A 70,938-nucleotide genomic window follows, 5' to 3' on the forward strand; every position below is an offset into this window, starting at 1 on the left:
CTTTGGTCCTAATAATACTCTAAGTCAAACATGCTTGACTAAGAGATTCTCACGATTATTGAAGATGCATAGCTGAAGTTCTCCCTTTTTGAATTGCTCCTGCACAACGACTATGATTCTTAGTTCTCGGTACCAATGGATCATACCAAATCCTCTCACAACGTTGGTTCCTTAATTTGGTTACAAATGGAATCTGATGTTATTTTCAATTTGGATCAGAAAATCATCATTCAATCAAGTTGAACCTATTTTGACAGAAAATGACTATGGAAGGGGACAGAGCGTGTGGCAGGAGACGCGCGGGGCCGCTTGAGTGCGGTTTAAGGCGCGATGGCACTGTTATGAAATCATCATTCAAGTAGTGACATGTGGAGTTAAGTGCGGTTTAAGGCGGGATGGCACTGTTATGAAATCATCATTCAAATAAAATCGCAATCACAATATGACAATGCACAAGAAGAATTAGTGAGGGTGTCATGTAGGGCACATGGATTAACACAGAGAGGGTTAGCATCGTCGTGTCACATGTCGCCGGCTAGCGTTGCGATTTTATTTTCCTCGGGGACATTGTATTTAGCCAGCTTGCAAGGCTGCAACCCAACCTCAAGGTAGGAGTAGTTACTCACTGTTGCACTTGCACGGGGAGAAGATAGGGGGCTTTCTGCAAAAAGAATGTACAGTGGTTGAACGACATCCCACCCTCGCATCAAGGCTCTCCCTCCATGATCTGATGGTTAGGGATCGGAGTTTTCATATTTTCATCGAATTTGAGTTTTCACCTTATACAACGACTAACTAATGACTGAAAAGCTAAAGCTAAAAATTGGGAGTGAGAAAACAAGTGTCATGAGAAATATCTACCATAGTATCCAAGGTCACGTTCCCCAACACATCCTAACTTCATGGAAAATCTACGCGTTCAAGGCCTGGAGTTCAGGATAGAGATCCCTCGGCGCGGTGGTGACCATGCAATGGTGTAATAACTCAACGCATCATGTTAGAGATATAACTCCTCTGTTTGGTGTGCACATGGTCTGTTGTGGAGTGTCTCTCTTGTGTTACTCGCTGCTCAGGGTGAGAGTCTTCAAGGCAAAAAGCATGTCGTTGCTGCTCCTTCCTAGGGAATGTTGTTGTTCGGACCGCACCACATACTCCTTTTGTTGAGTGAGGCTAAAATTCTGAAATTCTGAAATTTTCTTAGCCCATTCATGCACACATGTGAGTGGAGTGAGTGAGGCTAAAGTTTAGTCCCACCCCAGAAGTTGAGAGAGAGTTGCACCTCTTTATAAGATGAGCTCTTCTACCACTTGTATGAGTATGAGAAGAGGAGACCTACTCGCTCGCCTCGCCACGCCACGCCATGCCTCGTCACGACGCGCCGCGGGTTGCGGGATTGAGCCGAGCCGAGGACAGAGCTATGCACATTGTCTATATTTTTGCTGCATGGGAAAATTAATGAGTCATTAATTAATAATTAACGGACGCGTTAATTACTGAACCGTTTCCGATTCTTTTGGATCGTGACGACTCGGACGTGGGGTTTACTCCCACGACCTACCCGGCCCGCACTATATAGTCAGGCAGACGTCTACCCTAGCCGCCGCCGCTTCGTATGGTTTCTCACCACTGTTCCATATCATTGCGCCGCCAAGCAAGTCTTCTCCATCCCTCCTTCCGGCGTGCACCGCGAGAAGGGACAGCAGGCCTCCGGAACCCCGCCTCTCGTGATCCTGTACGGGAGAGGGGCGATCAGGTTTTTGGGGAGCGCACTCGCGCGACTGCTGGCAGCGACGACTTCGCGAACGACGAATTCTTCCCCGATCTCGGCAACCTTGTCCTCGACGACATGGGCGACAACGTCAACGCTGGCGGTGCTGCACCCGCTGCACCGTATGTGATTCTATCCTTCCTGTTCGAGATCGTGGTAGAATTCATGCTTCTAGTATGTGCCCTAGATGTGATATGTTCATCTGCTATGCTAGTTCGCATGATTAGTTTAATCTCTGCTGCTGTGGTCATGATTTATCTTCTGTTTATTTGGATTAAATCTCATAGTAATTTGCTCATATTTCCAACAATCCAAAAACCTGATTATAGGCAATTTACTCTGAGTGATTTTGCTGCGCATCTGAAGCCGCCTGCCTTTAAGGGGTCGCAATATAAGAGGTGGCGCACGAGAGCAGTCTACTGGTTTTAGACCATGGGCTGCTATGATGCCACCAAGGGCAAGCCTGAGGGCGATCTTAATCCAGCACAGCTGGAAGCTTTTGAGAAGATCGATACCTTGTTTAAAGGCGCTCTTCTGAGTGTTCTTGATGACTGCCGTGGTTTTGTCACGGCAGATGTCCTAGAGAAAGGACTTAGTCGTGGAGCCATCGCGACGGGTTAGCTTGAAGGGGTTAAAGCGGACACAAGGACGCAAGAGAGTTTATACTAGTTTGGCCCCTTCGAGGAAGGTAAAGCCTACGTCTAGTTGTGATGGAATTGATGGGGTTTCGATGACTAGGGAGCAAACAAGCTTCCCCTATGTCTCAAGTTGTTGTCTGTTCTTGAACCGCCGCCGGGTCGTCCCCTTATATACATGGGTGACGCCTGCCGGTTCAGAGAGTCCCAACACCGGTTCATACTCGTATCCGGGTTGGTCTCTCCTTGTTCCTAACTTATATTACGAGTATATGCACAAAGCTGAGTACGGCTACAGGTTGTAAACCGACTACGGGCTCTGGGCCTTTATCTGCCTCTTTGGGCTTTAACACCTTTGAACTACTGATGGAGTTAATCCGGCCCAGGTAGACTGGTTTATTCCCAGTAGTAATATCCCCAACATTAGGCCCCAGATTGATTTGAACAGGTTCATGTCAATCCTTAGCAACAATCTTCGTCTTCAACATCTTCTTGTAGTTGTTGAACCGCCGTGACGTCATCTTCTCTGTTTGCTGTAAACCGGCATGACATCATCTGTCATAAAGAAAACATCCATGATATCTTCTTGTTTAATAGATTCGCAATGACCGAGGTGACCGCCCTACTTCCAAAATTTGCGGTCCCTTGATTCCCGCGCCTGACACATGTCCTTTGCCTTATAAATAGGCCCGAAGGGTCATTTCTTTTCTTCCCTTCGTGCCCTTCCTCTTCGTCTTCCTCGCGTCGCCAGTCTCAGAGCTCCGCCGCCGCCATCGTCTTCTGCATCACCCTTGGCCGCTGCATCAACTTGAACGTGCCAGAAAGCCGTGGCGACCTTCCGCGTTTTCCTCAGCTCTGGTAGGTCTTCTGTTCTTCTCAACATAGATCTGATCTAGGGCTTCGTGTTCTTGCGGTGTTCCTCACTTGTTCATACTCATGTACTAGCTCCTGGATGCACATGTAAACCCTTGCTTTGTGTAGCGGTAACTTTCAGTATCTGCCGCTAGTTTCCTGCCCAAAACCATAGATCTCACATATACTTCTGCTCATTGATTCAATACTGTTCTGCTTTGATCTTCGACTATTTTTCTTATTTTCTGAACTTGCTTCAGATCCAATGCCGTAATAAGATCTTGTGAAACCTGTTTCTGCATACTTAACCATCCGCAATCTCAATTGCTTCCATGTTTAGGTCAGGCGGTTTAACCTTATAGAAAATTTTCCAAACCGGTATATGCCATTAGTCCCCTTGTTGAACCGCCAGATGTTGGTTGCTTCATGAAACTCCGGTTTAGATAGATCTGCTTCCGGTTTAACATTGCACATATCAATGTACTTTGTAGATTTCATCATGGCCAAGCAAGTGTATGAGTACAATTGGGTCCCTTCTCGCGTCACAGAGGATCAACTGGACGATTTAGTCCTGATTGGCGCCTTGGGCAGCAAAGACACCGTCCATTGGAGGGCTCCTGGCAAAGAATGCCCCCCCACACCTCGAGAAGGAGAGGTTGTTGTTTTCGTAGACCACTTAGCCCGGGGTTTTAAACCGCCCGATTCTAAATTCTACTGGGATGTTCTAGCTGATTTCCAACTCCATCCGCAAGACACTGGCCCCAACTCTGTTACAAATATGTGCCACTTCCAAGTGCTCTGTGAGGTGTTCTTTCAAGAGGAGCCCACAGTGGAATTATTCAGAGATCTTTTCCATCTAAACCGCCGTACTGAGTTTACTGATGGCTCTAATACGGAGTTAGGTGGCATGGCGATTCAAAAAAGGAAAGAGGTCACATACCCTCACGCCAAGCTGCACAGTCACCCCAAGGAGTGGAATCAGACATGGTTCTACTGCAAAGACACCTCCCCTGCTGGTGAGAATCCCTTGCCTGGCTTTCGTCCGGAGCGGCTCAGCAATACCCATCCTTTTCCTCAACGATTGACTGCCCAGGAGAGAAGCAAATATGCTCCTCAGCTGTCAAAGCTCAGGGCCTTTATGGCCAACGGTTTAACAGGGGTTGACCTTGCTCGCTGTTGGATATCATGGAGCATACTGCCCCTTAGTCAGCGCTCTGGTTTGATGTGCGAATATACTGATGGTGTGGATGACCCACAGCGACATTCAAGACTCCAGCTCTCCGATGAAGAAATCACAGAGTCTGTGCGTAAGATACTGAATGAACCGGAGCACATCTACGCTAGAACCGGCCTGCTTCCCTTCTGTGCTACCAACAAACCGCCAGCTGTAAGACTTTGAGTTTTCTCTTTGTTGAATCTGTTATTGATATGTCTGGTCATTGTTTTTAATATCAGTGTCTGCATAACCAGGGCGATGATCCGTTTTGGAGCAAAAAGCTGCCGTAGGAGAAACCAGAGAAAACAGATAAACCGGAAAGAGCAACCCGGCAAAAAACTAAAGCTGTGAAGAAGACTGCCCACCGGAAAAGAACCACTGCATCTTCTAATCTGGCCCCTGATGACGAGGTGGATAATCCGGACTTTGAGGTAGAGCTTGACTCACTTGGTTTATTTTTCATGCATCTTATTGATGATGATATTTGTCAGGATGATGTCGAAGCCAGCCATGCGGATGTTGCAGAGGTAATTATTCTCTCTTCCGATTCAGAAACTTTGCCTTCACAAAAAAATCCGTCAGACAAACCGGAAAGTTAAATTTTCTCATCCTCTTGCTTATTTGGATCCTAAACTTCTTATGAAGACTCAACAACACGAAGCTCGCCGCACCACCCGGCACAGCAGCCAGGTAGTTACCTCCGCCGGTTTACCGAACAGTCCGGTTCAGAAACGTCATTCCGAGGTCTCTAATTCGCTTGTCAGTGCTTGTCCTAAAGCGGGCTGCTTTCGTCAACCTCTTAATCCGTCTGACTCCGATTATCAGGTTATTTCCCACTCATCTGCTGGTGAGTCGTCGGCTACTCAGCTCCCACCGCTCAAAATGGTGCTTGGGTAAGCTATATTTATTGTGATGTTTGTAGTATATTGCCTTAGAACATATGCTGTATTTAATTTTGTTATTCTTCTCAAGGCCAAACCTAGGCCGAGCAAGAAGGCCCGCCTGGATAAAGCAGCCGAAGAAGATGTCATTCTTGAGCCAGGCACTACACCCAATCTTAAAGCGGCTATTCCTGAGAATATTCCCAATGATCCACCGCAGCCAGATGATGATCTTACTGCTGAGGAAATACCTACTGATACCTCAGGTGCTATCCATCAGCCCACAGGTTCCCTCCGGGTTGAAAGCTCCACCGGTCCTGCAAAACCTACTGACAAGCCAACAGCTCCAGTGCAAACCGGCGGTACCAATGATGATGAAGTTGTCATTACTGGCACTGGCCATACTGAGCCAAGCAATCCTGTCGCTTTAGCCAAACATTCTGCCAAGGAAGAACTAGCTGCTTTTAGCAAAGGCAAGTGGAATGCTGATCTGACGGCTTACGCTGCTCTGAACGCCCAAGATATCCATTCCGGCTATCTGAACTGGCTGTATATCAGCCGTGACTATGAAGCTGGTCTGGTTAACATGATGAAGGATAAATATGAGGTAACTTCCATATGCTCCTTCCTGCTTGTATGCTTTCATTCTTGCTGACTCCGGGACTTAATAATATGAATCTTGATGCTTTGAAATTTGCTGATGTAGTCCCCAAGGGCCGGTTCAACTTTAGCGTAGTTAAACCGGTACTTTAAGTAATTGAAACTGCCGCATCAGAATACATATGATCAAATAGCCATTAGCCCCCAAGTGCCAAGTTGAATACTTGTATTGATCTTGGGACTTTGTAAACAATCGAAAGATGAAGGGGTAAATCAGAGGCCGCTTTAGATCAAATATGCATTAGCCCCCAAGTACTAAGCACATAACTTGTTATGTGGTTGGTACTTGAATCCTTCTACCAGTTTGCTGAAGCATATATCTGTATGCATGCAGGCGAAGCTGAAGACGAAAGAGAACCAAGTCATCGATCTTCAAGAAGCCCTGAAAACCCAACAAGCTGAAACCTCCAAAGCAAAAGAGGAATTGGCCAGTGCTTTAAGCGCCATGGAACAACTTAAGGAAAACTTTAAAAAGAAACGGGCGGACTGGGCCACTGAGAAATCCGCTTTGATCAAACGAGCAGAGGATGCTGAGGCTGCACTAAAACCAGTGGCAGATGAACTGACCAGCATAAAGCGGCACGTGCATGCCATGACTGCTGCTATCTTTGGTAAGCCAGTTTTCCTACTGAATTGGCTCTGCCTTCTGACAAAGTCGCCGGCTTATTAACCCTTTATGGTATTTCAGGGACACGCATTGGTCACTTGGGGTCAGATGTACGGAAGAAGCTAAAAGCCGCCTATACATTGGTTGAACAATTGTATACTGGTGCCCAGCGGATCATCTGTACCGCCTCTCATAACAAACCGGCGCCTACTTTGATTCAAGATACTCTGATGAAACTGTCGGTGCTTCCTGCCCGGATTGAAGAGCTAAAGAAATCTGCTGCTCGAACCGGCGCAATCAATGCTTTAATCCGGGCAAAAGCCTGGGTGCCGGACTTTGATCATGTTGAAGCGGCTCAGGGCTATCCTAGCTTGAAGGAAGACGGATCAGAATTCGGTGAAGCGGATCTGCGAGCGATAAACCAGGAGGTGCGTCCACTAGCTTGTCAGTTGGCTGAGGAAGTAGACTTGTCTCGTTATCAAGCGCAATATGACAGTTAGAACAAGCGAATAGCTGCGCCAATCCATGAATCGGAAAATCTGATTCCTCCAATCCGTAAGCATACTTACGCTCCCGATATTAACCCGTCCTTGCTGATCCACGATGAAGCTGTTTTTCAAGCATTAATGGGAATCGACTGGACAACTGTGGATTTCCAGCCACTGGGTAGGGATACGGAGGCTGAAGCGGCGCAGGATGACCCACAACCATCAGGCCAGGCTGGTGACCAAGCTTGAACCGGACGCCGGTTTAAAACTGCCTCTTCTTCGCGAAAAAAAATTATATTATTATGGGCACCATGTTGCCTTGTAATAGGCTAGCTGATACCTTTGATGTTGATGTGCCTTCGTGCATAATTTGTTCTTCCTGTGGCAATGAACTTTCCAAAACACTTTCTGCTGTCATTGAGCGTGAAGTTGGCTTGGCCAATCTTGAAGCGGAGTTTTGCAAACCCATTGTTTGGAGGAGATAACAGCTCCTGTATATATATATATGACGCTGGTTTACCATGTAAACCGTGCCGGGTTATGATAAACACCGTGTTACTCCATAAGAGGATGTTAATAACAAGGATCAAACCAGACAAATAGTCTTCGGATTGACGTGAACTGTGTTCCGTCAATTGATTGGTTAAAAAACTTTGTCAGTTTAAAGAACACAATAAAAAGCAAAAAAACCCCTTCAAAGAAAAGTATGAAGCAAAAGCAACGACAAAAATGTTTGCCAAAAAAGATTTATTTAAGCTGATCAAATGGCGTAACCATGGCCAAACACGACCAAGATCCCGTTAGGTGTAACTATGGTTCTAGTTAGCCAGGTCCCCAAGTGATTCTTGTGGCATTTATGCCGACCAAATGGCGTGGTCATGGTTTGGGTTCGACCAAGCCCCCAAGTGATTCTATGGCCTTAGGCCGATCAAGAGGCATGACTGGTTCAGACATGACCAAGTCCCCAAGTGATCTGGTGGCTTTCGCCTATCAAGAGGCATGGTATTGGTTCGGACACGACCAATCCTCCAAGTGATATAACACGATGCTTTTAGCAAAGCGAACTCAAGGGGCAAACCGGAGGCCGTTTTAGAGAAACTCCGTGTAACCTCACATGATGTAAAAGAACAGATACCCCGCTTTAGCTGAGATTCCGGTTTATTATACTTAATCATAATATATACATTGTATGTACATAAGTATAGCCAATGGCTCAGGTATAGTAAGGCCGAAGATGAGCTATATTCCACGGCATGTTAGTCTCTTCCTCTGATGTACGTGAGTCCTTATGCTCTCGAATATCGATCAGATAGTACGACCCGTTGTGCAGATTCCTGCTGACCACGAAAGGCCCCTCCCAAGGTGGGAATAGCTTATGCATATCAGTATGATCTTGGATGAGCCGAAGCACCAAATCTCCTTCCTGGAAGGCTCTGGTTCTGACTCGGCGACTGTGATAACGACGAAGATCCTGCTGGTAAATTGCCGACCGGGCGGCTGCGATGTCACGCACTTCATCCAACCGGTCCAAAGCATCTTGCCGTGTTGTCTCGTTGTCCGCTTCAACATAAGTCGTGACACGAGGTGAGTCATGACGGATATCGCTGGGGAGAACCGCCTCTGCTCCATAAACCATGAAGAACGGTGTGTATCCTGTTGATCTGTTGGGTGTTGTATTGATGCTCCATAACACAGATGGTAATTCTTCTACCCAACAACCCGGCGTTCTCTGCAAAGGAACCATGAGCCGGGGCTTGATGCCTCTCAAGATCTCTTGATTAGCTCTTTCTGCTTGACCATTGGACTATGGATGTGCCACTGATGAAACGTCGAGCCGGATGTGCTCCCGTTTGCAGAACTCCTTCATAGCACCTTTGGATAAATTGGTACCATTATCTGTGATAATACTGTGCGGAAAGCCAAACTGGAAAATCACCTTTTTGATGAACTGAACCGCCGTGGCCGCATCACACTTGCTAACAGGTTCTGCCTCCACCCACTTTGTAAACTTGTCCACCGCCACCAGGAGGTGGGTCTTCTTATCTTTGGACCTTTTAAAAGGCCCAACCATATCCAGCCCCCAAGTCGCAAACGGCCAAGTAATTGGAATCATCCTCAATTCTTGAGCCGGTACATGAGCACGTCTTGAAAACCTTTGGCAACCATCACATCGTCTGACCAGATCCTTCGCATCAGCATGAGCAGTTAATCAATAGAAACCATGGCGAAACGCTTTAGCCACCAGAGACTTTGAACCGGCGTGGTGACCACAATCTCCTTCGTGGATCTCCCGCAAAATTTCACGGCCTTCTTCAGGAGACACACAACGTTGAAAAGCTCCTGATACACTGCAATGATGCAACTCACCGTTGATGACAGCCATGGACTTGGATCGCCGGATTATCTGCCGGGCCAGAATATCATCTTCTGGCAACTCGCCCCGGTTCTTGTACGCCAGATAAGGAAGCGTCCAATCCGGAATAACATGAAGAACTGCCACCAATTGAGCCTCCGTATCAGGAATGGCCAAATCCTCTTCACCAGGGATCTTCACCGACGGGTTGTGTAGCACATCCAGAAAAACATTGGGTGGGACCGGTTTGCGCTGAGAGCCCAGCCGGCTTAAAGCGTCCGCCGCTTCATTTTTTCGCCGGTCCACGTGGTCCACCTGATAGCCTCTGAAATAACCTGCAACAATATCCACCTCACGACGATATGCTGCCATGAGTGGGTCCTTGGAGTCCCAAGTGCCAGACACTTGCTGAGCCACAAGGTCCGAATCACCGAAGCACTTAACTCGACTTAGATTCATCTCCTTAGCCATCCGAAGACCATGGAGCAAGGCTTCATACTCAGCTACATTGTTAGTACAAGGGAACATTAAACGGAGAACGTAACAAAACTTATCACCTCGTGGGGAAGTTAATACGACTCCAGCCCCCGAGCCTTCCAACTGCCTGGATCCGTCAAAATGGATGGTCCAATACGTATGATCCGGCTTTTCTTCAGGTGCTTGCATTTCCGTCCAATCATTGATGAAATCAACAAGTGCTTGAGACTTAATCGCTGTCCGAGGCACATATTTCAAACCGTACGGCCCCAGCTCTATAGCCCATTTTGCAATCCGGCCAGTTGCTTCCCGGTTCTGGATGATATCTCCCAAAGGAGCAGAACTGACCACTGTAATTGGGTGCCCTTGGAAGTATTGCTTAAGCTTCCGGCTTGCCATAAAAACTCCGTACACCAGCTTCTGCCAATGCGGATACCTTTGCTTGGACTCAATGAGTACCTCGCTGATATAATAGACCGGACGTTGAACCGGATGCTCCTTACCTGTCTCCTTTCGTTCCACCACAATAGCCACGCTGACCGCACGAGCATTAGCAGCAACATATAGCAGTAACGGCTCCTTGTCAATGCGAGCGGCCAGCACAGGCGGATTGGCCAATTGCCGCTTTAAGTCCTCAAATGCTTCATCAGCAGCAGAACTCCAGACGAACTGATCCGTCTTCTTCAACATCTGATACAAAGGGATCGCCTTCTCACCAAGGCGGCTGATAAACCGGCTTAACGCGGCAATCCGGCCTGCGAAGCGTTGAACATCATTGATACACTTCGGTTTAGCCAGGGAGGTGATGGCTGTGATCTTCTCCGGATTAGCCTCAATTCCCTGTTGGACACCAGAAAACCCAATAACTTGCCCGCCGGTACACCAAAGACACACTTGTCCGGATTAAGCATCATCTTGTACGTCCTTAGGTTATCAAAGGTTTCCTTCAAATCATTAACCAGAGTCTCCTTCTCCCTAGATTTAACCACGATATCATCCACGTAAGCATGTACATTACGGCCAATCTGCTTGTGAAGACAGTTTTGTACACACCGTTGATAAGTTGCCTGGGCACTTTTGAGCCCAAAGGGCATAGACACATAGCAGAAGGCTCCAAAGGGAGTTATGAATGCCGTCTTCTCCTGGTCCTTAACTGCCATTTTGATCTGATGATAGCCAGAATATGCATCCAAAAAACTTAAACGCTCACAACCCGCCGTAGCATCAATGATTTGATCAATACGGGGGAGGGCAAAAGGATCTGCTAGACAAGCTTTATTAAGATCTGTGTAATCCACACACATAGGCCAGGTGCCGTTTTTCTTAAGGACTAGCACCGGATTGGCAAGCCACTCAGGGTGAAAAACTTCAACAATAAAACCAGCTGCTAAGAGCCTGGCTACCTCCTCTCCAATCGCCTTGCGTCTTTCTTCGTTAAACCGGCGGAGGAACTATTTCACCGGTTTGTATTTAGGATCCACATTAAGTGTGTGCTCAGCGAGTTGCCTCGGTACACCTGGCATGTCAGAGGGCTTTCATGCAAAAATTTCCCGATTCTCACGGATGAACTCGATGAGCGCACTTTCCTATTTCGGATCCAAGTTGGCACTAATGCTGAACTGCTTGGACGAATCGCCAGGTACGAAGTCAACAAGCTTAGTTTCTGCTGCCAATTTGAACTTTGGGCCGGATCATGCTCCGTAGTTGGCTTCTTCAACGGAGTCATGTCCGCCGGATCAACATTGTCTTTATAGTACTTCAACTCCTCGGTGGCACAAACCGACTCTGCATAAGCCGCATCTCCTTCCTCGCATTCCAAAGCGATTTTGCGGCTTCCGTGAACCGTTATTGTCCCCTTGTGACCCGGCATCTTGAGATGCAAATACACATAACAGGGCCGAGCTATAAACTTGGTGTATGCCGGATGCCCAAACAGGGCATGATATGGACTTTGGATTTTCACCACTTCAAACGTTAATGTCTCCGACCTGGAATCATGATCATCCCCAAAGGCCACTTCAAGAGCTATCTTACCAACGGGATAGGCTGATCTGCCAGGCACTACACCGTGGAATACTGTATTGGACGGTTTGAGATTCTTATCTGTAAGTCCCATACGATGGAAGGTCTCATAGTATAGGATGTTAATGCTGCTCCCTCCATCCATGAGCACCTTGGTGAACTTATAAACTCCCACCTGAGGCGCCACCACCAGAGCCAACTGACCTGGATTATCGACCTGGAGTGGGTGATCCTCTCTGCTCCATATGATTGGCTGTTCAGACCAACGTAGATAACGGGGTGTGGCCGGTTCAACAGAGTTGACTGCCCGCCTCTGAACCTTTCGGTCTCGCTTGTCCAAGCTAGTGGTAAAGACATGGTACTGCCCATTACTCAACTGCTTTGGGTTGCTTTGGTAACCTGACTGTTGCTGCTGTTGATTGTAACCACCCTGGTTGTTCTGACTATTTTGACCATTATGTCCGCCCGGATTACCATTAAATCCTGAACCGGAACTTCCTCCACCGTAACCCGGCCCGGACCCTGAGCCACCTCCAGATCCTTGATCATACCGGAAATTATTAGAATTCTTGAACTCCTGCATAATAAAGCAATCCTTCCAAAGGTGGTTTGCTGGCTCCTCCTTCGTCCCATGTCTTGGACAGGGCTGGCTTAGCAGATAGTTCAGGTGGTTTGGGTTGGGGTTGGGCGCTCCACTACGATTTTTCGGCCTACCCTTGCGCCGTTGGCCATTGTCCTGTACGTTGGTATTAGCCACAAAATCCATGTTACCATCCGCTTTACGCTTGCCTCCTCCGCCATTGCCTACCCAGTGATGTTGCTGACCTTTGGAGCTGCTGTTCTTCTTCCCCTTCCCTGTCTTGTCATCATCATATTCGGGATCCTTGGTACTATCAGAATCAGCATATTTTACCAAAGCGGCCATGAGGGTACCCATGTCGGTGCAATGACGTTTCATCCGTCCCAATTTCAACTTCAGGGGCCCAAACCGGCAGTTGCCTTCTAGGGTTAATACTGCGGTGTCAGCGTTGATGCGGTCTGAGGAGTGCAACACTTGTGAAACCCAGCACACCCAATGAGTCGTTGACTCTCCTTCCTCCTGGACGCATGCAGCTAAGTCCACTATCGACATAGGCTGTTTACAGGTATCCTTGAAATTGTTGATAAACCGGGCTCATAATTAGGCCCATGAACTGATAGAATTAGCGAGCAAGCTTTTTAACCAAGTACGGGCCGTTCCTTCAAGCATCATGGTGAAGTATTTCGCACATGCCGTGTCATCCACATCAAGCATCTCCATGGCCATCTCATAGCTCTCTACCCATGTCTCTGGTGGTTGATCCGCCATATAATTTGGTACCTTGCGTGGGCCCTTGAAATCCTTGGGCAAACGCACGTTGCGTAAAGCGGGGACGAGGCAAGGCACCCCCAAAGAACTAGAAGTAACACCAGGTTCGATCGAAATGGTTGGACGAACCGGCGTGAGCTGCCGAGCCTGATGCTGTGCGGCTAACTCGGCCTCCCCACGCGCTCGGGCCCGGTTCACCACTTCCTGAGCGTCATCAGCACCACCCGTCGGGTTGTTACCACGGGGTGCTCCACGTCGTTCATTACTCGACACTGTTGGTTCATCTATATGTCTGCTATAGCTCCGGCTTGGACGGGGGGTCGAGTGGACTCGGTCGCGGCTGTACGAGTACGCCTCCTGTTGGGCCAAAGCTGTCCTCAGAAGTTCCTTGACCCGTCGCGTCTCTACTGCTTGCGGCGAGTCACCTTCAACTAGAATGGCCTCCAGTCGTGCAGCAGCGGCAACAAGATTGTCCATTGGGTTGGAGTAGTGACCCGGAGGTGTTAAAGCATCCCGAGGTATAACGGTGTTTTGACGAGGCGGGTCCATCTGACGGGGCTGAACTGGTGCACCGGTCCCAGGGGCTTCTGCCTGGTTCCCCTCCAGCGGATTACTGGCTCTTGGTCCTGGAGTGTTGAAAAGGTCTCTCGCCTCGAAAACCGGAGGTAAGCGGGATCGGTGCTTCCTTCTCATGACTTCATGTGATGCGCTCTGGTCTAACATAAGCATGTAGGCCTGTGCGTCTAAAGCAGCCCGCTCTGCGGCCATCCTGGTGTCCTCAGCCGCCAGATCCGCCTTGGCCTGGGTGATCTGTTCCTTTACCTTTGCAATCTCCATGTTGTGAACGTCCTGATCTGGCGGATTAACTTCTGCCATAAGCACGGCCAACGCATCAAATAGCTCTGATAGAACCTGAGCCGGCGGGCGCACAGGGCCTCCTGCCCCGGCGGCCGTTGCTGCTGCTGAACCGGAAATCGTTGCCGCAGCTGTCGAAGAATGAAGCACTGCTTGTGTTCCGGCCATGAATATTCCAACCCGGTTGGGCAGATCAGAGGGGTCCGGAATACTGTCGCCATCGGAACAGCTCCCAATCCGGCCATCTTGTAGCTGATAAAGAGATTCGGTTTCTCCGGTCGAAGATTCGTCACCGGAACAAATGACAGTCGCCCCGCGAAATCCCGATCAGTCCTCATGACTTCCTCCATGGATGACTCCCACGAAGGCACGCTTCATGGCCGGTTTAACCCGGGCGGATTGCGCACGCTGAGCCGTCTCGACGAGGTCGGTGCAGATGTCCGGCTCAGGGCCCGGTTCACCGATCTTACCAACGAAAACGTGAATGCTACCAAAGGGGACCCGGTACCCGTACTCAACTGAGCCGGCCTCGGGGCCCCAGCCTGCATCGTCGATGTAGAGCCTGCCGCGACGACTCTTAGTCATCCGGCCTACAGCATAGCCCTCGAGTCCTTCAAAGCGGCCCTCCAAGAACCGGAAACCATCGTGCGATAGCCCCACGATGGGCGCCAACTGTCGTGGTTTTGTCATGGCAGATGTCCTAGAGAAAGGACTTAGTCGTGGAGCCATCGCGACGGGTTAGCTTGAAGGGGTTAAAGCGGACACAAGGACGCAAGAGAGTTTATACTAGTTCGGCCCCTTCGAGGAAGGTAAAGCCTACGTCTAGTTGTGATGGAATTGATGGGGTTTCGATGACTAGGGAGCAAACAAGCTTCCCCTATGTCTCGAGTTGTTGTCTGTTCTTGAACCGCCGCCGGGTCGTCCCCTTATATACATGGGTGACGCCTGCCGGTTCAGAGAGTCCCAACACCGGTTCATACTCGTATCCGGGTTGGTCTCTCCTTGTTCCTAACTTATATTACAAGTATATGCACAAAGCTGAGTACGGCTACAGGTTGTAAACCGACTACGGGCCCTGGGCCTTTATCTGCCTCTTTGGGCTTTAACACCTTTGAACTACTGATGGAGTTAATCCGGCCCAGGTAGGCCGATTTATGCCCAGTAGTAATATCCCCAACGATTCGTATATGTCGTTCGACAACGGCAAGGACAGGTGGGCTGCGCTCAAGGCCAAGTTTGGTGCCTCGGACGCCGGCAGCGAGTTGTACGTCATGGAGCAATTCTATGACTACAAGATGACTGATGAGCGCCCTGTTGTACAGCAGGCTCATGATATACAGTCGCTCACAAAAGAACTTGAGTACTTCAAGTGTGTGTTGCCGGATAAATTTGTTGCCGGAGGCATCATTGCCAAGCTTCCACCTTCGTGGAACAATTTTGCTACTTCCCTGAAACACAAGAGACAGGAGTTTTCCGTTGCGGATCTCATTGGTACTCTTGATGTTGAAGAGAAGGAGAGAGCAAAGGACACACGTATTCAAGTTGCTGAGCGAGGTTCTAGTGCCCACATGGTACAGAAGAAGAACTCCCAGCCCAACAAGTTCAAAAACAATAAGAACAAAACTTAGGGCAAAGGCAAGTTTGATACAAAGACCATCACATTCTACCAACTTCAAGAAGAATTCTCATAAGAAGGGGAAGGGACTTTGCCATGTCTGCGGTGATCCTAATCACTGGGCTCCGAAGTGTCCGAACCGCTTTGAGGAGCGCGAACATGAGAAGAGCGGCAAGTCCGCTAATGTTGTCATCGGTGATACTGATATGAAGGAATCAGGGTACGGTATTTTTCCTACCATCCTTTCAGTATTTCAATCCCCTGATTGGTTAATTGACATCGGTGCCAATGTACATGTTTGTGCTGACGCCTCCATGTTTTCTTCTTACCAGGCAACAGGGACTTCACCCGTGCTGATGGGGAACGGGTCACATGCCATCGTTCGAGGTGTTGGTACGGTCAATCTGAAGTTTACTTCGGGGAAGACTGTGCGTCTGAAGAACGTTCATCATGTGTCTTCCATCAATAAAAATCTCGTTAGCGGTTCCCGTTTATGTCGAGATGGTTTTAAGTTGGTTTTCGAATCCAACAAAGTTTTAATTTCTAAGTGTGGACAATTTGTTGGAAAAGGCTATGAGTGCGGAGGCTTGTTCCGCCTATCTTTGTCAGATATTTGCACTAAAGTTATTAATAATGTTTTCCACAATAATGAGTCTGATATTTGGCATTCACGACTCTGTCATATTAACTTTGGTTGCATGACGCGGTTAGCCAATATGAATTTAATTCCGAAAATCTCTACTGTCAAAGGCTCCAAGTGCCAAGTATGTGTGCAAGCTAAGCAACCTCGCAAGTCCCATAAGACTGCAGAGGCAAGAGACTTGGCGCCACTAGAGCTTATACATTCTGATCTTTGTGAGATGAATGGCGTGTTGACAAAAGGTGGAAAGAGATACTTCATGACATTGATTGATGACTCCACTAGATATTGTTATGTGTATCTTCTGAAATCAAAAGATGAGGCTTTGACTTTCTTTAAAAACTATAAAGCTGAGGCAGAGAACCAACTTGATCAAAAAATTAAACGGCTTAGGTCCGATCGTGGTGGAGAGTATTTTTCCAATGAATTTGATCTGTTTTGTGCAGAACATGGTATAATCCATGAGAGGACGCCTCCCTACTCACCCCAGTCAAATGGGGTAGCCGAAAGAAAGAACCGAACTCTAACTGATATGGTTAACACCATGTTAGACACTTCGGGTCTATCCAAGGAATGATGGGGGGAGGCGCTAATGACTGCGTGTCATGTCCTAAACCGAGTTCCCACAAAGCATAAGACCATGACTCCATTTGAGGAATGGGAAAGGAAAAGGTTGAAACTCTCTTACCTACGTACTTGGGGTTGTTTGGCAAAAGTCAATATACCAATTCCCAAGAAGCGCAAGCTTGGACCAAAAACCGTGGATTGTGTTCTTCTGGGCTATGTTTTTCATAGCATCGGCTATAGATTTTTGATAATAAAATCTGAGGTATCCGACATGCATGTTGGTACGATTATGGAATCAAATGATGCAACTTTCTTTGAGGACATATTTCCTATGAAGGATATGTCGAGTTCATCAAATCAGGAGATACCTACTCCATCTAGTGAGGAATTCACTGTAATTCCTGAACCCACCATTGTGATGGAACACGTTGAGAATCCTGTTGAGGGTAACAATGGAACTCCTGTGAGGAGTAAGAGACAGAGGACTGCAAAGTCTTTTGGTGATGATTTCATTGTGTACCTTGTGGATGACACACCCAGGACTATTTCAGAAGTCTATGCATCTCCTGATGCTGACTACTGGAAGGAAGCTGTACGTAGAGAGATGGATTCCATCTTAGCTAACGGTACCTGGGAGATCACTGACCGTCCTTATGGGTGCAAACCTGTAGGATGTAAGTGGGTGTTCAAGAAGAAGTTTAGACCTGATGGTACGATTGAAAAGTACAAGGCACGGCTTGTGGCCAAGGGTTATACCCAGAAAGAAGGTGAAGACTTCTTTGATACTTACTCACCCGTGGCTAGACTGACCACAATTCGGGTGCTACTATCACTGGCTGCCTCACATGGTCTTCTCGTTCATCAAATGGATGTTAAGACGGCTTTCCTCAATGGAGAGTTGAAGGAGGAAATTTACATGGATCAGCCAGATGGTTTTGTAGTACCTGGTCAGGAAGGAAAGGTGTGCAAGTTATTAAAGTCTTTATATGGCCTTAAACAAGCTCCTAAGGAGTGGCATGAGAAGTTCGAAAGAACATTAACTGCTGTCGGCTTTGTAGTAAACGATGGTGACAAGTGCGTGTACTATCGCTATGGTGGGGGCGAAGGAGTTATTCTTTGTCTGTATGTCGACGACATATTGATCTTTGGAACCAAACTTGATTTAATCAAGGAGGTTAAGGATTTCTTATCTCGCTGTTTTGAGATGAAGGATCTAGGAGTAGCTGATGTTATCTTAAACATCAAGCTGTTGAGAGATGAGAATGGTGGGATCACACTGCTTCAGTCTCATTATGTGGAAAAGGTCTTGAGTCGTTTTGGGTATAGCGACTGCACGCCTTCTCCAACTCCATATGATGCTAGTGTGTTGCTTCGAAAGAATCGACGGATTGCTAGAGATCAACTGAGGTATTCTCAGATTGTTGGCTCGCTTATGTATTTGGCGAGTGCCACGAGGCCTGACATCTCTTTTGCTATGAGCAAGCTGAGTCGGTTTGTGTCAAAACCGGGAGATGATCATTGGCATGTGCTTGAGAGAGTTATGCGCTATTTGAAAGGCACCGCGAGCTATGGGATTCACTACACCGGGTATCCAAGGGTACTAGAGGGTTATAGTGACTCAAACTGGATATCTGATGCTGATGAGATTAAGGCCACAAGTGGTTATGTTATTACACTTGGTGGTGGCGCTGTTTCCTGGAAGTCTTGCAAGCAGACCATCTTATCGAGGTCAACTATGGAAGCAGAACTCACAACATTAGACACTACCACTGTTGAAGCAGAGTGGCTTCGTGAACTCTTGATGGACTTACCTATGGTTGAAAAACCAATACCCCCTATCCTGATGAACTGTGATAATCAAACTATGATCGTCAAGATAAACAGCTCTAAGGACAATATGAAGTCCTCAAGGCATGTGAAGAGGAGACTAAAATCTGTCAGAAAATTGAGGAACTCCGGAGTTATTACGTTGGATTATATCCAAACGTCGAAAAACTTGGCAGATCCCTTCACAAAGGGTCTATCACGTAATGTGATAGATAATGCATCGATGGAGATGGGTTTGAGACCCACCGCATGAGTTGTCCATAGTGGTAACCCACTCTATGTGATCGAAGATCCCGTGAAGTAGAAGTGGGAGACAAGCTATTGGTCAGCTGGGAGAAGAGTATCCCTATATTAATTATCCCACTCCGTGAAGATGCAATACTCTCCTGATCTGCATGGCAGGTTGATACTTATCTTAATGTGTTCCAAGTGGCTTATTCGGGTAAGCAGAGATGTTGTCCTGCAGAACATCTTCTGAGGAACACACCTATATGAATTTGACTGTTAACGTCGCAGTCTGTGAGAATTGGGTGTTCTCTAATAAATTCATGAAAGGCCCTGGAGTATGACGTATACGCTCCACCCGCGGGGAAGCCTTGCGGCAGCCCAGTATCGGTCAAGAATTTGTGTGAAACTAGTTTCACAGAAAACTTGTAGTTCAAGGCATAGTCCACTATTCAAGTTGTAATCTAGTGTAGCATAAATTTCTAAGTGGAAGTTCAACTTCACGGTCTCCACTAAGCACCGATATATAAAACAATGTTTTGGAACTAAATGATGAGATGTGCCAATGAGACTTTGTGGGGGATTGTTGGAATTTTGCTAGTAGGCCTTTGGCCCAAAGCCCAACTAAAATTCTGAAATTCTCTTGGCCCATTCATGCACACATGTGAGTGGAGTGAGTGAGGCTAAAGTTTAGTCCCACCCTGGAAGTTGAGAGAGAGTTGCACCTCTTTATAAGGTGAGCTCTTCTACCACTTGTATGAGCATGAGAAGAGGAGACCTACACGCGCGCTCCTCCTCCTCGCTCGCCTCGCCACGCCACGCCTCGTCGCGATGCGATGCGCCGCGTCGCGGGTTGCGGGATTGAGCCGAGCCGAGGACAGAGCTATGCACATTGTCTATATTTTTGCTGCATGGAAAAATTAATGAATCATTAATTAATAATTAACGGACGCGTTAATTACTGAACCGTTTCCGATTCTTTTGGATCGTGACAACTCGGACGTGGGGTTTACTCCCACGACCTACCCGGCCCGCACTATATAGTCAGGCATACGTCTACCCTAGCCGCCGCCGTTTTGTATGGTTTCTCACCACCGTTCCAGATCATTGCGCCGCCAAGCAAGTCTTCTCCATCCCTCCTTCCGGAGTGCACCGCGAGAAGGGACAGCAGGCCTCCGGAACCCCGCCTCTCGTGATCCTGTACGGGAGAGCGGCGATCAGGTTTTTGGGGAGCGCACTCGCGTGACTGCTGGCAGCGACGACTTCACGAACGACGACTTCTTCCCCGACCTCGGCAACCTTGTCCTCGACGACATGGGCGACAACGTCAACGTCGGCGGTGCTGCACCCGCTGCACCGTATGTGATTCTATCCTTCCTGTTCGAGATCGTGGTAGAATTCATACTTCTAGTATGTGCCCTAGATGTGATATGTTCATCTGCTATGCTAGTTTGCATGATTAGTTTAACCTTTGCTGCTGTGGTCATGATTTATCTTCTGTTTATTCGGATTAAATCTCATAGTAATTTGCTCATATTTCCAACACCTTTAGTTGGAGGGGGGGACAGTTTAAGAGCATCTTCAACAGATGCGCAACGCGCGGTGCCTTAAAAAACAGTTTGCAGCGCCTGACTCGCCAACTTTTGCGCGTTGTGGTGCGCTGGCTTCAGCGGCCGCCGCAAAATAAAGCGCGCCTGAACCGCTCTAGAAGACGCGCTATATTTCATTTTTTTTAAACTACGATTCGATGCACATTTGGCTCTGATAGTACAAATGTTGAGACATAGTTCGTCCACATAGCCTGCTTCTACGATACAAAATAGTGCATAGATAGTTCATAGTCTTCTCCTACGATAGATAGAAAAACTACCACTACTCGTCATTCTCCTACTCGGACTCTGCCTCGGTGATGTCCTCCTTCGACGTCTGAGCGTAGGCGTCAAGGAACCACTCGTCGTTGGAGTCCCAGGTCGACGCATCTCCTAGTGCGATGTTGAATTTAGCGGCCGCCTTCCGCGTTCGCTTGTCCTCGCGATAGGCGGCTCGCTCCTGCCTCCTCTCCTCCCTCTCCGCCCTCCTCTCGGCGAAGAACTGTTGCTCGTTGATGACGTCTTGCGGGAAGTGTTGGCGCCACAGCGCCATGGCTTCCTCGTCCATCTCGGCCAGGTTGAGACGCGCTCCCGTCTCCGATTCTCACGACGATCCTCGTTGGTGATAAGTCACGGGGGAGGCGCCAACTCCTGCGCCCGCTCCCTTGTCGCCACGTCCTGAAAGTTCATGTCCCAGCGGGACCGCCGGAGGCTCCACGCCGCAGCGTCGTACACACGGGCGCCTTCCTGGGCGGTGTCGAAGGTTCCGAGGCCGAGGTGCACGTCGCCCAACCAAATCTCGGCGGAGTAGGTGCCGGACGGACGCACGCGGACGCCGCGGTAGCCAGGAGCTCCCCGGCGGCGCGGTGGCATGGTGGTGGCGTGTCGGCGGCAAGGAGAGAAAGCGGTAGAGGAAGCGACAGAGGGTGCTGCAATTTTATAAGCGCGCCGAACGCGGTGCGCCAAATCTAGCGCGCGAGCTGCTGCTTTTTTCCGCGCGCACTAGTTTCCCGCCTCTGCTGGAGCGCGTGAAAACGTCCCGCACGTGCTAAAATGCCAGTTTACCGTGCGCGCGTTTTTTTGCGCGGTTGTTGAAGATGCTCTAAGTGGTGGTTAATATCTTACATTGGGATTATAAGATGAATGCATTTGCAAGATGAATGCGATTGTACAAGCCGCTTGGCTATCCTGATGTGAAAAACGGCACAACTCTGTAATGCTTTTTCAAGGCAAGAAAAAAAAGGAATTATAGTTGACCTCCATCTGCAAAAGGAAACAACCAGATCTCCTTGACCAGGATTCACCCATACCATTGTCGAGTCTCTACGAAGTCGACAATCCTTTTTTCTCATCTAAAGGTCAAGACATCTGGAAACATATGGCTACAAATTATACCTTAAGTCGATGCTAGCAGAGAGGTAAGAGGTCCAAAACTCTAAAACAAGCTCTCCAAAACGGCAGTGGCAAAAGGCTAGGTAAGCAGTTTGATGCAAAGACAAAGCAAAACCTCAAGGTATCACACGCCAAGAAGCTAACTAAGAGCATCTCTAGCATACCACTTATAAGGCCTGCAGTTCGCGTTTGCCCTTTTGTAAGGGGCGAATTTGGCTACGGCCGAGCAGAAACCTTATATGAAACTGTAAAATTTTGAAAAAAAAATGTTTCACGTGAGAAATGAACGAGAGATATTAGAGATGATCATTTATACACACATAAAATTGGGATGATCATGCATACATACATATAGTTCATCTGCGGCGGAAAGCGCATCGGCCTACCCCAACCCTAAACTGGCCAAAATGAGGCTCACCGGTGAGCCCCGTGGGTGCGGTGGCAGCGGAGATCACCCGTCATCGGTGTCGGTGGCGAGGTCGGCGTACATGGCGTCCTGCGCTTTGGCTTCGCGGCGCCACGCCTCCTCCTTCTCCTCGAACTCGCGCGCCCTGGCGAGGCCCTACTCGAGCAGGACGTCGTTGACCTCCTCCTCCCGGCGGCGGCGCTGCGCCACCTCCTCCCTCCTCCCGCGCAGTGTGCGCGAGGATGGCAGCCTCCATGGCATCTGCCTCAGCTGGGGGGAGTAAATCCTCCGGCCTAACGAAGCCACCGCCCCGCCGCTCCGGCTCCTCCTCGAGCTCCCTCTTCACTGCGCGGAGCAACGGGAGCTCCTCTGGTTCCCTTTTCACCGTGGTGAGCAGCGTACGGGAGCTCGACCCCTCGGCAGAGCTGCCCGCGCCGGAGGACAGCCGCACCTGCCTGCAGTCGTACTCCTCCGTCTCGCGGCGGAGGAGCGACGGCGGCGGCTCTAGGCCGCGGTTCGTGTACTTCCGAACGTCTCGCTTCCTCGCGCCGTCGGCTTCAACGCAATGCTACCGCTCGGGATCGTCGCGACCGCCGGCGCGGAGGCCCGAGCTCCACATCGTGCACCACATGGTGGACTGCGGTGGCAGATTGGAGTCATCGGCGGCGAGAAATCGAGAGGGGAGAGGGGGGATTGCGGCGGCGCGGGCATAGGGTTTGGCCCCGTATACTCACCGCGAACCCGTAGTTATACTGTGCGAGGGGAGGGGGGTTTCTGGGCCACTCTAAAACATTTACGGTTCGGGGCTATACGGGCTCTAGTCTGGCCCAAAAAAGAGGCCAAACCCGTATTGTCGCCGGATTTTTAAAGTTCGTGCAGTTTTACGGAGTCTGTTAGAGATGCTCTAAGTGCCCCAGAAAAGGAAAACTATGCAAGCTCGTAAATGCCACTATCTTTGGACTTTCTGATAAGTTTTCATCTAAGGTTATGGCACACAACTAAGAAGGGGGGGGGGGGGCAGAAGGAGAAAATTACGTATAATCATCTCAAAAGACCCAATGTTTTGTGGTGAAATAGAAGGACCCGCCTATTGCTTCATCCGACATCAGAAAATGACACTAAAATTCTAATATTTCAAGCGAATCGAGTGTAGCTCAGATGGTTATATTCCTTATAATGAAAACAAAGTCACAAGGGCTGCATGAGAGGAGCGACGGTGGCGGCTCTAGGACACGGTTCGTGTACTTCCGGACATCTCGCTTCCTCGCGCCGTCGGCTTTGACGCACCGCTGCCACTCGGGATCATCGTGACCGCCGGCGCGCGGCTATAGGCCATGGCTCGTATATTTCCGGACATCTCGCTTCCTCGCGTCGTCGACTTCGACACACCGCTGCCACTCGGGATCGTCGCGACCGCTGGCACGGCGGCCCGAGCTCCACATCCCACGCCACATGGTGGACTGTGGCGGCGGATTGGAGTCACCAGCGGCAAGAATTTGAGAGGGGAGAGGAAGGAGGATTGCGGCCCCATATACTCACTCCGAACCCGTAGTTATACTGTGCGAGGGGAGGCGGTGGTTTCCGGGCCACTATAAAACACTTACGGGTCGGGGCTATACGAGGCAGCATCCTGTCGTCCGACTCGGTCGTAAACCGATTAAACACGCGATGAGCTATCCCGTCTCGCTCACTTCACTCGCTGCGCGTCGCGAAAACCGGAAAGCTGAGGCGGACAGACAGCGACCGCAGGCGCCTCCCAGCCTCGGGCTGGTCGCCTCCCCTCCCCCATAGACGACTTGACCTCTTCTTCTTCCCCCTCCCCCCCTCCTCCGCTCGCTATACCACGCCCACACCTCCTGCTGCTACGCCACAGCCGGCCGCAGAAGTCACGGCCGACCTCCGCGTCCGCACGGGTGCCAGCTATACAGTTACAGTTAGAGACAGTGCCGTTCGCTTCTTGGGTGCGCCGCGATGCCGCCGGGGGCGGGCCGCCGGGCGGCGGTGGACGTGGAGGACCTCCTGGTGCGCGTCAAGAACGGCGCCGAGCCCGAGCTCGGCGCCGTGGCGCGGGAGGTAGCCGCGCTGGCCGAGGAGGGGAGGCTCGGCGGCGACGAGGATGATGGGGTCCTGGTGCCGGCGTTGCTCGCGCGGCTCGCTGGCGCCGGGGACCCCGAGGTCAGGGTCCTCGTCATGGCCGCGCTGCGGCGCCTCGCGGGCTGCGCCGGCGGCGAGACCAAGGTGAGCGAGCGGCCTCTGTTTGGCCTCTTGTGGCCGTGCACCCTATGTGTTCGATGGTATGCTCGTGGACGGATGACCTTGAATGTCCGCTTCTTGGGGAATTTGGAGGCTGCATTTAGTGTTGTCTTGGATCATGGAAACACGGAGTGTCTTCATAGTTGAGAGCTGTAGGAATTTCGACCTGTGCCCAACCGCTCGCCGCACGGCACAGGGGCCTGTGTCTACAGCCTTGACAGGGTCATATATTTTCTGACAATAAGGATATGACTAGGAGTACTTGATTATATAAGTTTTTCATTTTGCAGAATATGATGGTTGAAGACTAGTAGTTGATCATCAGAGTACAATAAATAACGAAGCCGATCATGCTTCCCAATATGATTGTATTTTCCGCATGGCTTTGCAGGAGAGGATGGCAAGCATTGATGCGCTTTCAAGCATCGTACGCTCCTTATCTAGAGACGTCGACGAGAGAATGGAAGCAATTGTGCTGCTATTGGATTTGTCAGATATTCCACAGGTCCGGCAGAGGATTGGCAGGATCAAAGGATGCATAGTGATGCTGGTCACGCTGCGGAATGCACATGAATCAGGCACCTATGATGACGCAGAGAAGTTGCTGCACATTTTGTCTTGCAACCCACAAAATGTGCTGCTCATGGCAGAGGCTGGCTATTTTCGACCATTGATACATTACCTGAAAGAAGGTATTTTAATTATTCTACACTCTGCATCACACGGCCATTTTTTTATAAGCACACTGCCATGTTCTAGCATATGTAAGTGTGAGTTATACTGGCATTCTTCAAAATCAGGGGGTTATGAGCTTCACCCTTCCTATTTGATTAACCAATTAAGAGCTTCTCAAAATGCACATGTGAGATCCAAGCCATAAAATTGAAGACGAGGTCATGTAAAACCATGAAAAATAATGCCATGAGTAATAATAGAGTGCAACCCAGAACTGTGAGAAGAAACAGGACAAGACTTCGAAATTAATCTGATTAGTTGAATCCCCCCTTACTTCAGCGCAGCTGTGTGTCATCTAGCTACAATGATGTTTTAAGGTTTATTTTCTGATTTTACAGGTTCAGATATGAACAAGATCCTCATGGCAACCGCTATTTCTAAGATGTTCCTCTCTGAACAGATGAAATCCTCCCTTGGAGAAGATGGAGCAGTCGAGCCCCTTGTGGAGATGTTTAAATCTGGAAACCATGAAGCCAAGCACTCAGCCCTAGCCGCCTTGCGTAATCTCTCTAGCTCTCTGCAAAACGCAGAACTTTTGATAAATTGTGGCATAACTGGATCACTGCTTCAACTCCTTTGCTCGGTCACGTCAGTGCTCATGACCCTTAGAGAGCCAGCGGCAGCTATACTCTCAACTATAGCACAATCTGATCGTATCCTCCTACATAGGGATGCAGCTCCTCAGATGCTCTCACTTCTTAACTTATCGTGTCCAGTAATTCAGCTTCATCTTTTAAGGGCCCTCAATAGTATTTGTGGGCACACAAACGCTAAGAGGGCTAGAGCTAAAATTAGACAAAATGGTGGAGTGCAGCTCCTCCTGCCATTCCTTAGAGAAAAGAATGTTGGCATCAAAGTTGCTGCTTTGAATTTAATGTTCCATCTATCAAAAGATGCTTCACAAGAATTGGCCGAACAGATCAGGGAGACCCATCTTGATATCTTAGTGAAGATTATTGCTTCTCCTACACCTGGGATTGCCGAAAAGGCTGCAGCTGTTGGTGTCCTAAGTAACCTCCCGGTGGCAGATAAGAATATCACAAAGTTTCTCACACAAGCAAACTTGCTTCCAGTTTTGATCTCCTTATTGGAGGCAAACATCTCAGCATCTCCGTCGCCACAAAAAATGTGGTTACTTGAGGGCATTGCTGGTGTGTTAACCAGGTTCACCGTTTCTTGGGATAAGAAACTACAAAGCTTAGCAGTTGGACATGGGGTAGTTCCTTGGCTCGTCAAGCTGCTTTCAGAAGGATCAGTAAAGGCAAAGTCTAAGTCAGCGACATCCTTGGCTCGACTGTCACAGAATTCAGTAGCATTACGCAAGGCAAAATCTCCAAGGTGGCTTTGTGTTCCCCCATCAGCTGAATCTTACTGCATAGTTCATGATTACCAGTGCACTGTCAAAAGTACTTTCTGCTTGGCAAAAGCTGGTGCTGTCAACCCACTGGTCCAAATACTAGAAGGCGAAGAGCGAGAAGCAGATGGATCTGTGCTGGAAGCGCTGGCTACCCTCGTGCAGGACGAGATCTGGGAGAACGGGAGCAGGGTGATAGAGAAAGCATCGGGTGTCCACGCTCTGCTGAGAGTCGCTGAAGCAGGCGAGTTGACCTCCCAGGACAAGGCGATATGGATACTGGAGAGGATCTTCCGTCTCGAAGAGCACAGAGAGCAGTACGACGGGATCGCGCAGGCTCTGCTCATCGATCTCGCTCAGAAAGGCGACCCTGTCCTGAAACCGATGATTGGCAGGATCCTTGCTCACCTTCAGCTGCTGCAAACGCAGTCCAGCTACTTTTAAGCATAGCCGTTGTGCAGTGATGCTGGTTGAATGACCTGGGCAACCACCGGTGCCCCTTGAAGGATGCCTGATACATATACTTGACAGGATGTTTGAAGTGCAACATCTCCTTTGTCAAGCAAGATGTTTATCGATCTCCCGAATTATCTCTAAAGGGAGATTTTGTTATTGCAGTAATGTCAATGGCTGTTCTGTATTTTCCTGCTCATTTTTGGTTAGTTAAAGGAGTGTGTTACTCCGATGAGAGAAAGATGCAAGTTTTATAGCTTAGGTTAATTATATGTTCAGCGAGAGATACTTCATTGATATGTAGATATATACATGCAACCATTGTTTTGTACAGCACATTTGTTCGACTCCCAGTGATTGTAAATTGAGCTACTAAGAATCCATGATTGCAGACAGCCGCTCGGGCAGCGCAAGTTGCTTGACTTTTTTTTTTCATTCGATAATGCTAATTGGCGAATGTTCGCTGGGAAGGAACTCCCAGCGAACGCCCTTGCAGCCGTTTCATCTAAGTAATTGCCACCCCCCAGGTTCCAGATCTTCTAGTTGAAACATCTCCTGTATCTAGGAGAGACCTGTGGACGAGGGATTGCGTGCAGATTTTATTTTTTGGACTGCAATAGCCAGCGAACGTTTGCTGGCCAGGATGACATTTGTGAATGACGCGGTTCGTAGTTTAGTGTTTTGGGGTCGCATTTTTGTCTTAAAGCATGATATTTTGTTGATTATAGTGTATTTTTCATCTGAAAACTGCCACCATCAGATCTTGATCCTGTGGCTATGAGAGGCGGCTATGAGAGGCTTCGCTGGGGATTTCCTCCGGAGGAACGGTCGCCAGATAACATTTCCAAAAAAATTTCCCTCCGAGGACTTGCCAATGTACGATCACCAATGACTATTAAGGACTTCCGATCTCTTGGATCTGTTAGAAATAGTTTAAACCTGCTATTGTAATCTCATCTGTATCTATCTCTACTCTCTCCTTCTCTCGTATTCATCCTGGTCTCCTGTACGACAGTTGTATCCTAGCGATCGACTGCTTCTTGTACCTTACGGCATATTACGCCCAGATCAATAAATACCCACGCGGCTCTCCTCCTGGAGAGTAGGAACGCGAGCCTATTCTCTTGCCGATCTAGCTACCAGAAGCAATCCCCATCACCATGTCTTCCAGCTCGGCCCCGATCGTCCTCAACCTTGGACCTCCGCCGGCCGAAAAGCTCACCAAGGGGAACTACCTCTTGTGGAAGGCCCAGGTCATGCCCGGCCTGCGAGGAGCGAAGGTCACAGGGCTTCTGGATGGAACTGACGCAGCGCCCCCGGCCACGGTGGAGCAGCAGAAGTCGGACAAGACCATGAAAGTGGTACCCAATCCACTTTATGGGCCATGGCTATCAAAGGACCAGCAGGTCCTCAGCTACTTGATGAACTCCCTCTCCAAAGAAGTCCTGGCGCAGTTCGTCGGTAAGGAAAACACCTATTATTTGTGGACCGGGATTACTACTCTGTTTGAATCGCAGTCTCAATCCCACATCACGAACTTGAGGATCGCCATCACCACGACGAAGAAAGGCACCATGTCCAGTAGCGCCTACATCTCCAAGATGAAGAGCTTCGGGGATGAACTTGCGGCGGCAGGGCGTCCGGTCTCCGATCCAGAGATGGTGGACTACGTACTCGCTGTATTAGATCGTGACTACGACCCTGTAGTGGCGGCCATTGGCGCTGTCAAGACCTCCATCAACGTTGACGAGCTCTTCACTCAGATCGCTGCTTTCGACCAGCGCATGGAGATGCTGGGAGATGGAGGTGAGGCCGGCTTCAACACCTTGGCCAATCTGGCATACAGGGGCCGTGGCCAGTACAGGCCCAGGGGTCGTGCTCGCGGAACCAGGGGGCGCGGGCGAGGAAGGCACTCTCCGTCCGCCCCAAACAACAGCAACAGGGGGGCTCGAGGTGGGCGTCCCCAACAACAACAACAGCAGCGCCCAACGCACCGGGACTATCCCGAGTGCCAAATCTGTCTCAAGCATCATTGAGGAGGTGCTCGTGCATGCTGGGATCGATACGAAGATGATGAGTATGAGGAGAAGGAGGCAAATGCCGTAACCGACTCCTATGGCATTGATACAAACTGGTACGCAGATACCGGAGCAACAAATCACATCACGGGTGAGCTCGACAATGCCTCTCCACCCCAAAGTGGAGCACCTGCATTGCCCCTCTCGAGGCCAAAACTAGTGCTTCTTTCAAAGTTCTTGAGGTGGCGATAGAACTAGGTTTTCACCGAGTTGCAATTTTTTAGACCAAAGACATCATAGTGTCGGCCGAAGCTAGGCAACAAGGTACATGGGAGTCTAGCTGCGGATATCATCTCTACAAAAATAGCTCGCACAAAAGCAAAGACTAACTACAAATACAAGGAGCTAATAAACAAGCTATCTTTGGTGTGGTATGTGCGTGGGGGTGGAGGGTGTGCTACTGCAGCGTGTAGATCTCTAAGGCGCCCCATAAGAGACTGCATTGCTGCATGATTTCGTTTGGCCAAAATTTTGAAGATAATATTAGTATGGTGCTTAGGTAGTTCAATTATACAATTTTTCATAACATTCCACAAGCACAATAAGCAGCCGCAAAAGGAAATTAATTGATGTGAATGGACTATTCAACAAGTTACTCATAGAAAGCAAAGAAATATAACAAGTTTCTAGGGTTGCAAGTGCACCCAAAAATCTCACAGAAACTAGACGGACTTAGCTGGGACGCGTTAGGAAAAAAACGTGGTTAGCATTCTCAAGCAAGTCGCAAGACACATCACCCATCCGACGGTGCATCCTGTTTTAAGAATCTGATAGTTGGACCATTGGATGGCAACCAGCCCTTGGTAAGATGCAAAACGAAAATCGTTGGCTTGGGAGAGAGTTGGCATTTCCAATTCTTCTTAAGGCCTTGTTCGATTAATCATCTCTCCAAGAAGATTGAAGATAACTGTAGGGGATTGAGGGGGATTTTGCCTTTTAGGGGATTTAATCCCCATCAATCCCCTCCAACCGAACAAGCCATAAAGATGGAGTCTAGAAGGGATGGAGTCTAGAAGGCCAACGTATGTCGTTTGGGATAGTTTGCTGTGCATGGAGTTGGAAGAGTAAGAATCAAACGGCTCAGGAGACCAAGGGATGGAGTATAGAAGATCAATTATGTTGAGTTTCATTGGGACGTATCTTCTTGATCGAAGGACGGGCAAAAGTTCAGTATGACACCAAAATTGCAGGGTAATCATGCATAGCGAACGTGGACGGGAAATGATCCTTGAGAGTGGTGTCACCCAGCCACCGATCCATCCAAAAACAGGTAGTCACCCATCGCCCATGGAATGGTTTGACCCCATGATAAAGTAGTGTTTAATATGATGTTAGCTACTCCCTTCGTCCGGAATTATTTGTCACGGAATTGAATAAAAATAGATGTATCCAGAACTAAAATACGTTTAGATACATTCATTTCTCAAGTATTTTCGAACGGAGAAAGTACATTATAACTGAGAGTTGCCCTACCTTGAGGAAGAGAAAATGTCTTAAGCACACATATACTTAGCAAGCATGATTGATTTTCATAAGCAATCTTGACCAGAATAAAGTTTCCCATCTAGCCATGAGAGATATATTCATTAATTTAGAATTGATCACCCCTAGACCCCCGCGGTCTTTAAGGCGAAAACATTTTGACCAATTAATGAGGTGATAATTCCTTTTAGGTTCACTCCTCCAAGGAAGCATTCCCATCTTTATTGAATTCCCTATGGTACCAGAACCATCATGAAGGATAACAAATCCATCATGTAAAGAGGAGGGCTTGAGAGGCAAGCATTAGTAAAGTAGACGCAAAGTATTTGCTCCCAAGCACAGTTGAACTTGGATGGACAGTAAATTCAAAAAAAATGGTAAAATAATTCAAACAAAACTGACTTTTTTGTGGCAAGCATTAATGAATGTTTAGAGCACTTGCAAAGTTTCATCATGAAATGGCACTCGTGGAAATCGTGGTATGAAAAAAAATCAATGCTTTAAATATGCTAATTTTTAAAGCATTGATTTTGTTTTTTGCCAGGACTTCCATGAATGTTGTTCTATGATGAAATTTTACAGGCAGTCAACACATTCATCAATGTATGCCAACTTTTTTTTATTTTCTAAAACCTTTTACCATTATTTTCAAATTACTGTTCACAGTAGGTGCTTATGTGCTGCAGTGCACAAGAGCACTTTACTACTCCCTCCGTTTACTTTTATAAAACGTTTCAGACAGCTGACATCGAATTGTTTTGAGTGATATCTGATTTGTCTACATCGTCTTATGTGAAGAGTAGTAAAGTCAAGTTTTCCGCGTGAAGATTAGACAGTCTAGAGCATATATACCACTCCGTCCATCCCTAGTTAGTAATTACTTATCTTAGATTTGTCAATACGGATATATCTAGATAAATTTAAGACAAATAAATTGGGACAGAGGCAATATGTACAAAATTATGTGTATAGTTGTGTGTACCGCTAATCGAGCGGCTAGATGTGTTTGTTCAGATATATGTGTATCGTTCTCTCGCCAGTGCCCGCCGTCACGGGCTTTCTTTGTCGCCGTCCTCTGGCGGCTCCCCTCTGCTGATGACCTCGGTCGTCGGTGGTGAGGGGTGTCGCCGGATCCACGTGTGTGGGTAGTTTTCGGCCAAAGTAGCTTAGTTTTTAGGTTGTTCATCGTCTTGGCTTCGGCGGCGGCGATGACGGTGCTGAATAAAGTTTTCTCAAATCCTACTCCGACGAGGTGATCGGTCCTATGGTTGGAGATGGATTTGGAATCAAGTTTGTTCAAATAAGGATGGTGCGGCGGCGGCATCCTCGTGGTGGACATGTGTCCTCGGGCCTCGCCATCACGACAGCATTTGCTCCAATGCCGGCGCGGAGTTTGGGAGGTAGTCTAGGAGCGGATGCAGATTGTGGGTCTACATCGGCGGCATCTGGAAGATGGTGGATCTCATGCTGAGTTCATGGTATGTGGATGGCAGGTATGATTTCCTCCTCCGACGTCTTAGTCATGTGGGGGTGTCAGATCTGGAGTTGGATGGCGTGTCTGGGGTGTTGCCTCAGTCTGATTCGTTCGACGGTAATGGTTTCACCTTTGGCGAGCCACCTTGGAGGTCCGCAAAACTGCTTATCAGTGATGGAGCTGTGTCGAGCTCGAGTGGAAAGGTGATCCGTCATTTTTTTTTGTTTGGTGGCCGCTGTGGTGGTGCCAAAGGCAGATGATGAGCGTTGGTGTCAAGCTCAGAAGTTTTCTTGGGTCTTGTTTGCACTCTTACTTCTTAACCGGTGTTCCTTCGTGGAAAGGCTTGTGTTCTGCTATTTTTTTGATTTTTTTTACGGTTGATTATTTTATTGGTTTTGCCAGGTTTGTATGTACATGGTTTGTACTATAATAATCCTTATAATATATATAGATGGATGAGCACATATTATCATAAAAAATGCAAAAAAGAAGATATGTTTGCTCTGCATAGATTTTGTGGCATGCAACGTTGCAAGGCTGAGCCGCTCAGGTGTCCATCCAAACAAACAAAAAACAAACAAACACACCAAACAGTCCAGATATTTCGTTGACAAAATGATGGCGGGTCAGCATCCAAAGTTCCAAACGGCGGCAGCGGAAAGCGGCACCACGTCCGGCCGCTTCGTGTCGCCCCGCGCTTCGCTCCGTATCCAAAGCCACGGACCCGTCCGAGGCCGACGAAGAAAGCGCAAAAGCCCAGCGTTCCACCCGAGTCCTCCGTCAGACCCGTGTGCCTGCCAACAACAACCTCCCTCCCAACACAGCCTCCAGCCGCCGCGCCCTCCCTCCCCCCCAATCCTCGCAATGGCGGCGGCGCCCCCCCAGCCCGCCGCGCCCGCCCCCGCGAGCGGCGGCGACGCGTTCCGCCTGGGCTTCATCGGCGCGGGGAACCTGGCCGAGAGCATCGCGCGCGGCGTCGCGGCGTCGGGCGTCCTCCCGGCCTCCGCCGTCCGCACCGCGCCCCACCGCCGCCCCGAGCGCGGCGCCGCCTTCGCCTCCCTCGGCGCCACCATCCTCGCATCCAACGCCCAGGTCCATCTCCTGCTCCTCCCCCATCTGCTTGACCTCGCCTTCCCCCCTCCCCCTGTACTCGAAGCAGCCAAGCATCTCTGTCTGTCTGTCTGTCACGTGTTCATGCTTGAAAGCCACTCCGTGTCTCACGTGATGATTTTTTTTCCTTCTCGTCTCAGGTTGTCGACGACAGCGATGTGATCGTCATCTCCGTCAAGCCCCAGATTGGTAAGTGTGCTCACTAGTATTTTCATCAGCCCCTGAAGGCAATCAATCAATCACCGATGCTCTCCGGACATGGCATTTGCCAGTTACTCAAAGACTGAAAGCAACCACTGATGCCTCATATTTAACAATTTGGGCTTTTACTTCTGTGCGCTCATGAGATTACCGACATATGAAATTGCAGTCAAGCAGGTTCTGGTTGAGCTCAAGCCCTTGCTGTCTGAAGAAAAGCTTCTGGTCTCCATTGCTGCGGGCATCAAGATGAAAGATTTGCAGGTCAGTCAGTGTGCATTCAGGGTTTACTCAGCTTTCCTTTCTTAACTGGTGATTCAGGGTATTCACTGCATGATATAATTTCTAGCTATATTCCAATCGTGAAGAAGCCAACTGATGCCATGTTTCTGTATATGGGTTGAGCTGGACAAGAAACATCTCGCTTCACGCGAGCTCCTTTTTTCCCCCTGTCTTTAGATTTATTTGCAGTATTAAATCCTGATCTCAGATTGCAATTTTTTAAGTACAACTTACCAAGCTGATACTCCATGTATATAGTTTGCGGAGCTATGACTAGATTTGTAAAGTTCACCTTACCATGTACTCCATTTTCCAAAATAAATGCAGTTACCACGACTAGACGTTTGTAAAATTACCCTCCATAGAAGTACCAAAGTTGAGCCATGCACTATTTTGCCTAAGAATAAGACTACCACTTGAGTTACTTAACATAGTATGACTGTTTTTGTCTTATGGTTTTTTTGCTCTTTTAATCCCAGGATTGGTCTGGTCAGCGCAGAATTATTAGAGTAATGCCAAACACTCCCTCTGCTGTCGGACAAGCAGCATCAGGTAAACATATGCAGATCTGTCTTCTGTAAACTTACTTCCTGTCTTGTAATCTATCAACTACACACATAATGCTGATATCGTGAAGCTATCAGTTGACCAGAATTGTGTGGTGATCTCCCATTAGTGATACCTTGAGAAAAAAGTGAACTCTAATTTCTTTTCTATTTCTAGTGTCTCTAATGAAATAACAAGGTTTACCTAACTGAAATGTCAAGGATTTTACTTTTAGAATCTTCAAAAGTCGGTCTGCTTTATTGATTCATTATTATCTACATATGTAAATTTGAAATTTGAAACGTGCAACACATTATCTACTTTTGTTTTTCCAGTAAAATGGCTACCATTCTGTGATGTTATGAATCTCTATTATTGGTAGAAATTTTATTGCCGGTGGAATTACTAAATGGAGGTAGTATCACTAGAAACATGCCATTTTTTACACATATGTTTCTTGCTGATGTTGTTTCATGTACTTAGTGATGTGTCTGGGAGAGACGGCTACCGAGAATGATGAAAACTGTGTCAGAAGCTTATTTAGTGCCATTGGAAAAGTTTGGACAGCTGAAGAAAAATATTTTGATGCGGTTACTGGCTTGAGGTATGTGACATATTCTATATGAAACTTTAAGGAAGCAATGCCAAGAGTAGGCCATGATTGGCTCAAGAATTAACATGCATTTCCATATATTTGAATACAGTGGTAGTGGTCCGGCCTACATTTTCTTGGCAATAGAGGCCATGGCTGATGGTGGAGTTGCTGCTGGGCTTCCTCGGGATCTTGCTCTTGGTCTTGCAGCTCAGACAGTACGTATCCATTCCATATTCTGTTATTTTACATAGTCCTTTGGACATTATCTTGCATAATTATTAAACTGGGATGTGTATAGTTCCTTTGCGCATTATGATTAATTGCATTTTACCATATCAACAATTATGATGTTCTGATCTCAACTTTGCAGTATCCTGTTTTTGTCATTTGTTGATCTTCTACATTTTCTCATTACCTCTTTTTGTCATATGATCTGTTGTTTAGGTGCTAGGTGCTGCAACCATGGTTAGCGAGACGGGTAAACATCCAGGGCAGCTGAAGGATCAGGTCACTTCCCCTGCAGGAACTACCATAGCTGGTGTTCATGAGCTCGAGAAGGGTTCGTTTCGTGGCACACTGATAAATGCCGTTGTTGCTGCCACAACAAGATGCCGAGAGCTCTCGAAAAATTAGTCCTCTTATAATCTTGGTAGCCATTGTTAGTTTTGCTACAATTCCAGAATAAAATGGTGGACATGATTTATGAGATCTTAATCTCAGACTCCGAACAAGTTATCGATAAATTTTCCTGGTCTAGCTGTGTGATGTTACAAACCTGTGCTTGCATACACAGAAACCAAGTGCTCATCTGACACTCAAGACAACATTAAATCACATCATTTTTGTATGCTCAATCTGTCATCCATTTGGTATTGTCTCTACAAATATGTCATACACGCCCACAATTCGAGACACTACCTTATTATGAACAAAGTTTCCATTACAATCCGGTGTGCATCACCATTTGCTATGACATATATATACAGAGAACTTACAAAGCCTTCAACAGCACCAAAATGTCACATGTAATTGCGAGAATGCCAACGATCTTCCGGAGACCATTTGTCTTCATACCTACCAAGCGAGTACCCCGCAGCAGGTATATCAGCGAGATGCAGGGGATCAGGTTCTATACCATAGTCTGTCAATGGTCGGTGCTCAAGGATCTTGTCATGTTCAGTAACAAAATCTGGAATCTCAACTTCACCCTTTTTGATGTCCCCCCATAGATACTCCAGCCGACTAACATACTTGATTTTCCAATACAACCTGCAATAGACAACCAATATGAGTGAGGAAGTATATACTGAAAGGTGACTGCAGTGTGGCTGCACTAGGAGTGAGCAGTCTTCTACTACCTCCGTACCAAAATATAAGACGTTTTGCTACCAAAATGTCTTAGCATACCAAAACATCTAATATTTTGGTACGGAGGTAATAGTTCTGAGTAAGCAAACTCAGATGATATGAGTTCAACATAAATGGTGTAAAGCAGCAGTATTGTATCTTCCCATCAATACAATATCTAGTCAAGTACACAAGACTGAACAGTAACAAATCAAGAAATGGATGAGTTGATGGTCTCTGCAATTTGTCTATCACAAGTATAGATTACTTCTTATGATTCAGGAACGGCACAACACAACCCTGGAAACCTATTCGGCAAAATTATTCACAAACCAGAGAAGGTAAACAAAAACCATAATGCTTGTATACAATTATTTACTAGTTTCCTTATGTTGTTGGAAGCAAGCTCCTTGTGAAATGGTATGCAAGTTTTCTGGCTATCATTGTAAAACAACTCCACATATTTGAGCATTTTTAATGATCAAGAAATGCATGAGAGAAAACTGACCCTCCGCTTAAGAAGAGCCTGCCTAGCGTGGCCATGGCGAGCCAGGAATAAAGCCCAGGATGAAGGAAGTAGAATATTTGCAGCCTTTCCTTGTATTCAGCTGGAAGTTCTTCATAAATCCCCCTCAAGATTGTCATTCCAGGATTGTTATCATCTGATTGTACAGTGGTGTGTACGTACAAGATGCAGAATGGACCCTCTGGCAACTCGGTGCGGAGCTTGTGAAACACATACCTCTTCAGACGTCCACCATCTATAACAGGAGCTGGAATACCAAAAGAAAATGCCATGTGAGTGTTACAGGGAGTGGCAGGAACTAATATAACATTAGCGGCAGAGCTTGTAGTATTGGAACATCAAGTGTGTAGTAGAAGTTGTGAAGCTCCCTTGGTAGCTATATTTGTCAAATGGTGATCGTGTCTGTGAGCTGATTTTGGGAAACAATGCTAACTGTCGACTGAATCAATTATCCAATGGGAAGTTAGGCCAATATGACATGGAAAGGATCCATCCACTACTAGAAAATAAGCTACATACAAACTGGTATGCTAGTTTCCTTATAAAATGGTATGCTCGAGTTTGCCAACTGATTTTTAAGAAATAATACTAGCTCCATCCCAAATTATTTGTCGCAGAAATGGATGTAAACAAATACGTCTACATACATCCATTTCTGAGACAAGTAATTTAGGACGGAGGGAAACTAATTTGCAGTACTGAATCTGTTATCAAACCTGATACTACACCACTAGCAAAGAAGCCACATACATAGCAGATTACCAACGAAATGAACACTCATGAAACGTGCATCTCTATCATCCAGAATTTTTCAATTTTGACAATTAATCACAATAGAATGGCTAATTGCTGAGACATAGATATGCTTTAATCCTAGGTGCAGCATGCATTTTCTACTAACCGCAACGGCTTCACTGATTAATGATTCGCATCAAACCTTAACGCACACCAGCAGTCTGCCAACTGATTTTGAGAAATAATACTAATTTGCAGTATTGAATCTATTACCAAACCAGAAACTAGATCAACAGGGGATGGTACCACTAGCAAAGAAGCCACATACACAGCAGATTACTATCGAAATGAACGTGCATCTCCAACATCCAGATTTTTTCAATTTTGAAAACCAATCATAATAGAATGGCTAATTGCTGATATGCTGAAATCCTCAGTGTAGCATGCATTTTCTACTCTATACCTACTCGAGAATGCAGAGCTAACAGCAAAGAATTCGTCGAATGACTCGCACCAAACCCTAGACGCGCACCAGCAATCCCCAAATACCACCCGATAAATCCCAGGATGAGGAGAGGACGGAAAGTAAAGGGAGGTGTTTGGCGCACCGGGGAAGAACTTGCCGACGACCCGGACGACGGGCCGGCCGGATCTGTCCGCGCCCTGCACGCGGACGACCTGGAGCTCCTCGAGGTCGGAGAAGTCGTCGCCGAGGTCGGGGACGCAGTCGTGCCACTCCTCGCGGTCGGCGGGGGAGGTGAGGAGCGCCGCGCCGGCGTCCACCGCGAAGTCGGACCCTATCACCATCACGGAGAAGTCGCTCCCGCCGCCGCCGCTGCCGCCCGAGCCCGATGCGCGCGCCATGGCCGCCACTCCTGCTTCAGAGTCCCGAGAGCCCAGTTCGGCATGTGGTGCGGTGCGGTATGTGTCCACGCCGGCAACACACCACTAGCCCACAGAAATTTTATGGGCTGGCTTAGGCCCATGTAATATTACGAAATCCCCCCTTGGTATATGTATGTGTATGTTTGTCTTTGTCTCAGGAAAAAAAAAGTGAATGTTGATCTGAAAAACAAAAATGAAGACCAAATAATAATTAACAAGTACTCCTTCGTGAGCCCTCCCAAGGGTCATCTGGGTTGGGTTAGGAGTGTAACACTTGTCGCGCTCTCAGTCGCCGCCACATGTCGCGCTGTAGTCAATCCCTTTGGACTTTGTTCTTTTATTTTTCTCTACACATTTTCAGCTTTTATATTTTTTTTGTTTTTATGGCTTCTTGGCTTTCCCAAGCTTTTGGGGAAAAAATATCAAAATTTGCTTTTTTGCGTGGCAAAATGTGGTGGTTTTTTTCTGCAAGCGGCACACATTTACTTCTCGTGAAGGCAACGATTTGCTTGCACTCGCAAAAGTACAAAAATATGTTTTCTTTTTTTTCTTCCACCAGAGGTAAGAATTTACTTCTCATGGAGACACATATTTGCTTCCCGAAGAGCCATGGTTGTGCCTCTGAGAAAAGGAAAATAAAAGTGTTTTTTTTCGCGAGAGGCACGGACTTACTCCTTGTGGAGGCACGGATTTGCTTCCGCGCACGACTGTGCTTCTCAGAAAAGGAAAAAAAAGTTTTCCGTCGTGCCTCTCGGAAAGAAAAAAATGCGCTTCCTAATCGGGTTTTTTCGTATGGATATTTTTCATGAAAAGAAAAGTTCATCGAAACCTATCAACATGTGATATAATTTTGAATATCTCGTCGTGAGGAATTCAATGGTCAAAACGATTCGAGATTTGAAGATGCGGTTTGACAGATAAAACATTTTGAATAAACGAATATATGAAAAAAGGAAAATTCGAAGATTGCGACAAGTGATACGCATGCAATGTATACTTGCCATAATCTGAGAAGGTGGGAGTGATCTTTACAATACTTCTTAATTAGTGATTTCAAAAAAAAATGTATGTGTATGTTGCACTCCCATAGGCGGTAGCAATTCTCACTGATTGCGAGCAATAGACGAGCACGCTTTTGGCCGGCCCAAATCGGGTGCCATAGAGAGAGGCTTCTAGGCACTATATTCTTTATTTTTGTGTGTTCCTGTGCTGGTTTTAATTTTTGGATTTTAGATTTTCTTTGTTTCTTTACCAGTTGTGTTTGGTTCTCTTTTATATTAATTTTCCTTTATTTATATGTTTAATATATTTTAATGAATACATCACATTTTTTATACACATTGAACAATTTTAAATACATGTTTAAAAAAATTCAAATACGTGGTAACTTTTTTCAAAGATACGTCGAATATTATTTCAATTACATGATTTTTAAACTACAAGAACATTTATCGAAATTTCTTAAAAAATCAACGAACATTTTTTTTTGAAAATTTCACAAACAACTTTTTGAATGGTGCAAAACATTTTTCTGAACTAAATGAATATTTTTTGAATGGTAAACAACATTATCTTAAACCACGTGAACACTTTACATTGCATGGACTTTTTTAGAATGGTAGAATTTTTTTTAAAGTATGTAAACATTTTTAACATTGTTTGAATAATGTCGGGAGCAATTTTTTGGAAGGTGTAGACATACTTTAAGGGGCATGCTCAGCCGGCTTGTGAGCTGTTAGATTTGACGCATCGAGAGGTTGATTGTCACCCAGTGGCGAAGCTAGATACAGGCTACGCCTGGGGTGTGCTATGTTGAGTGATAAACTTTGATAATTTTCTATACTTTGTATGATGGAATTAGAAGGAAAGTTGTTACTAGGCGTGGGGCTATAACCCTAACTGCGCCAGACCTGTCTCCGCCACAGTCACCACCGTCGACCACCGCAACATGCCAACATAGGTTTTGTTGTGGGGTTTTTTTGTAGAACAGATATCTTGTTGAAGAATTTATTTACAACATATATATTCTTGCTTTTTTTTGCAACTGACGTTTTGTTGCAGACATTTTTAGCTTTATTTTGCAAAAGCCGTCTTGCTGTAGATTTTTTTTTGCAACAACCATCTTGTTGCATTTTGTTTTTAGAATTTTTATGCAACAACCGTTTTATTGCAGATTTTTTGGTAACATAGATCTTGTTGCAAGATTGTTTTTACAAAACGATGCCGTGTCACAACAGAGTATTCGTTCGCCATCGAGATTTGCAATAGCATTGTCGTTACAGAAACAAGTGTCTGCGCCTTCATGCTGCGCAACGGCGATTCTATGTGTAAGCTGTGGGGTCAGCCGACCCCACAGCTTTTTTGAAAACTAGACTAGATTTACTGTTCATCCTAAAGAAAAATGTCTAAAAAAAATCATTGACCCCACAGACTTATGAGGCTAGAGACGCCACTGATGCTGCGGGAGCAGCTGCTGCAGCGCCAGACCTCGGGGTCGGCACACGGGCGTTGTGGGGTACGAGGCGAGAATGGAGGGTGATGGCACGAGGAGATCCCGGTAAGTGGCGCAAAGGGAAAGAAGTTCGGTAAGGTCAGCTGGCGGCTTGCAATCAATGATATCAGCTCAGAGCAAGTACAATAATGGGCTTTTATAGCTCGCCTACATGGTACTTTTGTCTATATGAAGGAGGGAGACATGAAAAATTGGCGGGAGTGGACTCTTATGTAAGAGAGCATATGAGAGTGGACTCTTAGTGCTTGGTGAATGCTAGGTATTTTTTTAGAAGATTGGTAGTGTTTATATGCACATTAGCCTGATCCCATGGATCGATCAGCCAGAAATAGCGACCACTATCAAGCGACACGCGCTTCGAGCTAAACAAATGAGCATCCTAATCGTAAGCCCTACTCTCATGTACACAAATATTACATCACTAAACATCTTCCTTTGTTTCCTGAATCTCCTTGATCACCACACTGTCATGTAGGTGCGACGAGCTTCACTGCTAATCACCCTCACCAGTCACCACTGTGGCACTGTTTTCCGAGCCTGGACGGCCGGCCAACGCGAGAGCTTGGGAGCACGCCCAAGCTTCAAGCGTCGCCGGTTCCACATTAATCTTCAATTGGACCTTCGCAATTTCTCGATCCGTCGCGGTACCACCCTGGCCAATGGGTTCCAATTGGGCGGACGGATCAGGCCATCTTGGCGGCGAAGCCGGCGGCCATCATGACCTTGAACTCGTCGAAGGAGATGAGGCCGTCGCCGTTCTTGTCGACGCCCTCGATCATGCGCCGGCACTGCTGCACCGTGGCCTTCTCGCCGAGGCCGTGGAGCACGCGCGCCAGCTCCGCGGCCGAGATGTCGCCGCTGCCGTCCGCGTCGAACACCTTGAAGGCGAGCCGCAGGTCCTCCTCGTCGTCGCCGGGCGCCGTGGCGTTGAGCGCCGCGAACTCCTCCAGGCTGATGAAGCCGTCGCCGTCCGCGTCCGCCTCAGCCATCATGCGGGTCAGCTCGTCCTCGGTGGCCGCGTGGCCCAGGCTCTCGAAGAGGGCGGCCAGCTCCGGCCGCGAGATCCGGCCGTCGCCGTTGGCGTCGAACTTGCGGAAGACCCGCTCCATCTCCTCCTCCGGCGACCGCGCCGGGGACCCGATGGCCTGCCGGCTCTCCTCCTGCTGCTCCTCCCGGGGAGGAGTCGTCGGCGGCGACGCGGAGCGCGACTTGGAGGAGGAGCGGCGGCGGAACAGGGCCGGCATCTTCATCTTGCCCATCGCCGTCGACGTCTACTTAGCGGCGCTAGCAACGAGGAAACTCTTCTTGGCTTTGGTTCGATCGATGGCGTGCTCTGCGGTGGTTGCAGGTTGGTTCCAGAGGGAGACGTGGTGTATTTATAGACAGAGGAGGAGGAGCCACCATTGGAGGGAGGAAGGAGCGGAGGAAGGTGCGCGTGGTCTCTGACGGTGGGCCCGTTGTGGACAGTGAGAGGGGAGGCCGGGTCCCGCACACGTCGTTTACATCGCGGATTACCGGATTACGCCAACGGCCGTGATGGCCGTGTCCGCGACTCATCCCCTTCTTGTGTTGTGGAATTCTTTTCGGATCCGCACGGGCAGCTTAACTCCGGCGAAAGTTTCAAAGAGAGAAAAAAAACTGACTCCGGCGAATGTTGGTCCTCGTCTCGACCCATGACCGGCGAGAACGCTCGGTCCATGGCCGATAGTTTGCCACGCTTCATTTGTGGTTCGGTGCGTAGCCAATAGTTCGCCACGCTTCATTCCTGGCAATCCACAAACTTGATGGATAAATTAGTCAACACAAGTGCGGCAACATTTGAGGAAAATGTGAGGATAGCATGTCAATAATATTCCTTCAAAAAAGCATGCTAGAGGATCTGCAGCCGCATACGCTAAATCTGTCCTCACAAATGTTCGCGGATGCATCCACACGCGTCTGCGGACTGTAACCGGTCACACCTTAATTTTTTCGTTTCCACACCCCGGATACCTCAATTATGAATCCTCAAATCCATACAATTTTCTTCTTAATGAACACACATATCTCGTGTTGGTTACTTGAGAGAATAATCTGACACACTTGCGGAAAAGTTTAGCGCGAAGAAATGAACATGTTGTTACGCTTCTCGCTCTGACATTCCTGGATTCCACACGTCACATTTATTATGGTATGTTAGAGTATCTACAAGCACACATCACACATCTGGGCCTCTATACGGCTATGAACAACACCCGATCGTTTCTCGAATGTCCGCTTCCACATCCATATCCCCCATATGCAACCCTTGAATTCCATGCAATGCATGCAATGCGAATAACACAACGTAGATCAACATATACATAGTATTCACATCTAGGACCCGCCATAGCAAGTTTGACATTAACAAGTTCGACATATCTACATTAAAAAATACGATAGCAAACTAAGAGGGGATTTCGGGTATCACTACCTCCTCGCCAGACCCTTCCCCTTAGCGTCTCTAGAGGCGGAGCCATTCCCCAAACCAGAGGGGATGACAGAGAGACGTCGGGCAGCATGGGCTTGCTCCTTAGCGAGGCACATGGCTCTCGTCGCATCGCCGGCCTTCTTCCGAGTGAGCCATTCGGACTCCTCGATGGCTGGCCGCATTGACGCGGCAGCTTTGCAACGGCGGGCGTCTGTCTTGGCCAAGGTGAAGGATCGGTGGAGCACTTCATTGAGGAGCTTCTCCTCCAAGTCCGAGGGCACCTGGACGGCCTTGGTCTGGTAAGACCCACATCCGGAATGGCTGGATGTGGCCTCCGCCGCTCTCTGCCGGGCGCAGCGAGGCTCCCTTGCCTCCGATTGCGGTGACGCAGACGACACGTGCTTGGTAGTGCGTGCACGAGCACCCACCGCCGGCCCGGGGTGGGGGGGTGGGGAGCAGCTTCCGAAGGGGGCGACCACGAAGCACGACAAGTCAGGGCCGAGTGGACAAGTCGACATGGTCGACCGCACAGCTTGCCCGCTGGGCCACCGGGGATAGCGTGGTGCTCAAGCTTCTGCCGTTGTCCAGCCGCGATCGAGGATGGGCAATGCAGAGCACGAGCTCGTCATCTTCTAGGGCTAAGCTTCCAGAGTCCTCATTCAAGAGCCCGTCCTAGTCGATGGAGCCAGATACACTGTTGTAGTCGGGCATGCTGGAGGGAGGGGAGAAAATGGGCAGTGGAATCGAAGCCATCGATATTCGAGAAGGGTGGACTGTTAGGCTTTGGTCTAGGGTGGGGTGGGCTAGAGAGGACCGGATCCGATATGGCGGTCGCTTCCGGACTACACCGCATATGGCCTAGGTAGGGGGGGGGGGGGTACCGGACGGCTCGAACGTATAGGAACGGTGTGAGGGGTCCGCTTGAGTGGCAAAATCGTGACTGGATAGTGACCAAAAACATGTTCGAAAATTATACCAGTGGATTCACATGTGGGATGTGGCATATACTTGCTCTATCCCATAATGTAAGACGTTGTTGGAACTACATCAATGTCAGAAAACGTCTTACATTATATGACAGATGGAGTACCTCATATTTTGTTTGTCAAGTTAAGATATCTTTTCTAATTTTCCTTGAAAAAAAGTGTTCATTTGTAAATATGTACGTTCCTTATCTGAACGGATGTAGTGTTTTTTTGCAGTGGGGCGGTGAGGAGCAGTACTTGTGTCCAATAAAACACCCAGAAATCACACAAACGGCGTGACTTGAACACCGAGTCACGTGCAAGATGTACTACTTGCTGCTCCTAACAAGATACGAGGACACACCTAACATGAAAAAGGCAGTACCCGAAAACCATGCTATGCGCATGACTGTGTCGACCACGGTAGTATCATCCACGCGCAAATGTTCATGTGGGTACGGGTACATGGCAAGAAAAGCATTTCTTGCGGTGGTGGTGCACGTTTAATTCCCCCATTAGTCCATAGACCTTCCGTGCTGTACCCTGCGTGCTCTGTTAGGTTGCTTTAGTTGCTCCTGCTAAGTATACTAGCATGAATGTATATAGCACAAAATGTTTGGCACCCAGATAGAGCGCTCGTGTAGAATTGCTCTTTCCGGCCGCAACCATTTTATGGGCTCGTCACGACGTGCTTTGCACTTGGGTCACGTGCACGCAGTCTGCACCGTAGACTCGTCAGAGCTAGCTATAGCTATAGCTCAACTGGGTGCCCAACTTTCTATTAACATCTTCCATCTGTTTACCCAAATTACTTGTCATGGTTTTAGTTGATTTAAAGTATTTTGTAATGAAGGTAGTTTTTTTTTTCGCGTTCTGTAATGGAGGTAGTATTGATCTGCTTGACATTTTTTGCAAATGCATTAAACTCCAACCGGCCGATCCAAACAGACGCACGATTTGACCGCTTTTTCTTCGTTTGGGTCGGCCGCACAGACACTCATGTCCGTTTTTCTAGTTGGCGCGTGCACCCAACGCTGGCCCTACCCATATTTTGTAAACGCGGATTTGAAAAACAATCATGATCAAAGTTATAACATATTTAAACATAAAAACCGGTCAACCGCCGGCCAAAATCCACATAAATTAAACATAAAAAAGTCTGCACCGCCGCGCGCTGCCCTAGGCGTCCTCTTCGTCCGACCCGGGGCCGGTGAGGTCGACCAGCTCCAGCGGCGCGCCGGCCCAAGGGAATGCCGCCTCCCAGGCCCGGGCCACGTCGTCGCCCCGATGTGGATCAAGATGTCAGTCGTGCGGCAGGGAGAAGTTAGGGTACGTAGCGGTTGCCAGTACTGCCAGTGCCACCGCGCCGGTGGCGGCAGAGAAGGAAGCACGCAGGACGAGCTGGCGCCGAGGGTGAGCTTCCCCTTGCTCTTGCTCGAGCCGTCGAAGAAACCCATCACGCTAGGATTTGCTTGTTGCCGGCGAGGGAGCACGTGGGGGCTAGATGTGGACGGGAAGTGGAAGAGCCCCCCCCCCCCCCCTCGCGCACGCGTGGATTAAAAAAGGGCGGCCTCCCGTAGCTTCCACTCGCTGACACGTGGGCCCTCGATAAAAATGACCGCGTGTGGTTGTTGGCTGGCAGACATGTGGGGCCGTGGCAGACATCAAGAGGACGCATGACGTGTTGCCTTCGCGTCTCTGCCGACGCAAAATTTAGGCCTGAAATGCGTCACCGTGAAGCGGATGTGTTTTGGGTTTGGATCGGCATGATGGGCCAGCGTTTTTGTTCGCTTCGATCAAAATAGACATGGGCGATGAAATAGGTTGGCCGGTTGAAGTTGTTCTTATTGTCGGCGTTCCTGCGTATGTAGGCTTACCTTTCTTTTCGTATGTAAACAAACACCATTTCAAATGAATTTGTGATTCCAAAGTCAGCGGGCCATGCTGTGTCTGCTGTCACTGAAAAGAGAGGGACAGCTTGCAATGCATTGCCCCAAAAGCGAAGTCCAGCTTAATCTCGTCTGTGCAAGCATTTGTTGTAAGCAATCCCCTCCACGAACACCAATACATACCGGATAAGTAGATTAGAAAAGGCCAGGCATCGTTTGTACGTACTCTCTCTCCGTTTCTAGAGATTTCACCATGAACTACATACAGATGCATATAAACATATTTTAAAATATAGATTCATTTATTTTGTTTCGTATATAGGCTTTTATTGAAATCTCTAAAAAGATTTTATATTTAGAAACAGGGGCGGAGACAGGGAGGGGCGAGCAGGGGTCAGACCCCTGCCAATCGCTCGCCCCCCTCAACGATTCGTACCAGGTAGTGTATATGTACTTATATGCCTAACGGCCGCAGCTAATTGCGTAATTAGCCCATGCTGTATTATACAAATAATTACTGAATCAACAACGAAGTAGAGAAGCCCAATAGCCCATAACCCAATAACTCATGTACGGGTTGTGGCTGGCCATTATTTTGCCACGGCCAGTGTCTAATCTACCAGATCGATCGATTGATATATGCAACCTACGGACGTGTTCTGCACTTTTGCTAGGGCATTCGCTGGCACCGTCCCCGCCGCCGCTCACTGTCAGCGTATCCTGCTAGGGGCTAGGGTGTTTGCTTGCCTCTGGCTGCTACTCACCAGGGCAACAACACCATCCACCGTTGTCGACGCACAGACACGTCTAGACGTAGGCGGATCAAATACGGCAAGATGTTGGGTGAGCAGAACAGATGCAGGCACACAAGACGCTACTAGCTTATACTGTAGATATTAGTTACTATTACCATTGTTCTAAAATAATTATAGTTTACATTTGTCGTTAGTGAAACTTGTTTAATTTTAATCAAATTTATAGAAAAATATCATAAGATCTATTCCCCACGTCCCACAATAGACGTTATTTCAAGCAACGTCTTATATTATGGGACGGAAAGACTACAACGATAAATATACATAGCATGACCCTAAAAAAATATACATAGCATAAATATTTTCTAAAGATTAGAATTTCCAGGTATTGATATATTTTTTGCAAACTTGGTCAAACTTGAAGAAGTTTGACTTACAACAAACCTAAAACTCAAATTATTTCAGAAATGATGGGGATAGATTTTTTAATATGAATTATGACCTTAATTTTCTAACTAATGTTTGATATAGAACAGTAAATTAGTCTAGTAATTATGTACTCTGTCCCATCCAAATTAGTTGTCATTCAAAGGGATGTATAGAAATGCGTCTAGATACACCCGTTTCAACGAGAATTAATATGGATCGGAGGAAGTATCTTTTTTATAGTAGTCAAATATGAAGTGAAAGCCACCAACAACTAATGGGGTAAATACTTTTTCCCACCAATTGCTTCATCTTCAAGCTCCAACATTCTTGCCTAGAATTATCATATTTTTTGGTACTTCCAAAAAAAATTATGCCTTATCAGTGACGCTATCAGGAGACTGATTATATTGTAATATACCATTTTTTATGTCTAGAATTTTGCGTCGCCCCCCTCATGTTCAAATTCTGGCTCCGCCCCTGTTTAGAAACGGAGAAAGTATATAATAATAAATAAAAGCATAGATAGACGGAATGATTGGCGTTGACATGGGACTGCAGTGATCGGCCATGTTCACGGAGACACTGATACTTTGACTTTGGAGAGAATGTACATTGCTTAGCAGATAAATATTGGAGAGCATATCCCAGCAGATCGATTGACGATGCATGGAGTAGGATGCCGGCGAGAGCACGCACACGTACGGCGTTCGACCGGAGACGCACCGCGCCGTCCGCAGTATAGCTACAGCTATCGTGCCTAACGTAACGGCGACGCGCCGCACGCTGGGAGCCGAAGCTGTAAACCGTTACGGCCCGGGGGCCCACCTCACCTGCGCCGCTCTCCGTGATCGAGGGAAGGAAGCAGCAGAGCCGTTGGAGTAAAGAAAAGGAAAGGAGGAGGAAAGCGCGTGATGGAAAGGCGCGTACTACTAGTACCTGCCTGCGTACCTCGCTTGCGTTGGCATCTGCTCTGCGCTGTCGCCGGGCCCGGGCCGGCCGGCGATTCACTTCGCTTCCCGTTTTATTTTCCCTTGCATTGGTGTACGTGCGCGCGCGCCCGTGTGCGGTTATGCATGCTCCGCTCCGTCGCTGTCGCTCGCTCGCCCGGCTCCGGGGACCCGCCGTCGACGGGCAGCGAGCCTGCGGGTGGGCCGTCGTGCATGGCGCACCACACGGTCGGTATTTGCGCGCACTGCCCCGGCCCCTCCCTTGCTAGGAACTTTGCGGTGCACAGCAATCAATGAGGAGGAAGGAACCTGTCTCTTTAGCACGCACTTTCCTCTGCCAGCTGGAGTAAGTATAGGGCAACTCCAACGCTCTCCATCAAAACATTCATAAATGTCGGGACAATGCTCGTCAAAGCAAGTATAATAAGCTGATGTAAGTCGGTTGTAAGGCCAACTCCATCGCGTGACCCGTCCGTGACCCATCCAGTCTGTTTTTATCCGTTTGAGGTAAAATACGACCCAACGGTAATACCCAAACGAACAGAGTGGTCTTTTGGACACTTTTTTTGTCCCGCTCAACCCCAAACCTAGAGCAAACTTGGTCCAAGAATGCTCCCGAACGGACAGAAAACAGACGCTCTCCTCACCTCTCTGGTCCGCTCCCCTCCCCCCCTGTCTGCCCTCTGGCCCACAAATCAGTGAGACGAGTGTGGCCTGCGAGGCCAGCGGCGATGCCACCGGCGCAGGACGCAGCTGCAGGGCGGGGCGGGACTGGCGAGCTCGGGTTGAGGCAGGGGCATGCGGCGGCGGCGAGCTCGGGGCGGAGCTTGGGTGCGAGCGCGCAGCACGACAAGCTCGGGGTGCACTAGTAGAAAAAGGGTCAAACATGAACCATATTAGTGCCGGTTTGTATTTGAGCCGGTACTAATGGTACCATTAGTGCCGGTTCGAACGGATTTGCATTAATGCCGGTTCGTGTTGAACCTTTAGTACCGGTTCGTGGCACGAACCGGTACTAAAGGGGTGGTGGCAGGCTGGCGTCAGGCCGGGGCCCCACGATCACCTTTAGTACCGGTTCGTGCCACGAACCGGTACTAAAGGTCCCATTTTCAAACTCTACCCCCCCCCCCCCCCCCCCGTGGATCGCCTTTTCAGTTTTAAAAAAAATAAAATAAAATAATGGAAATGTCAAAAAAATAAAAGAAAATAAGTTTCTCATGTGATATGTGGTCTAGTTGTTGGGAAAATTTGCAAATGTGAATTTTGACTTTATTTGCAAAATCTCTCTGAATTTGTAAAAATGGGCATAACTTTTGCATACTAACTCGGATGAAAAAGTTTTTTATATGAAAAATCATCTACTCGAAAAGTTACATCCGAATTTAACCGGGGAACCACGTTAAACATTTGCAAAATCCTCAAAAACCTAACAGAAAAAAGGTTACGGGGCTTTTAAGATCTAGAGTGGAAAAAATTGAAAAATATTCAAACAATGGGCAAACTGTGGTCAAACAATGGTCAAACTAATTATCTAGAATATTAGTGTTACTAAATAATTATTTTAGTTATTTCAATTTTGGTCAAACTGTGGTCAAACTGTGTCAAACAATGGTCAAACTAATTATTCAAGAAATATTAGTGTTACTAAATAATTATTGTTTTCAAAATAATAGTTTCAAACTCAAACAGTGAAATGTGTCACTTCATGCTCAAGCAAAATTCTTGAAGGTTAATAGGATTGACATCTTACTATTGTCAGGAAAACAACAAGTGCAGACTCGGAAACGAAGAAGAATAGAACCTGAAAGTTAAGCGTGCTCGGGCTGAAAGTTAGATGATTTGGAATGAGTGATCCACACTTGAGCAGTTAAGAGAGGTGATTAGAGACTAAATCATCAAATAATTCAGAAAAAAAAAACAAATTTTTTTTCCAAAATTTAAAAAAAAAATTAAAAAAAACCTTTAGTACCGGTTGGTAACACCAACCGGTACTAAAGGTCCCCCGTACCAGGGCGCGAGCTCACGCCACGTGGTGGCACTTTAGCGCCGGTTCGTGCCGAACCGGTACTAAAGGGGGGGGCTTTAGTGCCGGTTCCATAACCGGCACTAAAGGCCCTTACAAACCGGTACTAATGGTCCGTTTTCTACTAGTGGTGGAGCAGCGGCGCGTGCGCGGCGGGGTCGCGGGGAACTGGGATCAGGGCCGGCGCATGCGTGGGGCGCGGCCGGGGCTGGGCGGCGGCAGGGCGTGGCGAGGCTGGGTTGGGCGGCGCGCGCGCGGGGGGCGGGCGGGCGGGGCTGGGTTGCGGCGAGCGCTGGGCGGGGCTGGGCTGGGCGGCGCGCGCGCTGGGGCGGGGCGCGGCCGGCGCGCGCGGGAGCGGGGCGGCGCGGGGCGGGGCCGGGCTGCGCGCGCATGCGGTGCGGGGCGCGGGCGGCGCGCGCGGGGGCGGGGCGCGGGTGCAGGGCGGGGGTGCAGCGGCCGGCGCACGCTGGAGCAGGGCGGGGGCGCAGCGCCCGGTGGGCCGGCGGCGCGCTCGAGCGCGGGCGGGGGCGCGGAGGCCGCATGACGGGGCGGCGGCGAGCTCGAGCGCGGGCGGGGCGGGGCGCGGCGCGGCCATGCGCGGGGCGGGCGTGCGGACACGACGGGGCAAGCTCCGGCGAAGCGCGGGCACGACGTGGGCGACCTCTGGCGAGCCAAAGGGCGCGACGGACAGTTTGGAATCCGAGAGTCCTTCTGCGCGTTGGGTGCAGATGCCCCATACGCCTGTCCGCCTTCCGGACGTCCGCCAAATCGCATCCCAAACGGACAAAAACGGACGTCCGGATGGGTCACGGATGGGTCATGCGGTGGAGTTGGCCTAAGGACTTAAATATTATATTATTGAAAAAGTTGGAAGAGAGAAAAAAAGAAGAGAGAAGAGAAGCGAGCTGTAGACTTACAGCCGGCTGTAGCACGAGCTTAAGCTTTGTGAAAGTGGATGTTAGGCCATATGTTGATAAAGTAGTACTTTCTTATAACCAATTATTATACATGTTAGCTATTACAATGACTATAAATAACATAGCAACATGTTATAGCAAGCAGTTGGCTATATTATTAACCATGCTCTTATGCCATCCAACGTTATGCATCAATATTCGCGACATGGTCCAGAAGCCTAAAATCCACAAAGACCGCAAGCAAAGCCGGGAAAGCTTTGCTGGCGTCCAGACAGCCGCTATGTAGGCATTTGACACCCAACACGCGCCGTGCTGACACGCCCAACCTCCCTCTAAACCCTGATGATCTAGTCGGCGGCGACCTTCCCGTAACCCTCTCCTCTTGTGCTCTCGAAACCATCAACCTCTGACTCTCCTCCGTCGACGATGACACTGTCGCACTGTGTCCGTCTCTAGGTCACTCCTAGCCCAGTCTTTACTAGCGGAGCTACCCAAAATTTGTTGTGCGGGCCACAGGGAACAATGCCAAAAAAAATCACAAAATAATTGCTCTTAAAGCCCAGCTTTCCGTCCACTCCTTTTTGTTTTTCTCTTGGATAGGACAGGCCAAGGCACAGTTTTGCCTGCATGTAGCTCTGCCCCTGCCGGTCTTACCGGCGTCCCGATGCCTCGTTGCCGCCCCCACCCGGCGCCCACATCCCGGCCTCGGGCGCTAGGCAAAGTCGACTGTTTTCGAGTTGCATTTTCAGACATAATAAGCAAAACTGATTAGTTTGTCGTACTCGAGGCTAGCAAGCATGGTTAGTACTGAAGTATGTATATAGTACTGTATAGCAGTGTTACGAAATCTCAGTCGATACTATATTTGTAAGATCTTGTATTAAGATCCGTAAAAAATTTACTTTTTTTACATGTTATGTCATTTGACTGAGACTTGATTAAGTCCCAGTCGGATGTGACCTAGCGACAATCACACGTACGCGATCACAATTCACGACATAGTGCACAACTACTAGATGACGTCAATATATGCAGCGTCCGGCACTCGGGCGCGGATGGTTAACACCGCTGCCTGGCCATGGCTCCTTTGCCGGCCGGTGAGCTGGGCTGATTTCTCGGACGGTCCCTGCGTGCAGCTAGCTTGCCCACAGCTGCATCCGATTCCGATCGACCGAGAACAAAATCGCAACCAATGCATGAACGAACGGAACCGGATCGAATCGAGAATCGAAATCCCCGAGCTAGCTCCATGACCATGCACGCACATCGGCACATTGCCGCAGCTAATCGCCGCCACGAGCTAGCGAACCCCGCCTGAAGCGTTCGGCGCCGTCCGTCGCGTTGAGTGCGTGGTGACCGCAGGCCGGGGCCGGGAGCGCGGCGGAGCACGTAGCATTGTGCGTGCGTCGTTGTCCGGCGACGGTGTGGTCATTCCACGTGCGACTGTCCAGCTGGGCTTGGGCTAGCTCCAAGAAGTGGCTGAGCTTGCCCACGCTCACGTCGCGTCAGGCCAAGTGAGGACCGAGTCGGTGGTCTGGTCAGTCTCTGGTGGGACAGCCGGGCCGGCCGCGGCATGCTTGGAAAAGGGCGCGTGCGGTCGCGCTCGGCCCGGCGGCCGCCCCGCCCGGTTCCCTCCACGAGCCGACGCGGTACGCGACGTTTCTTACACCGATTTTTTTTGGACAGCAACGTTTCATCCACCGAATTACTGGACTAGTGTTATCAGCAGCGTCTGGGCATAGTCCAGAAGACGTACTGCACGCACGTACGCCAGACACCGCGCCATACGGGCCCCTCCCTTTCTGAACACTCGCAATGGCGGAAGGTCCCATGCATGCGTGCATTACGCATGCAACCAGCCATACCGCGGAACCGCATACCGGCATGTTTCACCGATACGGGCAGCACGAAAATGCATCTGCCTAGGTACGTCGCCCTTCTCTTTTCAATTTCACGGCGGCCACAATCGATGGTGAGACGCGCAAGTTATGTACTAGCTCACGCGTGTGCACGTAGTGACGACAAAAGTGCGAGGATTTGTGCTGATTAAAGAGTTTGAGTCATTCAGTTGGTGATGATGGTGTATCCCTCATCCGCCATTTCTAACCATTAAATCTGTATCTAACGATCGTGAGGTAAGTTGTGACCTTTTTGCGACAATAAGCCACTTCTCTTCTTCAATTTGCAGAAAACCACTTACTATCTTAAAACCAACCACATCTCTTCCTCACCTCATGAAAACAGCCCGAGGGATATATTTTAAGTGAAACATAATATTATTTTTTAATGATATATGTATATCAAAACTAGGGTGTTTTCTTTCAAATTTGTGAACAAGTATTATTCTATTTTGGACCCGTTGCAACGCACGGGCACATTACTAGTATCCGTCTAGACATACATGCTCTGTGTTTGGAGCTTGGACAGAGCACGATGAACGGACGTACAGTAAGAGCATCTACAGTCACATATTACAATATGGCCCCTTAAACACCCGTGGATGCGTCCGGGCGCGTCCGCGGGTAGTGATCGGGCATGCCTCAAATTTTACTTGTTGCACCCGGATATTTCATACTCGATTCTTATATCCATACAAAGACATGCAAAAAGAAGTATAACCTACGTACTACGTCGATCCTAGCTACTACTCGTCGGAGACCATGACGATCTCCGTGCCCGGCTCCGACAGCATGGGCAGCAGCTGCAGCTCCGGCGCCTTCGGCTGCTCCGCTTCGGCCCGAGCCGCCTCTATCTCCGTGTCGAGTTTGAAGGAAATATTCCCTAGAGGCAATAATAAAGTTGTTATGTTATATTTCCTTATTCATGATAAAGGTTTATTATTCATGCTACAACTGTATTGATCGGAAACCTTAATACATGTGTGAATACATAAACAAACACCGTGTCTCTAGTGAGCCTCTAGTAGACTAGCTCGTTGATTAAAGATGGTTAAGGTTTTCTAACAATGGATATGAGTTGTCATATGAGGGAACACATCATTAGAAGAATGATGTGATGGACAAGGCCCATCCGTTAGCTTAGCATAATGATCGTTTAGTTTTATTGTTATTGCTTTCTTCATGTCAAATACATACTCCTTCGACTACGAGATTATGCAACTCCCGGACACCGGAGGAATGCCTTGTGTGCTATCAAACCTCACAACGTAACTGGGTGATTATAAAGATGCTCTACAGGTATCTTCGAAGTTGTTTGTTGAGTTGGCATAGATCGAGGTTAGGATTTGTTACTCCCAGCATTGGAGAGGTATCTCTGGGCCCCTCTCGGTAATGCACATCATAACAAGCCTTGCAAGCAAAGTGACTAATGAGTTAGTTGCAGGATGATGTATTACGGAACGAGTAAAGAGACTTGCCGGTAACAAGATTGAACTAGGTATGAAGATACCGATGATCGAATCTCGGGCAAGTAATATACCGACAGACAAAGGGAATAACGTATGTTGTCATAACAGTTCGACCGATAAAGATCTTCGTATAATATGTAGGAGACAATATGGCATCCAGGTTCTGCTATTGGTTATTGACCGAAGAGGTGTCTCGGTCATGTCTACATAGTTCTCGAACCCGCAGGGTCCGCACGCTTAATGTTCGATGACGATATTGTATTATATGAGTTATGTAATTTGGTGATCGAATGTTTTTTAGAGTCCTGGATGAGATCACAGACGTGACGAGGAGTCTCGAAATGGTCGAGAGGTAAAGATTGATATATAGGACGATAGTATTCAGACACCGAAAGTGTTCCGAGGGGTACCGGGTATATATCGGGTCACCGGAAGGGGTTCCGGGCACCCCCGGAAAAAGATATGGGCCTTATGGGCCAAGAAGGAAAGGCGGGGTGGGGGGGATTCGGCCTCCCCCTTCCTTCCCTCAGCCCTCCTCTTTCCTTCCCCCTCCGGTAAATAGGGAAGGAGGGGGCGGCCGGCCAAGGAGGAACCCAAGTAGGATTCGGTCCTACTTGCGGCACCTCCTGCCCCCCCCCCTCTCTCTCTCTATATATATATAGTGTGTGTGTGGGGGGGGGTACCCCTAGCACACCCAAGATAATTGCCTAGCCGTGTGCGGCGCCCCCTCCACCGTTTACACTCTCGGTCATATTTTCGTAGTGCTTAGGCGAAACCTTGCGAAGATCACTTCACCATCATCGTCACCTCGCTGTCGTGCTGACGGAACTCATCTACTACCTCGACGTCTTGCTGGATCAAGAAGGCAAGGGACGTCACCGAGCTGGACGTGTGCAGAACACGAAGGTGCCGTGCGTCCGGTACTTGATCGGTTGACACGCGTAGAAATTCGACTACATCAACATCGGTTTTTAACGCTTCCGCTTACAGTCTACTAGGGTACGTAGACACACTCTTCCACTCGTTGCTATGCATCTCCATGGATAGATCATTGCGTGTGCGTAGATTTTTTTTGTTTTTCATGCAACGTTTCCCAACAGAGTTCGGCAAAGAGCGTATCGGACTCGGCATGCTCCCGCTAGAGGAATGCCCAGTTGGCCTCCACATAGGTCTCATTCTGGATGGACTCCAGGATGGCATGCTGCTCGGCCATCTCGTCGAACTGGGCGACGACGAACTCCGCCTCCACCCGTTCCATGTTGAAGGCCGGCACCTGCTGGTCCAGCTCCTCCACCTCCATCGGAGCCATCTCCTCCTCCACTTCCCCCGACTGCTACTCCTCCTCCTTCGGCTCCGGCGAGCCCGGAGGCAACCCGGCGGCGATGCGGGCGGCGCGCGACTTGCCTTGCCCGGATCTCCTACTGGATCTCGTAGCGGTGCTCGGGCATCAACATGGCATAGTAGGTGATCTTGCTTCAGACCATGGCGGAGTGCCGGAGCGTGGGCGGAGCGTCCGACCATGGGCAGAGCGCGGAGCGGGAGAGGGAGGAGGTGGATGGGCTCGGACTGGCGGCGTGGAGAGGGGGGATGGGTTAGGGTTGCGAGACACTGACCGGCTTAAATAGCCGGATTTAGTCTTGGGTGGCGAGTCGGCGCGGCGCCACGCGACATTCACACTGTGGCGACGGACGCGGCGTCCGTCGGACTGCCGAGTTTTTGAGCTTTTTCGCGTGGGACGCTGCCGCCAGACCGATGTGGCGGGCGTGCCCAGGCGCCCCCATATCCTCCCCATATTTGGGCTGGATATGGGGGTGCCAGTCAGCCCTGGCGTTTGAGGGCCATTTGAGGGACCTGTCTGTGTCAAAAAATATTGATCGGACATTGACCGGGCGGCCCACCCGGGCGTATGAGATGGGTTTAAGAGGTCCGACTATAGATGCTCTAAGAGCATCTCTAGGAGACTCTGTATAACGCGTGAACCCGCATAATTCCGGCCCAACTTTTTGGCCAGAACATAGCTCGTATACTCGTCGAGCCTATAATTTTTTCCCGCGGCCCGCAAACCTTACCCCTGAAGCCGTATAACTACGAGTTTGCGGGATAGATACGGGTCGAAACCCTATGCCCCCGCCGCCGTGTTTCCTCGCGGTTACCCACTCCCTCCGTCGCATTTCTCGCCGCCGGTGAGCCCAGTTCAGCCTCCAGCCGCCGTATGGGGCCATATGTGGAGCTCCGGTGGGGGCAACGACCCCGAGCACAAGCGTTGTGTCCGCGCGGACGATGCGAGGAAGCGTGCGGCTAGGAAGTCGACCAACCAAGGCCTCCAGCTGCCGGTAAGGCTCCTCCGTCGCGAGACGGAGGAGTACGACCGGCGGCACGGGCGGATGCCCTCCTCGGCTGCGGGCTCTTCCTTTGCCGCGGGCTCTTCCTTTGCCGCGGGCTCTTCCTTTGCCGCGGGCTCTTCCACGGCCGCGGGCTATTCCTCTTCCGCGTGGCTCACCTCCGGCGTGGGGGTTCCTTCTGGCGCGGCGCTTCTCCCCGTGAAGAGGGAGCCGGCGGATCTCGTCGCCGTCAAGCAGGAGCCGGAGGAGGGTGAGCTCGTCGCCGTCAAGCAGGAGCCAGAGAAGATCCCGCGCTGAGGCATCATCGGTCCCGAAGATTACGTCGGCAACGATGTCGAGGCGACCGCGTCATGGATTGCTGCATGGGGCTTGCGAGAGGAGGAGGAGCGCCGCCGCCGCGACGAGGAGATCGAAGAGATCCTTTTCAAGCATGCGGTCGCAGCGAACCTCACCACGAAGGACAAGGACGATGAGTGGTGGCGCGTCCGCGAGGAGCAGAAGAAGTATATCGACCTCGTCAGCTCCGACGAGGAGGACTGACCGACGACTGAGCTCCTCCACCACACCGGCCTTGCCGCCGCGAGCTCGTCCATTTTGGTAGCCGCCGCGGGCCCGCAGACCCCCCTAGTAGTAGAATGTAGTACATGTTAGAATATGATATGGGTTTAAAGATAGAGATAAGGAGTAGAGATTAAATAGGTTTAAACTATCTATGACTTGTCTTCTACTCCAAGCCAATACCCCTCATGTATTATATATATACCCCCATACAAGGGTGAGATCAATACAACGAATATTGTAGGTTCATAGGTTCCTCAACCACTTCCTCGCCGAAGGTCGATATACTGGTCGATATACTGTTCATATTGTGAGTGGTCTTGGTAAAACTGGTGGACTCATCGCCGACGGCACACTCTGACATCCGCAAGGTGCATCGTCCACGACTGTAGCTCCGTCATCTACAACATCGCGTAAATTTTTGCGCCTACGGCTTTGTGCGGCTTCATCATCCACGACGATTACACCATCGACCACGACTACCTCAACCACGGCTACATCATCATGATCGACAAGCTCGACATCGACATTAATGGCTACGTCTACATCAACATATCGGCAACAACTCCAGTCAACAGCGTCCGCGTCGTCACTACCGTCCACGCCACTCCCATTGTGACTGCGGGAGGGAATAGAGGAGCGACAAGGGAGGCACCAGAAGGGGATGCAGTCACCGCCCTAGGTGCCGACCCATCAGAGACGCAGTTGATGATGGCGCGTCCTAGGTGCTGACCCATCAGAGACGCAGTTGATGATGGCGCGCCTTAGGTGCCGACCCATCAGAGGCGCAGTTGATGATGGCGCGACGGAGAAGACGACAGAAGCACAAGACTTCAAATTCAGTCGCAATCGTCCGCTTCACTCCCGCTACGACTGAGGGGGAATGTTAGAATATGATATGGGTTTAAAGATAGAGATTAAATAGGTTTAAACTATCTTTGACTTGTCTTGTACTCGAAGCCTCTACCCCTCATGTATTCTATATATACCTCCATACAAGGGTGAGATCAATACAGCGAATATTGTAGGTTCATATTTTCTAACACTACATATGTAGTATGTATGATCTATGTAGTTGTTGTGATGAACTATGAATGATCAATGTGGTTGCAATTTATCCTGCGAAAGCTATTTTAAAATTATATAGTTTTATATACGGGGTCTATTCTGCAGTAGTGCACGATTTCGCCTCGCAAAACAGATCTTTCTCAAACTGTAAACGCGTTATGTGGATAGGTATTATACGGGTCCGCTAGAGTTGCTCTAACATAGTAGAGTCAAGTCGTTCCGCGTTCGGTGAACTGAGGGTCAAGGTCAAGCTGGACCCACTCACCCGGGCATGTGCGTGCCTATGTTTACTCTCCACCGAGTAGCAGTACAACTTCGAAGAAAAACAGTGTTGTCGTGCTCGCTGAATTTTTTCAGGCCAAGTTGGGCACAGAAATGGCATGCAGTACGTGACTGTGCTAACTCCTGCAGTTATGGGGTGCCAATTGCAGATCCTCGCAATGCCTTTTTTCTTTTTTGAGGACACATCCTCGGTGACGCCCAACGTCGACCATAGGCATGCGCTTCCACTTGCGCGGAAACTGAAAGCCAACAGCCGGCCGGTTGTCGCAATGCCTTTTGTTTAAGGGCCGGCCAGCTACACCATCACTGCGTCCCAAATGACCCGGCCAGCCGGTGTCCCACTTGCGCACCCAGCAGACCCAGCCCTGGCTAAATTCTGCGCAAGCTCAGTCCGTAGGTAAAAACGCTGCAGCTCTCTGGCCGCCACTGTGGTAGATAATTCAGACTTGGTAGTGGCAGAGTGGCAGTGGCGACCTAGATGTTGACCACTCGGTCTGGGTGCATGGCCACATCGTTACGTGAGGTGCTTTCATTTCAGAAGGCCACCACACCGTTTTTTTAGTATCAGTACAGACACAAGCGCTCATATACACGCGTATACACTCACTCATATGAACGCACACACGTACACCCTATCCCTATGAGCACCTCCGAGAGACTGAGCCGGCATATCATCTTGAGATTTACGAAATCACCGTAGATGCCTTGTCGTCGACGGAAATGTCTCCTCCCACTGAAAGCGTATCGCCGAAAATCCTGAATAAATTCAGGAATAATGCGAGCACCAGGATTTAAACCCTGGTGAATTGGGGATACCACTGTCCATCTAACCAACTCAATCTGATTCGCAGGCCATCACATCGCTGGGACTGAGAGGATCAGTCGAGGCCTCAGCAGCAGCAGCACCACAATAGAACGCACAGCACACACACGTCACTACATCCCACAGAGACTGAGACTGAACTTGAGCAGCAAAACCTACCTGCGTGTGGACTAGGACACACCATCGTGTTCATGTGGCAACCGAGAGCGTCGCGGCCAGTGCACGCGGTGCTGAATTGGCAGAACACCACATATGTAATCTCCGGTTGTGAACGGGCAAAAGGTGCGGTGCAGAGTCGCCTTCGCGCATCGTGGGGCACTCGAGCAAACCGTGGAAAAAGTGCGGTGACTAACCGTACGTGCATGTGTTAATCCGGTTTAGGTGAGCTGTACGCTTATCCCCATCGAGAATGAAGCGTAAAGCGTGAAGAACAAAAGTGCGTGCGTGTGGTGACCGTTCGTCAAGATGGGTAGAGCTAGGTAGCTAGTGCACCAAGTTGGATAGCCTACGCACGGCAGTGAGAAGAGCCCCAAACTAATACCTCCTGCATTTTGACCGGACTACTCATATAGTATATCCGGAGCAGTGTGTTCATTTTTCTCTCTCTAGGAATGACGGCGCGTTCACGAGCATAAAGACGGACGGCTGTGGCTGCCAACGTCTCAATTCCTCTTTCATACTGTGTCGCGGAATGAACGTAAGGGAATCTCCAACGTCCACCCTCAAACCTTCCGCATCCATCCAGACTATGCTGTCTAAACCGAGAAAGCCATTCAACGTGGTATTTTATCGGTCCGCGGCATAGTCCGACATACTTGCTCCCGCAAAGCAGAGACAAACGTGAGGCTTTACGAGAGTCTAGGCAGCTCCCACGCCCGCTTCTGAACGCCCCGGTCCATCAAAAACTCCTCTTCCCTCCCGCACATGCTTCTTGCCCGAAACAGTCAGCGTCATTCCAGAGCGTCAGTGCCCGCATTCATGCCCGGCTAGAGCGGATGCGACCGTTCACTCATTCCGGCATTGACGCGACGCGCCCGGCCAAGAGAGCGTCGCCTGCGCCGCTTCCCCGGTGCAGGCGCCTGTCGCGCTTTCAAACGACACGACAGCCGCCCTTCCATCCGTCTGCAGCTCACATGGATGGCACGTGGTTGCCGAGCCGTCTCCTCCAGGGCCACCCACCATCGCTGAGGGAGTCCTGGATAGGGGTTGTCCGGATAGCCGGACTATAACCTTTAATAGAGTGACTATTCCAGCAGCAATGCAATTTGCCATTGCTTCTAGCCACCTCACAAAAAAAAATAGTCACCCACTATATCATGAGTTCAGAAAAATGCTGCTGCAAAGGCTGCTCGCTAGACATCCAGATTTTCTTGTTCCTTTTTTTTGCAAAACACAACAATAGCAAAACGCAACGAATGGATCCCTAAACTATTTCACGGGCTCGAACTAGCCCCCTGAGGGAGTCCTGGATTAGGGGGTGTCCGGATGGCCGGACTATAACCTTTGGCCGGACTCCTGGACTATGAAGATACAAGATTGAAGACTTCGTCCCGTGTCCGGATGTGACTTTCCTTGGCGTGGAAGGCAAGCTTGGCAATACGGATATGTAGATCACCTTCCATTGTAACCGACTCTGTGTAACCCTAGCCTTCTTCGGTGTCTATATAAACCGGAGGGTTTAGTCCATAGGACAAGAACAATCATACCATAGGCTAGCTTCTAGGGTTTAGCCTCTCTGATCTCGTGGTAGATCTACTCTTGTACTACCCATATCATCAATATTAATCAAGCAGGAGTAGGGTTTTACCTCCATCGAGAGGGCCCGAACCTGGGTAAAAACATTGTGTCCCTTGCCTCCTATTACCATCCGCCTAGACGCACAGTTCGGGACTCCCTACCCGAGATCCGCCGGTTTTGACACCGACATTGGTGCTTTCATTGAGAGTTTCTCTGTGTTGTCACCTTTAGGCCCGATGGCTCCTCCGATCATCAACAACGATGCGGTCCAGGGTGGACCTTTCTCCCCGGACAGATCTTCGTGTTCAGCGACTTTGCACTGCGGGCTAATTCGCTTGGCCATCTGGAGCAGATTGAAAGCTACGCTCCTAGCCATCAGGTCAGATTTAGAAGTTTGAACTACACGGTTGACATCCGCGGAGACTTGATCTTCGACGGATTCGAGCCACAGCCGAGCACGCCGCACTGTCACGATAGGCATGACTTAGCTCTGCCGCCAAACAGTGCCCTGGAGGCCGCACCCACATCAGCTCCGACCCTTAGCTCGGAGCCAACTGCGCCGATCGAGGACGGGTGGCTAGACCCCGCCTCGGGGGCTGCAGTCTCAACGGCGATCGAGCCGAACATCAGCCTTATCCTCTGCAAAGCCCGTGACTCCAAGGTGCCAGACTCTTCTCCGGACTCCGAACCCTCCGCACCCCTGCCAATCGAATCCGATTGGGTGCCGATCATGGAATTCACCGGCGCGGATATCTTGCAGCACTCGCCCTTCGGCGACATTCTGAATTCACTAAGGTCTCTCTCTTTGTCAGGAGAGCCCTGGCCGGATTATGGCCGACAGGATTGGGATACGGACGACGAAGAAATTCGAGGCCCACCCACCACCCACTTCGTAGCCACTGTCGATGATTTAACCAACATGCTAGACTTCGACTCCGAAGACATCGACGGTATGGACGACGATGTAGGAGACGAACAGGAACCAGCGCCTATAGGGCACTGGAAAGCCACCTCGTCATATGACATATATATGGTGGATGCACCCAAAGAAGGCAATGGCGATGGAACATCGGGGGATGACCCCTCCAAGAAGCAACCTAAGCGTCGGCGTCAGTGGCGCCGCTCTAAGTTCCGCCAAAGCATAAACGGTGATATCGGCACGGGAGATAATAACACCCCGGACAGTGCCGAAGACAACTCCCTCCAGCAAGATTCAGCGCAGGAGGATGGAGAAGCCAGCCCTCCTGAGAGGGCGGCAGACAGAGAGGAAGAGGATGATAATTACATGCCTCCCTCCGAAGACGAGGCAGGCCTCGGCGACGATGAATTTGTCGTGCCTGAGGATCCCGTCGAACAAGAACGCTTTAAGCGCAGGCTTATGGCCATGGCGAGTAGCCTTAAGAAAAAACAGCAACAACTTAGAGCTGATCAAGACTTGCTAGCCGACAGATGGACTGAAGTCCTTGCAGCCGAGGAGTACGAACTCGAACGCCCCTCCAAGAGCTACCCAAAGCACAGGTTGCTACCCCGATTAGAGGAGGAAGCATTTAAACCTACATCACCAGCGCATGATGCGGCTAACCGGCCACCTCGCGACCGCGACAGAGAGGCCTCCAGGCCCTTCACCCAAGCCGCACCCCGGCGTCGCTCAAAAAACACCAAGGCACGGGGAAACGCGCTAGACCTGCGGGATATGTCGGATCGCGTGGGCACCCCACGACACGAGACGATAGCCGTCACGCCGGATACAGTAAATCCGGCTGGGCCGAACACAGTAGACAAAGCTCATTTGAGCTACGTCGTGATATAGTCCAGTACAGAGGTTTCGCACACCCACTATGCTTCACAGATGAAGTAATGGATCATCAAATCCCAGAGGGTTTCAAACCCGTAAACATTGAATCATACGATGGCACAACAGACCCTGCGGTATGGATCGAGGACTATCTCTTTCATATCCACATGGCCCGTGGCGATGATCTACACGCCATCAAATACCTCCCACTCAAGCTTAAAGGACCAGCTCGGCATTGGCTTAACAGCCTGCCAGCAGAATCAATTGGTTGTTGGGAGGACCTGGAAGACACATTCCTCGACAATTTCCAGGGCACCTATGTGCGACCACCAGACGCCGATGACCTGAGCCACATAATTCAGTAGCCAGAAGAATCTGTCGGACAATTCTGGACACGGTTCCTAACCAAGAAAAATCAAATCGTCGACTGTCCGGACGCAGAGACCCTAGCAGCCTTCAAGCATAACATCCGTGACGAGTGGCTTGCCCGGCATCTTGGACAGGAAAAGCCGAAATCTATGACAGCCCTCACGACACTCATGATCCGCTTTTGCGCGGGAGAAGACAGCTGGCTGGCTCGTAGCAATAACATGACCAAGAGCCCTGATAATTCGGATACCAATGACAGCAATGGCAGGTCACGTCGCAACAAGCACAAGCGCCGCATTAACAGCGACAACGCTGAAAATACGGCAGTTAATGCTGGATTCAGAGGCTCTAAACCCGGTCAGCGGAAAAAACCATTCAAAAGGAACACTCCGGGCCCGTCCAGTTTGGACCGTATACTCGATCGCTCGTGCCAGATACATGGCACCCCCAAAAAACCAGCCAATCACACCAACAGGGATTCTTGGGTGTTCAAGCAGGCCGACAAGTTAAATGCCGAAAACAGAGACAAGGGGCTGCACAACGACGAGGAGGAGGAACCCCGGCCGCCGAACAATAATGGACAGAAGGGCTTCCCCCCACAAGTGCGGACGGTGAACATGATATACGCAATCCACATCCCCAAAAGGGAGCGGAAGCGTGCGCTCAGGGACGTATACGCGTTGGAGCCAGTCGCCCCAAAGTTCAACCCATGGTCCTCCTGCCCGATCACTTTTGATCGAAGGGACCACCCCACTAGCATCCGCCATGGCGGATTCGCCACATTGGTTCTAGACCCAATCATTGACGGATTTCACCTCACTAGAGTCCTTATGGACGACGACAGCAACCTGAACCTGCTCTTTCAGGATACAGTGCGGAAAATGGGCATAGATCCCTCAAGGATTAAACCCACAAAAACGACCTTTAAAGGCGTCATACCAGTTGTAGAGGCCAATTGTACAGGCTCAGTTACACTTGAAGTGGTCTTCGGATCCCCGGATAATTTCCGAAGCGAGGAGTTAATCTTCGACATAGTCCCGTTCCGCAGTGGCTATCACGCACTGCTCGGATGAACCGCATTTGCAAAGTTCAATGCGGTGCCGCACTACGCATACATCAAGCTCAAAATGCCAGGCCCTCGAGGAGTCATTACAGTCAATTGAAACACCGAACGTTCTCTCCGAACGGAGGAGCATACGGCGGCCCTCGCAGTGGAAGTACAAAGCAGCCTCTCAAGGCAATTCTCCAGTCCGGCTATTAAACGTCCGGACACCGTCAAGAGCGCCCGGAGTAACCTACAACAAGACCGCCTGGCGCGTTCCGAGCAAGCGTAGCAATGCGGCCCCAACCCCAGCCCTCGCGAAACTGCGAAATCAGTACTACGCGTACATAACTACGCTCTGAAAATACCATGGGCACAGGGGGAGGGGCACGACCACGGCACGCCCAAAAATGCGGCTCAACCGCACTAGGGGCTCCCGATTTTGTCATTTTTTCTTACTTTCAGGACTCCACTCTCCGGAAGGCCTGTCCGGTAGTACAATCGCCGAACACACGATGCAACAACCAAGGAGGCAGAAAGCTACGTCGAATTCCCAGGTGGTCTCTATAACGAGCAAAATACCTGTCTTACATACCGTCCCGCAGCTCGCCCCTAGAGGGGAACATGTCAAATAGTCTCATCTCTTGCTTACCGCAGTATTTGTATCGTTCTGCTTTTACCGCAGCCTTTTCAAATAAACAATGCTTAGCTTCAGCTTATTATTGCATTCTCTATTCATTTCTTTTTCCATATATATGTTCAGTTATGATATTTAGCACCCATACACTTTGGTACAGTCAAATACGCCAGGGGCTCAAGCACCCCATAATACGGCGTGAGAAGTCCGAACACTTTCACAAGTGCGGCCCTCCGAACTTATAGCATTATATGCATCAGCTCCGAATCATGTCTTTGGTCAATAGTTGGGTTTGCCCGGATCCCATGTTTTGGTACCTTACGTTCCGCTATATCGGCTAAGGTAGCGCTGGAAGAACTACTGCAATTGTGCCCCGGTTGAGCTGGGCTAAGCACCTTAGTAGAGAAAACTAAAACTGACTGTCATGATAGGGCGAGAGCTGGTCGCTATTCGAGAGGTTTCGAGTCCCTAAAGACTGATGCCGCTTAGAGCGAGGAGTCGGCTTTGTCCAGCCTAGGCGTGTATAGCGCCCCGAACTCGGTCTTCCGAACACTAGGGGCTTCGCCGAAATTTAAAATTATAGAATTCTCTGAGCAAGTGAGAGTGATAACGCATTATAGTTCGATTGCCTTGTTCGTTGTGCTGAGCACCTCCCTCAAAGGACCCAAAAATGGGAAAAAGAGTGCTCAGGTTTATCCCGAACACCCCAGCACTCGTGGCATGGGGCAGAAGCCGACGACTCGCCATCTCTCAGACTTGATAAATGGCCACATAGAAGGTAATATTTTAAATTAAAACAAGCGTTGCATAGCGCATATGAACAAGTTTTCAGCGCACAGGATAAACGAACAAGTTTACTCAAATATTACATCCCTGGAATATTCATCCGCCACAAGGCGGGCACCCTTCAAGACACCCTCATAGTACATCTCGGGGTGGCGATGCTCCTTGCCCTGCGGTGGCCCGTCCTTCACCAGCTTCTCCGCATCCATCTTACCCCAGTGCACTTTAGCACGGGCAAGCGCCCTACGGGCGCCCTCGATGCAGGCGGAGCGCTTGATAACTTCAAGCCACGGACAAGCATCCACCAGCCACCTCACCAGCCCAAAGTAGCTCCCAGGCAGGGCCTCTCCAGGCCAGAGCCGAACTATGAGGCCCTTCATGGCCTGTTCGGCCACCTTATGGAGCTCGACCAGTTGCTTCAGCTGGCCGCTCAAGGGCACTAGGTGTCCGGCCTCAGCATACTGAGACCAGAACACCTTCTCTGTTGAGCTCCCCTCTTCGGCCCGGTAGAAGGCGGCGGCATCTGACACGCTACGGGGCAAATCTGCGAATGCTCCTGGAGAGCTCCGGACTCGGGTAAGTAACAAGTAATTCACTTTCACGTGCTTGCTTTGCATAAAGAATGCCTTACCCGCCGCTATCTTCTTCATCGCCTCAACTTCCTGGAGGGCTTTTTGGGCTTCGGCCTTGGCAGACTTGGCACTTTCGAGGGCCGTCGCGAGCTCGGACTCTCGCGTCTTTGAGTCAGACTCCAAACTCTCGTGTTTTTTCACGAGAGCCTGGAGCTCTTGCTGTACCTCGCCAACTCGCGCCTCATGTTTCTCCCGCTCGGTGCGCTCCATGGCCGCCTTATTTTCGGCCTCGGAAAGCGCTTGCTTAAGGGTCGCCACCTCAGTCATGGCCCCTAGGACACCAATAGCGATCCTGTCATTTTTTGCAACTGCATATTTTTAAATATACTCCACAAGGTATTACTTACCTTCTTTTTCCTCGAGCTCCTTCTTGGCAAGGCCGAACTCTTGCTCGGACCGCTCGAGGCTTTGCTTCAGCGCATCCACCTCCGCAGTCAGTGCGGCAGAGGCTAGCAGCGAAGCCTGCATACGCATATTGACTTAATTATGTTAGACTCCGGCGAATATTATTAGATCCTCTATTCGGCTTTTCTTTCTGAACGCCAAACATAGCATCAGGGGCTACTGTCTATGCGGTAATATTTTCACATATTTTTTACATACCTCAAAGCCTGTTAGCAGGCTGGCATAGGCTTCAGTCAGCCCGCTCTTGGTGGACTGAACCTTCTGGATCACCGCAGTCATAATAGTGCGGTGCTCCTCGTCGATGAAGGCGCCGTTAAGCACCTCCAATAAATTATCCGGTGCCTCCGGTTGAACGGAGGTCACCGGCGTCGTAGGATTGCCCTTCTTATTAGGGGGATGCCTGTCGGACTCCGGAACCATTGAAGGTTCCGGTGCGGTGTCCGGCCCAGGGCCGGACTTGGAGCCCTTGGGGGTCTTGTCCCCTTTGCGCCTGGAGTCCGGGAGGTCGCCTTGCGGCGCCTCCAGGACCACCTCCCCCTGGCTTGGAACCTTTTGGGACAACACCTCGGCGTCGTCCGTAGGGAGAGGGGAGGTAGCGGTCGGAAGTGAAAAACTATTCACATCCGACGAATCCAGGGAACCGCTCGACGACACGTAGAGCCAGGCTTTGGGCGGACTGCATAATTATATTCGGCGTCAGGAGAAGCTGTGCAATAAAGGAACGCCATGAGTCACTCTGGTGTCCGAATACTTACGACTTCGTCAGGGGCTTGGCCCTGAGCGGCCACTCCTCTTCGCCGTCGTCGGCATTGGTGGAGTAGTCCGGAGGAAGGGTCCTCCCCTTCTTGGACCCTCCGGCCTCCCCAGTTGGGGCGGCCTTCCTTTTCTTTTCTCCCCCTGCTGGGGAAGAAACCTCTCTTTCCTCCTCCTTGTCTTCACGGGAGGAGTGCGCCTCGGAGTCACCGGACGGTGAGTCCGACTCCACCGGGCGCCGGGAACTCTTCCGGGTTCCCGTGGCCTTCTTCTTGGCCTTCTTCTCCGGCACCACGTAAGGTGTCGGAACCAGCAGCCCTGCCAAGCGGGTGTCTGCTGGGTCTTCGGGAAAAGTAGCCGGACAGTTGATTTGTCCAGCCGTCCTCTGCCAGTCCTGTCAAAGGCATGGGGGCTTAGATCCCGCATAGAGTCAAACTATGAAAGACAAATATCCTGTAAGAGGTAAAAACAGCTTACCGCGCTGGCTAGACGCTGCGCGCTGAATCCGTGATCCTCGGTGGCGGATGCGGGAGCCTCGGCGCCCTTGAATAGCATCTTCCAGGCATCTTCGTACGTTGTGTTGAAGAGCCTGCTCAGAGTTTGGTGCTGGGCCGGGTCGAAATCCCACAAGCTGAAAGCCCGTTGTTGGCACGGGAGGATCCGGCGGATGAGCATGACCTGGACTACGTTGACAAGTTTGAGCTTCTTGCTCACCAGGTTTTGGACGCATGTTTGGAGTCCGGTTAGCTCTCCCGAACTACCCCACGGCAGGCCCTTCTCTTTCCAGGAGGTGAGCCGCGTAGGGGCTCCGGATCGGAACTCGGGGGCTGCGACCCATTTGGGGTCACGCGGCTCAGTGATGTAGAACCACCCCGATTGCCACCCCTTTATGGTCTCCACGAAGGAGCCCTCGAGCCATAGGATGTTGGGCATCTTGCCCAACATGGCGCCTCCGCACTCCGCCTGACGGCTGCCCACTACCTTCGGCTTGACATTGAAGGTCTTCAGCCATAAGCCCAAGTGGGGTCGGATGCAGAGGAAGGCCTCGCACACGACGATAAACGCCGAGATGTTGAGGATGAAGTTCGGGGCCAGATCGTGGAAGTCCAGGACGTAGTAGAACATGAGCCCCCGGACGAATGAGTGGAGAGGGAATCCCAGTCCGCGGAGGAAATGGGTAAGGAACACGACCCTCTCATGGGGCCTGGGGGTGGGGATGAGCTGCCCCTCATCTGGGAGCCGGTGCGCGATGTCGTCGGGCAGGTATCCGGCTCTCCTCAGCTTTTTGACGTCTCCCTCCATGACGGAGGAGACCATCCACTTGCCTCCCGCTCCAGACATGGTTGGAGAAGGTTGAGGAAGAGAATGCGGACTTGGGCGCTGTAGCTCGAGTGTGCGAAAATGGATGAGCAAAGGAGGAAGAAGACGTGGATGAAAAGGCGGATCCTTATCCCCTTATATGGGCGGACGAAACTATGCGTCCCCACCAGCCTGGTAAAACTCGCTTATCTCCCAAGCGCCGTAATCAATGGCGCGGTTGGGTTACCCACGCCCATATTGATGAGAATCCCGGGATAAGGGGACACGATCTCTGCTTTGACAAGACGTGCCAAGGAAACCGCCTCGCTAAATGCGCTGAGGTGGGACAGTAAAAACGATTCGAATAAAGGCTTGGCTGTGGTGTGATGTCACGCTATGGAATACGTCAGCAGATTAGATTTGTGTAAATATTATTCTCTCTACGGCAGTATGTGGAACTTATTTTGCAGAGCCGGACACTATCCTTGTATTCAAAATCTTCTATGAAGTATTCGGAGAAGGAACCCGCCTTGCAATGCCGAATACAATCTGCGCGCCGGACTCGTCGTCATTGAAGCCTGGTTCAGGGGCTACTGAGGGAGTCCTGGATTAGGGGGTGTCCGGATAGCCGGACTATAACCTTTGGCCGGACTCTTGGACTATGAATATACAAGATTGAAGACTTCGTCACGTGTCCGAATGAGACTTTCCTTGGCGTGGAAGGCAAGCTTGGCAATACGGATATGTAGATCTCCTTCCATTGTAACCGACTCCGTGTAACCCTAGCCCTCTTCGGTGTCTATATAAACTGGAGGGTTTAGTCCGTAGGACAAGAACAAACATACCATAGGCTAGCTTTTAGGATTTAGCCTCTCTGATCTCGTGGTAGATCTACTCTTGTACTATTCATATCATCAATATTAATCAAGCATGAGTAGGGTTTTACCTCAATCGAGAGGGCCCGAACCTGGGTAAAAACATTGTGTCCCTTGCCTCTTGTTATCATCCGCCTAGACGCACAGTTCGAGACCCCCTACCCGAGATCCGCCGGTTTTGACACCGACAATCGCTATAAAAAACGATGCCTCGAAAATAGCCGCAGTGATCCACCTCCGACCCCTCTCCGCACCACTCCTATCATGGATCCCTCTCCTGTCAAAGCCTTCTGGGATGGGCTGACATCGGAACAGAAGAAGATGGAATACCATAGGACAGATCGTTTTTGTGTGGCAACAAGAGAGTTATCGCTAGTGCGCGCGGAGCTAATTCAATTCAATTGGTAGAAACACTACATGTATAATTTCGATCCGGATGTGAGTCTGCGCGTGGACTAACATAGGACACGATCGTTTTCGTGTTGCAACTAAGAGAGTTACGTCTAGTGAGCATGGAGCTAATTCAATTCAATTGACACCCCAGAAACACCACATATATAATCTCGATCCAGATGTGAATAGGTAAAAGGTGCAGGTCTCCTTTATGTAAAAGGTGCAGGTCTCCTTCATGCACACGAACGTGCGTGGGAAAGTGCGCGTGTTAATCCAGTTTAGTATTCCCTTCATTTTTATTTACTCCGCTTATTAGTTTTGGTAAAAGTCAAGCTTTGTACACTTTGACAAAGTTTAGAGACAAAAATATTAACATATGCAATAGCAAATCAATATCATTAGATTCATTATTGAAT

The 70,938-nt window shown here is 49.4% G+C and overlaps 4 protein-coding genes across 4 annotated transcripts; 2 read left to right on the forward strand and 2 right to left on the reverse strand.

The window, feature by feature from the left end:
• The first annotated feature begins 24,097 nt into the window (after positions 1-24,097).
• On the forward strand, positions 24,098-27,613 carry LOC125546054 (U-box domain-containing protein 44). Its single transcript, XM_048710175.2, has 3 exons — positions 24,098-24,661; positions 25,068-25,368; positions 25,750-27,613. Exons 1-3 carry the CDS (start codon positions 24,395-24,397, stop codon positions 27,207-27,209), a joined length of 2,028 nt encoding a protein of 675 aa, XP_048566132.2. The 5' UTR covers positions 24,098-24,394; the 3' UTR covers positions 27,210-27,613.
• A 5,405-nt stretch (positions 27,614-33,018) lies between these two features.
• On the forward strand, positions 33,019-35,697 carry P5CR (pyrroline-5- carboxylate (P5C) reductase). The gene is made up of 7 exons (XM_048710176.2): positions 33,019-33,344; positions 33,503-33,551; positions 33,733-33,824; positions 34,322-34,394; positions 34,872-34,992; positions 35,093-35,198; positions 35,428-35,697. The coding sequence occupies exons 1-7, from the start codon at positions 33,117-33,119 to the stop codon at positions 35,614-35,616; spliced, it is 858 nt and encodes a 285-aa protein (XP_048566133.1). The 5' UTR covers positions 33,019-33,116; the 3' UTR covers positions 35,617-35,697.
• A 109-nt stretch (positions 35,698-35,806) lies between these two features.
• On the reverse strand, positions 35,807-38,524 carry LOC125546056 (SEC14 cytosolic factor family protein / phosphoglyceride transfer family protein). The gene is made up of 3 exons (XM_048710177.2): positions 38,200-38,524; positions 36,839-37,103; positions 35,807-36,252 (listed from the first exon to the last, which is right to left on the reverse strand). The coding sequence occupies exons 1-3, from the start codon at positions 38,453-38,455 to the stop codon at positions 36,003-36,005; spliced, it is 771 nt and encodes a 256-aa protein (XP_048566134.1). The 5' UTR covers positions 38,456-38,524; the 3' UTR covers positions 35,807-36,002.
• Positions 38,525-41,233: 2,709 nt separating this feature from the next.
• On the reverse strand, positions 41,234-42,353 carry LOC125546057 (putative calcium-binding protein CML10). The gene has a single exon (XM_048710179.2). It carries the CDS (start codon positions 42,245-42,247, stop codon positions 41,672-41,674), a length of 576 nt encoding a protein of 191 aa, XP_048566136.1. The 5' UTR covers positions 42,248-42,353; the 3' UTR covers positions 41,234-41,671.
• Between the last annotated feature and the right edge of the window lie 28,585 nt (positions 42,354-70,938).

This window comes from Triticum urartu, chromosome 3A (genome assembly GCF_056163025.1).
Source record: "Triticum urartu cultivar PI428250 chromosome 3A, HENAU_Tu73, whole genome shotgun sequence".
NCBI lineage: Eukaryota > Viridiplantae > Streptophyta > Magnoliopsida > Poales > Poaceae > Triticum > Triticum urartu.

Coding starts and splice junctions, on each gene's coding strand:
- LOC125546054 (XM_048710175.2), top strand. CDS start 24,395: ATGCCGCCGGGGGCGGGCCGCCGGGCGGCGGTGGACGTGGAGGACCTC. Junction 24,662..25,067: donor GCGCCGGCGGCGAGACCAAG/GTGAGCGAGCGG, acceptor ATGGCTTTGCAG/GAGAGGATGGCAAGCATTGA. Junction 25,369..25,749: donor GATACATTACCTGAAAGAAG/GTATTTTAATTA, acceptor CTGATTTTACAG/GTTCAGATATGAACAAGATC.
- P5CR (XM_048710176.2), top strand. CDS start 33,117: ATGGCGGCGGCGCCCCCCCAGCCCGCCGCGCCCGCCCCCGCGAGCGGC. Junction 33,552..33,732: donor CTCCGTCAAGCCCCAGATTG/GTAAGTGTGCTC, acceptor ATGAAATTGCAG/TCAAGCAGGTTCTGGTTGAG. Junction 35,199..35,427: donor TTGGTCTTGCAGCTCAGACA/GTACGTATCCAT, acceptor TCTGTTGTTTAG/GTGCTAGGTGCTGCAACCAT.
- LOC125546056 (XM_048710177.2), bottom strand. CDS start 38,455: ATGGCGCGCGCATCGGGCTCGGGCGGCAGCGGCGGCGGCGGGAGCGAC. Junction 37,104..38,199: donor CGTCGGCAAGTTCTTCCCCG/GTGCGCCAAACA, acceptor TTGGTATTCCAG/CTCCTGTTATAGATGGTGGA. Junction 36,253..36,838: donor AGGCTCTTCTTAAGCGGAGG/GTCAGTTTTCTC, acceptor TGTCTATTGCAG/GTTGTATTGGAAAATCAAGT.
- LOC125546057 (XM_048710179.2), bottom strand. CDS start 42,247: ATGGGCAAGATGAAGATGCCGGCCCTGTTCCGCCGCCGCTCCTCCTCC.